Source organism: Gymnoscopelus microlampas (genome assembly GCF_963454915.1).
Source record: "Gymnoscopelus microlampas genome assembly, chromosome: 18".
Classification (NCBI taxonomy): Eukaryota; Metazoa; Chordata; class Actinopteri; order Myctophiformes; family Myctophidae; genus Gymnoscopelus; species Gymnoscopelus microlampas.
This window is the reverse complement of record NC_139955.1, coordinates 40,222,453-40,280,318: the sequence shown is the minus strand read 5'-3', so window position 1 is coordinate 40,280,318 and position 57,866 is coordinate 40,222,453. Positions and strand designations below refer to the sequence as shown.

The window sequence follows — 57,866 nt, the reverse complement described above, 5'->3', positions numbered from 1 at the left end:
CGCTTTATTGTCCTTTTGCAGGCAAACAACTATTGGATCTACACAGCCCAGGAATATTATGTTAAAGTGCGGTAAAATTGTGCTCGATGCTATAGAGACTACATGTCAGTGAATACAAGATGAGATTTGGGGTGCCACCCAATTCCATCTGTAATGTGCCATGTGAATCATATCGTCTCTGTCGGATGGAATCCTCATATGTCCAAAACGGCTGCTTTTCAGGTTTCAAATTCAAATATAGAAAAAGTAGCAGGTCTATACAAGCTCGAAACTTGTCTAGTTTCGAGCTGGTATATCTGCTACTTTTGATGCTTTTGTGTGACACTGTAGTATGATCAAGTAGATAATTAATTTCTGAAAAAACATAAAGTTAGAATATGGCGATGACTCCATAAAACTGCAACGATATAATGCACGTGTTTCCAAGAGGACCAACAGTTGTGCTCCCATTTCCCACCCATACATGGCTCTCTGACTCTCTGACACTGTCCTCTTGCACCTGCTACAGTATTCACTTGTTTCCTAGGCTGTGTGTTTTCCACTTCCTGTCGATTTCATTGGATATCATTTGTCATCTGACCAGTTTCATTGGATTTCATTGGATCAAATCGACAGGAAGTGGAAAACACACAGCCTAGGAAACAGGTGAATATGCTAAAGGAATAACACAATAAATCGCATTTAGCCTGCTTGTTTGTATAACATGTACAATTAGGGCATGGCCGATATTGCTTCAAATGGATATCACGATTATTGCAAGCTCTTGCCTCGTTTATGATTATTATTATTATGTGTATTGTGAAAATAGCAGATCTAGCATATCGGCTATTTTGCCTTTTCGCTATTTTTACATGGCAACATTTTACAACAAAGTATAATAGTGGCTAATCAGACAAATCGATTTAGATGATTATTAGTAAAAAATCTATTAGAATTTTGTCTATTCGATTTGCTTATATATATAAGAAATTAAATGAATATTGTGTATGAAGAAAAACACGTTCTTGATTATTCGATTAACCCACATGAGCAAGATTAAGTCGGTTATTGTTCCTAAATGTTTGTTTCAAAACAATTTCGGTTAATTTCTCAGCCCTGTGTAGTGTGTACTGTACAATCTTCTGTTACATACATATTGCTAAGAAAACAAGAAAAACCTGATCACAGCTCTCTCTCCTCCGCTCGTCTCAAACAATTTGACATCTTTTTCATTTTCTGGGGGGTGGGGGTGGGGGTGGTATTTGAAGATCCAAGGAGCCAGCCACGAGTTCAGCGTGCAATAATGCAAATTGCATTTAAAAGCCGTCCCAAAGAGTTGTGATTAAAATAAATGGGGCTCATAAATTTGCCTCCGCCGAGCATGTTGTTTTTAATGAAATTTTATGAGGCTCTCTGAGGCGTGCAGTGCCATGGAACCGGGGCAAGAGGAGGGGGGGGGGAGGGGCACGATGGCGAATGATATCAGATACATCTCGACGGGTAAACAGAGACAGCGCGCATATTAATAAATGCGACACACATCTGTGCCAGGCCGATAGACACGTCTCAGTGACTGGCAGAGCAGTGGGGGCTGCTCACAACCTTTTTTTGGTGTGTGTGTGTGTGTGTGTGTGCAGAGATGGGCAGTATTCAATACATGTATTTGAAATACGTATTTGAAATACTTTTTTGTATTTTGTAATTTGTATTTGGTTGGAACGGAAAAAATTAGATGTAATTTGTATCAAGATACTTTCAGATCTAGTATTTTCTGTATTTCAAATACATAAAATACATTTTGTTTTTTATGTAATTTTATTCTCAAATTGACACATTTTAAACATTTACACAGGTTTACGCTGTGGAATAAATAAATAGAAAAATAGAAAAGTTTGCTCTTCGGAGCACAGGTCTCTGCCAGGCCGGGTCGCCTACCCAGGGGAACACTGGACACTTTGGAACTTTGGTCATACCAACTTGGGATGGGAGCAGAAAAATCTAACTTAATACACCTCTTTCACATGACCCCAGAGATAATGTGTAGCGGTTTGTGAGAGTTTTAAACAAAATCTGTAGGAGTAGTAGCAAAAAGTGTATTTTAAAGAAAAGGCTAAATGGCAGAAAATGTAATCTGGCACAGGTGGCCGGAGCCTATATGGAGAATGAGAATTCAAGGAATCTACGGGAAAAGATTCTTATTGTACGAGCTACAGTTCAAGAGTTATTGGTCAAAACGTTAAGTGGCCTGTTGTAGCGCCACCATACCAATGTGAAAGATTTGGAGTGGAGGTCCTTCCTGGGCCTACTATGAGTGTGTCCAAATGTCGCAGCAATCAGACGCCGGAGGGCGGACCTCTAACGTCAATCTGACTCAGCCATAACCATATAAGGAGTTCCAAATGCAGCTACACCCAATTGCGGAGTGTGTTGTCTAACCTCAATGTGTCGTCATGGCATCAGCCGCAAAATCAGTCAGCCGCATGTATGGGCACAAAAGAGGGCATGCCCATATATGGGCATGTACTGATGACATCAGCGATGTAGCCATATATGGGTATAAAAGGGACAAGGACTGACATATACCGACATCCGATTGTCCAGAGCCACAGATCAATTGCCCATATTGTCAGGTGCATATATGGGACTGACCAAGGACTCGAAGGACTGCGGTGCCCGCCGCCAGATCTACAAGCTCATAGCGCGGCACCGAGTGCCGCACTATGAGCTTGTGCATCTGCTATTTTTTTAATAGCTAAAGTGTAAAATATGGTTAAAGTGGTTAAAATGAGTGTGACGCTATATTAACTAATTTAGCTGGGGACCCCCTGGTACCCCCCCCTGGTACAACCCCTGGACCTCACTTTGAGAACCAATGCTCAAGTAAGACTACTTAACCCCTAGCTGCTCCGCGCCCCATGTGGGCAGCGATTAGCTGGGTTGAGCTGAAACTGAATTTCCCCCACGAGAGCAATTACGTCAAAATTGGTGTCTTTTACTGTCCCACTGGTTGTTGATACTTTGGAGTTTGTCGACATCTGAAACACAAATTATTGTAAGGGCCGTCCACACCAAGAGCTATAACGATATATTGTTCACCACCACTAACTGTTTTCATGATAGTTGTTGTGTGGACTCTGCAATGTACTCGAGTTTGAAGAACGATTTTGTCGTCATGTAACTGTCTGACTGATTCCACTTTAGCCCGTAGCACTTGACCTAGCCTTGACGACCATGCAGTCTTATGCAAAGGTTAAAATGTAATTTAGATGGAGTGTTACAGTACTTAGACAGATGCCAGGTGCATGTGTTGACCTGGCATCCTATAGTTTGTATAGTTTCAACAGTACACATTATTTATTGATATATCATAATGTTTAGACAGATGATAGGTTCATGGTTTGCCTATGATCCTCCTAGATTACTGAGGCACTACACAGTCTCTATGCTTTTGATGTATTACCTTGTGTTTACCTTGCTTACTGTAAATCGCTCTGGATTAAGAGTGTCAGCTGAATGCCTAAATTGTAAATTGTAAAGTGTACGATTTACAATTTAGGCATTTATCAGACACTCTTAATCCAGAGCGAAACTAATGATCAGCATCAGAATCATATTTATTGTCACATCACAGGTTTAGAGGTGCAACAAAGTTGAAATTATAATTTTTCGAGTGCGCTCCATCATTTGTAGTGTTTTTGTGAGAGGAGAGAGGATATTAAAGGTAGTACAATACACTGGTCAATGATAAGATGCAGTGTCACCTGTATGTCAAGTAGAGCCAGAACCATCTCGTTGCTGTAAGGCGGCAGCAACCTCTTATCTCCATATAAATGTTTTGTGATTTTTTTCGTAAATTAACGCCCTACTTGATCAACCTACAGCTTAAGTGCTGAAAGTGCTTTTCGCCATTGAGCTAATAGAGCCGGCCTGCTTGCTCGGGGGATAAATTGAATCTTGACCATCGGGTCAAAATTTGTGTCAGATCCTGTGTCTAGGTGAGACATGACCTTTGACACGATCTAAATGTCTCAATAGAAGAACAGGTAGACAATATACAACCACCCCAATTGTATGTTATATTGTATTGACATACTCTACCACACAGATTAGGCAACATTACATTTTGTTCATTTAAAAAAAAAGTTACATAGTGAGGCTTTAAGCTTCCGTGTGTCAGAGCCTCAGACACATTGGGACTGATCAATTTAGTTTTTTTCACCCGTTTTGGTAAACAGCTGTGCCTCAACTTGCTCACTGAGCTTCTCACTTGCGGGTCGAGGTTGACACTACTTGTGGGGTGTTAGGCGTGTGATATCTTTTTATGGATCTTTGTATCTTACCAATAGCAAGATGCATCCACCACACCGTTCCATCCACCGTCCACAGGCTGTTTGTTGAGAGCCACCGTTTCATGTATTGTGACAGTTTCCTTACATAGATGAACTTTTTGCTGTTGTCATATGAAAGTTTCTTAAACTGTAAAAAAAAAAAAAAGGGATATTTCACTTTCAAACGTGTTTGGGGTCATTTTAAAGTAGACTCAGGCTTTCTGTGAGCACCCCAGACAGCTTTTAAGTTGCTTGATTCAGAAACCAAAAGAGCCAATCAGAGTCTGCGCTCAGGGCCCTGTGATTGACGGACACAGCTCTTCCACTTTTTGGTTTCTGCTAAACGCCCACCCAGCACCTGGGGCCAGACCGGTCTGCAGAAGACACATGGAAATGTCAATTCAAGTGACCAGGCTTACCAGGCTAGATTTACAGACTCTTTAAGTAAAAAAAAAAGTAAAAGAACACTTACAGTAACACCCAGTGGTGGAAAAAGTAGCTACTCAAATGTTTTACTTAAGTAAAAGTATCAACACTGCAATGTAGAAGTAGCTCTGTTACAAATAAAAGTCAGGAAATAAACATTTACTTGAGTAAAAGTACAAAAGTATTGGTATCCAAATGTACTTAAAGTACCAAAAGTAAAAGTACTGAAATGTTTGAAAATAGCAGATCTACAACCTCGCGACGCGTTGTGAGCTTGTAGATCGGCTATTTTCAAATAGCCTAGTTATAAAATAGGGCTAAAGTGGTTAATGGATGTTTTATAATATAATAATGTATATCTGCAAAGTAAGTTTTCAAATAATTGTAGTGGAGTAAAACTACAATATTTGCCTCTGAGATGTAGTGGAGTAGAAGTAGAAGTATAGACAATCGGAAATTACTCCAGTAAAGTACCTCAAAACCGTACTTAAGTACGGTACCCGAGTAAATGTACTTAGTCACATAATTACACCACTGCCTAACACCCCACATCTTCCACACATCCTTTCCGCAGAGAATCGTCTGATCTTGGACGCCTTTGCCCAGCAGTGCAGCCGAGTCCTCAGCCTCCTGAACAATGGCCGCCTCCTGGAGCCGCCCTCCTCCTCCACCTCCTCCTCGGTCACCTCCAACATCAAGCAGGAGGAGGACGGCATCCCGGAGGGGGGGGGGGAAGGAGGCCAGGCCCTGCTCCTCCAGGGCGGGGGGCACTGCTCCCTCCCCCTCCCCCCCGCCAGGGCAGAGGAAAGCACCTCCACCACCACCGGGCCGGACGAGGAGGAGGCGGCCCAGCGGAGCCAGTGGAACCAGCAGCAGACCTCGGCCTTCCTCCGCATCTTCACCGACTCCCTCCAGACCTACCTGCTGACGGGGCCTCAGCAGCAGCAGGTAGACTGTAGGGACGCACCGCATTGACATATGCTGTACTTAACACATTGATTGCCTAGATCGAGTTAATTCGTCTTTCAAATCCATCGCTTGCGTTCCGCAATTCTGAAGAACGAGTTAATTCGTTCTTTGGAATGTTCATTGTTTAATCTGTGATCGCGCTGTTCTGTTTATTTTTCATCATCAGTTTCGTTTTCCACTTACTTCACAGCCGGATTAATGACGCAGATTCCGTTTCCGGTTCTATTTTTTTCCCCGGTCATTTTTGGCCAGAATTTTTTTTTTTTTTTTTTTTTTTTTTCACACGGTATAAAAAACGAACGGAGAAGCTCCACTTCTATTTTCTTTGGTCTGGGTGACTAACAGTCATCGTCGTCGTGTATCACAACGGTCTGAAGTCCGATCGTATGGGCTGTTGGTCGATCTGTCGTATGTGTTTAAAAACGCAGCCAGATAAGCTATTTGAATGAAAAATTACAAAAAAAAAAACAAAAAAAAACACAAAGATCGCTGGCACAGGGGTGAGTACATTATGAATAAACTCTGGCAGTCAATGTGTTAACACAATTCCCGCCATGGACGCTTAAAGTCGTTCTATTAAATAGCGCACTTGCCTGCCAAGTTCTATTAAAAAAATTAGGCACGCTGTTTTAGGCACCCTAACACAGCTTTGTGATGATCCATCGTCACTCAGAGAAGAAGTATGTGGATGTGACATCATTCCAAAAAAAGGTCACATCCATCCGCCCTGACTATGGGATTTTCAGAAAAACTGCTGTAACTCAGTTGCTGTTTTTTGCATTGAGAACCACCGTTTTCAGCAGGCCAAAGCTCCAAAATGGCGGATCGCGGTTGGAATGTTGTGGTTCCTCTGAATACACGGATCCCTCCGCTTACCCACGGGGACTATTTTTAAAAAATGTTTTGGAACACAATGTCGCTTTCAAATATCATCGGATTAAGGTAATTACGCTGGCAAGGGGATAACAAATGATGTTTAATACCTTGGCGGGTGATGTGTTAAGTACTGTACTTATAAGTTCAATTTTGAGGTACTTTTACTTTACTGGAGTATTTCCAATTGTCCATGCTTTTACTTCTACTCCACTGCATCTCAGAGGCAAATGTTGTTACTCCACTACAATTATTTGAAAACGTTAGTGACTAGTTACTTTGCAGATATAAATGATTACATTATAAAACATACATTAACCACTTGAGCCCTATTTTATACCTGGGCTATTTTCAAACGTTTTAGTACATTTACTTTTGGTACTTTTAAGTACATTTTGATACCAATACGTTTGCACTTTCACTCAAGTACATTTTGAATTCCGGACCTTTACTCGTAACAGAGTACTTCTACATTGCAGTATTGATACTGTTACTTAAGTAAAACATCTGAGTACTTTTACCACCACTGCCGATATTGCTGATACAGTGACATATTAACCGTCCCTGTATAGCAGCAGCACGCGCACCTGGCCGCCGCAGGAGGCCTGGAGGACGAGCGGTGTCGGCCCTCGGCCGAGCCCGGCTCCGGGGTCTCCCCCGAGGGGGGCCCGAACCTCAGGCCGGCGGGAGGAGGAGGAGGAGGAGGAGGAGGCTGGAGCTCCCCGACTCCGTCGGAGTCCTACGGCCACCCGTCGTCCACGCTGCCCGAGGAGGACGAGGAGGAGGAGGAGGAGGAGGAGAGCTGCTGCCCGCGCTGCCTGGAGCTGGAGCAGGAGGTGCTGTCGCTGCAGCAGGAGAACGAGGAGCTACGCAACAAGCTGGACAATGTACCAGGTATGGCAGTGGTGGGAGAAGTAATGTGTTTACTTATAAGTAAAAAAGTATCGATACTGCGATGTAGAAATACTCTGTTACAAGTGAAAGTCCGGAATTCAAAATGTACTTGAGTGAAAGTACAAAAGTGTTGGCATCAAAATGTACTTAAAGTACCAAAAGTAAAAGTACTCATTATGCAGAATGTCCCATTTCAAGTTTTTAAATGTATAAACATCTTTTGAAAATAGCAGATCTACAAGCTCACAATGCGTCGCATCGTGAGCTTGTAGATCGGCTATTTTCAAATGGCCGAAATGTGTGAGTGGTTAATGTATGTTTTGTGATGATAATCAAAATCTACAAAGTAACTGGTAACTAAAGTTTTCAAATACATTTAGTGGAGTAAAAGTACAATATTTGGATGCGAAATGTAGTGGAGTAGAAGTAAAAGTATTGGAAATACTCCAAAAAAGGTGCAAATACCTCAAAATGTCACTTAAGTACTGGTACTTAAGTAAATGTACTTAGTTACTTTACACCACTGCCGTCTGGGTAGTAGACGCACACATTAGCTACTCCCACGTAAATATAACGGCCTGGGGAAGATGCCAGGATCAAATGCAATATTTTTCAGAGGACATTCTTTGAGCCACACATCCTGGTGTTTGACCCATAAGCACCTTTGTTTGACCCGGATTCAGGACAGTCATGATGCTCTTCCGGGCCAAACCAGTGTTGATTTTGACAGCAAATTTTCATTTAGTGTAGTCATCGTCTTTTGAATAAAATTCCATTTCGTTTTAGTCATATTTTAAGTCACCTGAAATGTTATAGTTTTTGTCTAGTTTTACTCGACTAAATATCATAAGATTATAGTCGACTAAAATGTATTTTGGTGGTGCCTTGATGGCGTCGTAATGGCTGATTTTACACTTGGTTGCCTGCTGAAAATAGACGATCTAGAAGCCTTCAACGTGTTGCAGTGCGACTCGTTGTGAGCTTGTCGATCTGCTATTTTCATTATGCAACACCCGAGCGCGATCAAACATAAAATGACTTGTCTTTTAGTTCTACTGGATCTCTTCTCAACTAGTCCCTCACTAACATTTTAGTCTAGTTTGTATTTGTTGACGAAATTGTCAATATATTTAGTCTTTGTTTTAGTCATCGTAGCTTAATTTTTATTTCGTTTTTATTTTGTTTTTGTCAGTGAAAAAAGGTAGTCGACAAACATTTTTCGTCATAGTTTTAGTCGACGAAATCAACACTGTGCCAAACAAAGGCATCATGTGACGTTGATCCGCTTCCCTTATACTTTTGATGCTTTTGTGTGAGCTACAGTAATTTATGAAAAAACACAAAAAGTTGAAATATTGGAAATAAGAGGGTTGAGCCCGACAGCAACGTTATATTAACCTCTCAGTGTTTTGTATTCTTGCAGTTCCCTGTCAGAATGTGCTGGACTACTTCAAGACAGTTCTTCAGTTCCATAACCAGCTGGTTCAGCCCATGCCAGAGGAGCAGCTTGTTGAAGTGAGGAAGCAGGTTTAAATCCATCAAGACCGGGAACGCATCTGTGCCCTTTTAAGATTTATTTGGCTATTCAAAAATTGCAGATATACAAGCTCATAGTGCGGCACCGAGTGCTGCGCTATGAGCTTGTAGATCTGCAATTAAAAAAAAAAAAATCATTGTGAAAATGTGTGCAAATCTTTGAATATATTGATGATGCAGGTAGATTTATCACACACAATTTATATCCGATCCCATAGATTAGTTGTATGCGTTTATTATTCACAATACAGTATCTACAACATTACAAATATTTTCTGTACAGTGTACAGTCCAACAGCACGAACATGTAGATCTAAAGAAACCGCTGTCTCTCTCTCTCTCTCTCTCTCTCTCTCTACAGGAAGAAGAACGACAAACAGTGTTTGAGGTCAGTGTTTTCACAATGTGTTTACATCAGGGGTGATGCAACCTTGATGATGGAGAGGGCCACTATATTTCCTCACTCACTCCAGAGGAACACATTGCATGTACTGTCTGTCGGGCAGACACCTCTTACCTCCGTATTTAAACTTTTTTCATAAATGAATGCCGTACTACACAAAAGTAGCAAAAGTAGCCGATCTGCGTCACTCCTTAGAGGCCAAGAAAAAACCTTTGCCCTGCATTCTTCACGTCTGCCTGTTATAGCGCCACCAGGAGGCCACAATAACCTACCTGACCTGGCGGAGACCTGTGCTCCGAGGAGCACTTTTTGTAGTTATTGATTTAGGGTATTACATTGATTAGTCCTGTGTGGTTTCCTCTTGCAGGGCAGTAAACAGCTCCTGGGGAACTATCCGCTCTTCATCTCCAACAAGCAGTGGGACGAGGCGGTGAACTCCTCGAAGAAGGACGGGCGGCGGCTGCTGCGCTACCTGATCCGCTTCGTGTTCACCACGGACGAGCTCAAGTACTCGTGCGGCCTGGGCAAGAGGAAGCGCTCCGTCCACTCCGGAGAGCCCGGCGTGGAGAGACGGCCGCTCAACCCCGTCAAAGTCAGCTGCCTCAGAGGTACAACAACACCAGCAACAACAACAAAAATGTCTGAAAGGGGTTGATGCTAAAAGAAGCTCAAATGTTATGGAAACGGGTATTAGAATTAGGGCTGCAAAAGTTAAATCGAACTAATCATTTAAATCGATTATATAAAAAAACGATAATTTGATTCTGATAAAAGAATAATCAACTGTGTGTGTGTGTGTGTGTGTGTGTGTGTGTGTGTGTGTGTGTGTGTGTGTGTGTGTGTGTGTGTGTGTGTGTGTGTATATATATATATATATATATATATATATATATATATATATATATATATATATATATACAGTATATATATATATATATATATATATATATATATATATATATATATATATATATATATATATATATATATATATATATATATATATATATATATTTTTTTTTTTTTTGTTCTCTTTGACATGCTTCTTTAATGTTAGTTTAGTCAGGAACACTCGCGTCATAAGTATATTTAACCATGTATTGCAACTCGGGTGACCACCTCCAAACAGGCCCATTGAGGGACAGGTGAACCTGTTTTGCGAGACATCGCGGGACACATGAAAAAAAAATATATATATATACATATTATTTTTTTTCAATTATCATCAACATTGGCCATTATCTACAATTTCGAAGTGCTTTATTTATAAAGCACATAAAAAAAGTGTTTTACACTCAAAGAAATACAATTATATAAGTAGATTCTCACTATAAATCCCTTTGTTTCTGAGGGCATTTATTATTTTCATCTGGACCAAGTGTAGCTTAGTTATTAATAACAACTTGAACAAAATATCTATAAGCCAGGGAGGATCGCTTGTAAAATATCCATGGCTTTGATGCTATAGATCTGTGGTTCTCAACCTTTTCAGGTCGTGACCCCCCAAAATAATCATATTTTAAACTGGGGACCCCCCAAAATAATCATATTTGAACTGGGGACCCCCAAAATAATCATATTTGAACTGGGGCATTGCATTTAGTTTGACTCAGTTCCACAGATACATATTGTGAAAATAGCTGATCTGCAAGCTCACACCGCCTCGCCTCTCAATGCGAGGCATTGTGAGCTTGTAGATCAGCTATTTTCACAATTTTTGCATCTTTCTTAGATTATTTGACAATTTGGCCAATGTTTGACCAGTTGTTATATTATAGGTTGTTGTTTACTTTTGATGCAGTAATGGTCTTATTCGTGGGCGTGGCATAGTAGCTGCAGCCATACTTGTTTCGGTCAATGTTAAGTCAACCTGTTGTATACCCCTCAAAGATGTCCGTCGCTACCAAATGACACTTGTTGATGCCCCCTTCAGTATTTTTGGCACACTCTATGGGTCTTTTCGGTTCCATTTGTACACTTTCAGAATTAAATAGTAAGGACTTTACTATGTAGATTGGGTTCCCAGAGGCACCTTTTTATCAAATGGGGGTCCATGGCCTTATAACATAACAAACTGGGGGTCCTTAAAATGAAAAAGGTTGTACGTGTACGCTATTGCATTGGTTCTCAAAGTGGGGTCCGGGGACCCCTAGGGGTCCTTGTGGGGGTTCCAGGGGGTCCCTAGCAAAATGTGTGAATATAGCATCACAATATTTTTAACCTTTTATACTTTGGCTATTCAAAAATAGCAGATATACAAGCTCATAGCGTGGCACTATGAGCTTGTAGATCTGCTATTTTTGAAAAATCTTGAAGATTCGTGCAAATCTTTGAATATATTTCTTTTAAAGCGAACATTTTAACACAAATCTTTGCTTCTGGGAGTCCCTGGCACAACATATTTTCAGATGGGGGTCCGTGGCCAAATATATATCAATTTGGGGGTCCCTGGCATGAAAACATTTGAGAACCACTGGGCTATTGCACTTATCAGTTCAATCAGTGATTTTTTTCCTCCTTCTTTACCTCCAAACTGATGTTTTTTTTAATTTATCAGAGTTCATCCGGATGCACTGTGCCTCCAACCCGGACTGGTGGATGCCGAGCGAGGAGCAGATCAACAAGGTGTTCAGCGACGCGGTGGGGCATGCGCGCCAGGGCCGCGCCGTGGGCACCTTCCTGGGCAGCAGTGGCAGCAGCACCAGCAGCCTCTACATGGAGGCCTTCGACGGGCACCTCTCCCAGGACGAACTGTATCTGAAAGGCTGCCAAAACGGCCAGGCGGACTGAAGGTGAATGTCACGTTAAGACGGTGGTCCTGAAAGTGGGGTCCCCCCCCCCGCCCCCCATCGTGGGTCCTTGAGGGGGTTCCAGGGGGTCCTCAGATTAAACGATTGATAGCAAGGCACCAAATGGACCCTTGCCGGTCTGTAAAGGGTCATTCACACCAAGCACGATAACTGTAACGATGATTATGTGAGCGTCCACACCGATGAACGAGAACGTTCTGTAAACAGTGGCACCAGACGCGCACTGCACAGTACAGCTGTGTCAGAGGCCACATGGAGGAGGAGAGAGAGGCCCCGGGTTCGAACCGGTTCCGTTCTTTTTTCCACAGTGTTACCACTGAAAATGAATTGGTTCAGAACCCTAAAAGTTCATCATTTAAAAAAATTAAATAAAAGGGACGTAACGACCGGTCATATTCGACACGTTTCTGGCCAGGCCTGGAACTGAACCTGGGGCAACTGGGCACTCCCGCCCCCCAAGCGGGCTCTCTAACCATTCAGCTATGCCACCCCCAATTACAATAGTTCTCCTTAAAACTGGTGGAAAGTTTGATGCCGGTTCCGTGAAAGCACCAAGGTTCCAAGAATCTATAAGGGAAACCAAAGTTCTGTTGGTGGAAAAGGAGCCTCTTATCTGTGGTTCTGAAAGACACATGCAATAGGATATATGGATCATCTGACTGATTATTAATCATATGTAGAGTGAGATAGTTGTACCTTGCCTACCTGAGAAAATGCAAGCCACACTGTAGTCCACCAGCTAGAGTTAGCTATTCTCGTTAGCTATATCTCGTTAATAACAAAACCTTCCGGGGGTGAGTGAGACCGATCGCATCCCAGATGTCCTTCTGGTGGATTTTTTATTGGCCGTCAAATGTTTCTATCATTCATAAAATCGCTCTGAAAGTGATCCAAACGATAAAGTCGACGACTATCGTCGTTATAGATGTGGTGTGGACCATTCACTTTTAACATAGTTATCGTTATAGTTATCGTGCTTGATGTGAACAGCTCTTAATTCTGTGAGTGTACGAATGGAACCAAACGGACCCGTAAGGGTCCGTTTGGTTCCATTCGTACACTCTCATAGTTATGGGGAGGGGGTCCATGGCCTAATGCAATAGCAAACTGGGGGTCCTTGAAATTAAAAATGTTTGGGAACCATTGACATACTAAGTACTAAGAAGCACCCCCACCCCAAAAAAAAACCTGACCGTATCCTGTCCCTGCACAGGCAAAGTAAAACATTCCATTGGAAGTAGACCATAGGGAACAGAGCTGTCGTAATCCCCTATGAAACAACCGGTTTCATGGCGTTTTTTTGTAGCATTTCTGCCATTTTTACCAGCATGGATTTGGTTGATCAAAATGAAGACACTATAAAGGCAGTGGCGTGTCCAGAATCTTTTAACTGGGGTGGCACGCACACGCACACACACACACACACAGGCACACATACAGTATGCACACGCGTGCTTGCACACACACGCGCGTCGGAATAGTATTTGTCTCCACTACTACGCATAATCGACTTTAATAACTAACATTACAGTGTCTCGCTGTGTTTATATATTTTTTATTACTTAGCCTAATTTCTCTATTTTCTAGATATGTATTTTCTATTTTACGAATCATTCCAAGGCGGCATGTTCATTCTTACAACAGAACAGATATTAAAGCTTAATTTAAAAGCCGGTGTTCATGGGTTCGATCCCGGGCACCGTCAAGTTGCGTCAACTCAGCGTATGAGTTGCACTGAATGCAGTGGTGGAAAAAGTACTTGAATTCTTTACTTAGTAAAAGTACCAATACTGCAATATAGAAATACTTTGTTACAAGTAAAAGTCCGTTGTACTATAGTAAAAGTGCAAAATTATTGGTATCAAAATTTACTTAAAGTATCAAAAGTAGAAGTACTAAAATGTTTGAAAATAGCAGATCTACAAGCTCACAATATTTACATCCGAGATGTAGTGGAGTAGAAGTAAAAGTATTGGAAATTGGAAATACTCAAGTAAAGTACAAAGACCTCAAAATTGTACTTAAGTACAGTACTTAAGTAAATGCACTTAGTTACTTTCCACCACTGAGTACTGGGAGCTGATAGTAGGTGTGGCGCTCCACCTCAGCAGTCCATCTCCCAGGGGTCTAGTGCAGGGGTCTTCAACAGGGGGGTCCGGGACCCCTAGGGGGTCCTCAGAGTCACTACAGGGGGCCCGACAAATCTTTGTGTGATATGATTATACATTTTTTACATTAACCACTTGAACCCTAGCATCCCTTTTCTGAAGAGAACTTTAGCCAAAAAATAGCCGCTCTACAAGCTCACAACGCCTCGCAATTGCGAGGCGTTGTGAGCTTGTAGAACGGCTATTTTTGGCAAGTTTGGTGTAGAGGGGAAAAAAGAGCAGACCAAGGGAAAAAAAAGGTTTAATATGAAACACAATTGTATACAATATAGAGGGGGTCCCTGCTTCATCTCTCTCTCAGCTAGGGGGTCCTTGGCCTGAAAACGTTGAAGACCCCTGGTCTAGCGCATTGTAACAGGGATAGAGTCCCGTGTTCTTGGCTGTTACCGACACGACAATAAGCCTAGAGCAGGAAAGGGCAACCCGCAGCCCGGGTGCATTCAGCTCCCGGAGCGTACAACAGTATATCCAAATGGACAAAGTGTGTAAAAGGGGTGGCACCTTGCCTGGCACCTCATTCCGGGGCATTTCATTCCAGGGGTGGCCTATAGTGCCACCCAAGGCCACCCCCTGGCACCGCCTCTGCCTAAAAGGGCGTCCACATCAAGTTCTGTCATTATAAGTGTATCGTTCACGACACTGTCGTTCTAGTTGGGGTGTGGACTCTGCCATCCACTTCAGTTAGAACATTTTTTTTAAAGTTACTACATTTATAGTTATGGTGCTTGGTGTGTGTACGGCCCTTAAGACTCTCCTAGGGTGTCCTTTTAACCACTTAAACCCCAGCATCCGTATTGTGGAAAATAGCTGATTAACAAGGTCACAACGCGTTGCACGCTTTCCCCACAATAACAGAAAACAGAGGGACTCCGGTCGACCATATAGGGTTTAAGTGGTTAAGACTCTCTTAGGGTGTTTTACATTTGAAATTGTAAAAATTAGTCTTCCATTTTTGCTACCTTTTTCAGTGGTTTGGTCTTTAGTATTAGGCATATCAGTGCCCATAGTAAGGAGGGGGGGGGGGAATTATGCAACCTAACCTCATTGAGACAAGACTGTTTTGTGTTCATTTCCACATTACATGTTCAGAATCTAAAAAGTAAATTAGAGGTAAACTAAATATTCAATCTATGAGCTATTCCTATTTGAATGTTGCCCAATTCAAAGTCAAGCTTCTGAGAAAACGTCCATGAAAGGTTTGGATAAGGCGTCCTGTGTTCAACCACTGCCATTATGGAAAGTGACTGTGTCCATACAATTACATATCGTTGGCTATAGCATCATTAACGAGTGCCTCAGAGAATGATTTTATAACGTGTTTCTTTTCAGTTGAAAATAAAAAGAACTATAAAACTAAACTAATTTCTGCAAAAGAAAAAAAAGATTTCCAACACATTAAAATCCTTTGTGTTAATTTAACTGAGAAATGTGTTAACTCCTCGGAGTTAACTTTTACTGTGTAGTTTGCTTTCTAGTGACGTTATTGAGGGTGCAAAGAAAGTTGGCATGTGACAGTCAGATACATATCTTTAGAAGCCTTGTTGCGCTTCGCATTTCTTTGAAATTCCCAAAGTAGGTTCAATGAAAGTGCATCTCTCAGTTTGCCAAATGTATACAAAATAGTTGACACTTGGAATGGATCTCGGTTTCTTTCAGAAATATAAAAAAAAAATGTTAGCTAGTTTTTAATTTACGTTCTCTGCTTATAACAAGCGGTCTCCACCGGTTATATCATACATATTCCGCTTGGTGTTATTGACAAAATACAACATCCAAATGGATGTTTATCATCCAACCACAGAGTTTGTGTTATGGAATCAATCCTACATGACTTCACTGTCGGGTAGAAACCTCAAATGTCCAAAACTGTGTAACTTTTTCGGGAAATGGAAGAAATAACCTGTGTTCCAGTGGATTCGATGTAGTTATTAGTCAAAGCTCTTAGTAGCTCTTAGTATCCATTAGTTCAATATTTATAAAGCAAACTCACACACACACACACACACACACACACACACACACACACACACACACACACACACACACACACACACACACGTAACCGCTTTCACTTTCCTTGCAGATCTACACGCTCACAACGCTGCACAATCCGACACCATGTGATCTTGTAGATCGGCTATTTTTGCCACTTTTGTGCGATGAACTAGGGCATTAATTCATGAAACAGCATAAAAAGTTGAAATATGGAGAACGGAGATGCAAGGTTTCTGCCCGACAGCGACGATGATTTATTTATTTAACCACATGAATCCTAGCGTGCCTATTCTGGGCATGTAGCAATAGGCAAATATTTGGCCATATACCTACTCGCTCACAATGTGGTTGCGTTGCCCTGCGTTGTGAGCTTGTAGAGCGGCGATTTTTGCTGTTTGATATCCAACGAAATATATCGTCTCTGTCGGGTGGAATCCTCATATGGCCAAAACTGTTACTTTTCAGGAGTCAAATTCAAACGTTTCAAAAGTGGCAAAAGTAGCAGATCCACAAGCTTTCGAGCTTGTGGATCTGCTACTTTTGATGCATTTGTAGGACGCTGCAGTATGATCAAGTAGGGCGTTAATTTACGAAAAAACACAACAAGTTCAAATATGGAAATAAGAGGTTTCTGCCCGACAGCAACAATATGAGGTTAAAGGATTGGGGTGGATGGTTAGAACATTGTTCTATGATGTTCTAGACTGCATTATCACCTTACGAGTGCAAGGTGATAATGTGATAATTAGAAGCTACTTTACCGAGCTGTATTATTCTTAAAGGGACACTATTACTGTATGTGGTTCATGCGCATTTCAATTAATTATCGATGGGTATCATAGTCCAGTGGTTCTCAAAGTGGCGTCCACGGACCCACAGGGGTCCTTGAGGGGTTTCCAGGGGGTCCCTAGCAAAAGTAGTTAATATAGCATCACAATCATTTTAACCACTTTATCCATTTATACGTTGGCTATTCACAAAATAGCAGATCTACAAGCTTGTACATCTGCTATTTTTATATCGAAAATATTTGGGATTTTTAAAAACTTTTTTTTTAGTATAAATCCTCTGGGGGTCCCTGGCACAAAACCTTTTCAGATGGGGGTCCGCGTCCAAATACACATCAATTTGGGGGTCCTTGACTTGAAAAAGTTGGAGAACCACTGGCATAGTCTATAGTAACGACGATATCTACGATACATTGACAGAGGGTGAGCATTTCTGTCTACGTTGGCAATTCTTTGAATTCCTAAGATTCCCATGATGTGTTTCGCGGACAAGTGTAACCTGGATAAACCCGGAACTCCTACGTGGGAACCCCAAACATCGACCGCTCAGCGGTGCGGGAACCAATCCTCCCTTGGCTAAGGGAGGCGTTATTATGGATCCCACGCCAGGTCTTGGCAAACCCGCTGTGATTGGTCAGTAGTCGCTGTGATTGACAGTTCTCGTTTTTGCAACTATGCCTATACCTAACCTTAACCCTAACCCTAACCTCAGTAAAACTATGCCTAAACCTAACCCTAACCCTGACCCTAACCTCAGTAAGACTATGCCTGAACCTAACCTTAACCCTAACCCTAACCTCAGTAAAACTATGCCTGCCAGGGAGCCAATCAGACAGATAAGGCGGGTCTAAATCCTGGAGCGTTGGTGGGATCCATAATCAGGCCCAAGGGAGATATCAGGGCTTCTGGGCTGCAGGCAGGGCTGCTCTTATCCACAATTTACAATTTAGACATTCAGCAGACCCTCTTAATCCAGAGCGATTTACAAAACACAAGGTAATATAGCAAAGAAATGCAAAGATCATACTGTAGGTAAACCAAGAACCTATCATCAGTCTAAGTATGATATCAATAAATTAATAATCTGTATTGAAACTATACAAACTATAGGATGCCAGGTCAACAAATGAACCTGGTACCTGTCTACATTCTTCTTCTTTTTGATCTAAATTACATTTTAACCTTTGCATAAGCCTGCAACGTCGTCAAGGCTAGGTTTAGCGAGTGCACAAGCCTGGCATGCCCATATGGTGTGTGGCCGTCGTTACATCAACCTGAATCAGGGTTGGGCGATACGACTTCAAATCAATATCGCGATTATTTCATTTGCCTTTATTACAATTGACGAACGATTCTAGAGAATACACATTTGTGAAAATAGCAGATCTACAAGCTCACACACAACGTGTGCTTAACCCGTTTAAAGCGGGAAAGCATCTGTGTCATCTTAGATTTTAGCGTTGGCTATTCAAAAATAGCTCATGGCTCATAGCTTGTAGATCTGCAAAAAAAAAGAAAAAACGTCAAAAGTTGTGCAATTTAAACTCAAATCTTAGCTTCTGGGGGTCCTTGGAATAAAATATTTTGAGAGAAACATACGTTTTTCAGAAAACTGTTAGAATCCGCCTCAGGTCTTCATGGGTTAAGGTTGTAGATCGGCTATGTTCGCTATTTTTGCACGCCACCGTTGTACAACAAAGTAAAGTACTAAGTGGTTAATCAGACTAATCGATTTAATAGATTTTTATAAATCTATTAGAATTGCTCATGTCGATTCGTTGATTTATAAGAAATAGAAAGAAAAAGAAACCTGCTTCTCGATTATTTCATCAACCTACATGAGCAAGGTTAATTGGTTATTGGTTCTAAAAATCGGTGTCCAAATATGTTCCGTTATTGCCCATGCCTAACCTGAAAAATAGTGTCCCTTTAAGTATGACTGAAACGCAAAATGAAAAGTAAAAAAATATCAACGCCAAAAAAAGAAAATCTATATTGACTGAAGCTTTGAGGTTGTATAGCCCTTCTGCGCACTTCTAAGTGTCTCATTTTGGCTTAAACCAAAACAAGAACTACAATATGAACTGAGACTTTTTTTTGGTGTAAAGTTTCATTACAGTATACGTTTTTTGTTTAATTAAGACTTGAGTTACTGTACCACAACTCTTTTTATTTCTTTTTTTCATATGTTTTAATGTAGATTTATTACATGACCGTGTTTACCAAGTCACAATGATACAATGACAAAACGAATAGGTGACTGTGCTGTGTAAATGTGTAATATAAAGTACAATATTGTGTGATGGTGTTGTTTAAATACCACTTTTCTCTTTAAGGCCAAGTAGGAAAAAAGTGCCACAGACAACCTTGTTGGTTATAGGTTCTGTTGTTCTTGTGCTGTCCTGGATATGAGCATTTATTTACCTGTGGTTACTCTGCATTTTGATGGCATATGCATATCATTTATGCTGACTGTGTTTAACACTGTGAAATGTCAAGATGATTTTTACAAAAAAAAAAAATTGAATAGTTTCCGTTGTTGGGTTTTTATTTATTATGAATAAAATAAGCCTTTGTGCTGAAAAAAAGAAAGACGAAAGGAGTGGTTCCTCGTGAAGGCGTTGGTCTTATCTTCTGTCCGTAAACAACAGAAAACGCATACCTGGGATTGGGGGATCTTCTCCCCACATTTTTTAACACAGTAGATGTCATTTCCTGTATTCTGCTGGATTTTAACAGGGTGTTTGATACTTTTATCAGGCTTTACTAGCATAGGAAAATGAAGGGAATATTTTGTAATTTCATCCATTTACAACCAAAAGTCTTGCACACTGACCAACGTTGAGGCTCTTTGGATGTACAAAGTACATTTACTTGAGTACTGTATTTTAGTACATTTTTTGAGTATCTTTACAGAAAATGTAGTTTGTGAATGTGTGAGCCCGACGGGGAGAAATTTAATTTTGACCAGAAACAGGATCGTGTCAAAGGTTGTGTCCAACCTAGACACAGGATCTAAATGTCTCAATAGAAGAGTGGGGAGGCCAAACGACTCCACTCCAAACCACTCCACTTGTATAAAAGTTATATTTTATTAACATGCTCTACCATACAGATTGGGCAACATAACATTGTATTCATAAACAAATTACATAATATAAAGCAACTCAAGTACAAATTTGACTGAGCAACGTTCACTTGTAGTTGGGCGATATTTGACCAGTACTTTGAAAAATAAAGAAGATCCGTTATCTCCGCTGATGCTTAGTAATGCTGCCATGTTCACCAAGCTCAACAATGTTTCAATAGGCTCTATGCACAGCAGCCATATTATCACTTCCTTCACAGGTGTTACCAGTGATACTAATGAAGGCTCTGTTCCATTTAGTGTAGCACTGTAGTTTTCAGAATTTTTTTATTTCAGATTTCTACGACCCCCATAACTCTTGAGAGTGTACAAATGGAACGGGTCCATTTGGTTCCATTTGTACACTCTCAGAGTTACACACCCGCAAAGGGCCATTTGGGAGTGTTTCCAGTGAGCCAACATGCACAATATCAGCACCCTGACTCCGTCTGACCAGAATGGAACAGAGCCTTCATTAGTATCATTGATAACACCTGTGAATGTCTTACAATATGGCTGCTGTGCATAGGGCCTATTCTTTCTTTTTTTCCCCCTTTTTCCCCAATTTAGTCTCGTTAGGCCAATTGATTCCTCCCCACACGTTTCTGTGTTGTCACTGCTGTAGTCTGGGAGGCATTGCCTCGGAGTTTGGACAGCGGGGGCGCGGCCACTGCGTTGTGATTCAAATCAACAGCCAATGAAGAAAAGGGGGCGGGATCCACATGCAGTGGGTGTTGCATCTAAATAGGATCGACGGGAAGCAATTTCCCCTTGAGAAATTTCGGCCGCCATTGTTGTGTACTGCTGTTTGCCTCTCGTCGGACTTTTTAGACGAGTTGCACAGCTCCAGACCGGTAAGAGGCGTGTCCGCTCAGATTCAGAGCGTAAATTACATCCCGCCCACAAATCCCAGGGCTCTGGCCCAGAAGTTCCTCGCCGAGCCGGCGAAAACTTCTGGGAACTCAGATTATCACTGCTGTTGTATCCTACCGACTCACCTGCCAGTGAGGAGCCCCCACCGGTAACCGGGTCGGTAGAGGTCTCGCCTTTTGGACCACAACGGTCATGGGTTCGATCCCGGGCAGCGCCACCGCCAACTCAGCATATGAGCAGCACGGCTTGGGTGAGGCAAGTTGTTCGGTTAAGCACCGGGAGCTGATGGTATAGGTGTGGCGCGCCACCTCAGCAGTCCATCTCCCAGGGGTTTAGTGCAGGGGTCTTCAACAGGTGGTCCGGGACCCCTAGGGGGTCCTCAGAGTTACTACAGGGTGTCCGCCAAATCTTTGTGTGATATGATTTCTTTTTTTTACCTTAACCACTTGAACACTATAGCATCCTCTTTTGTGAGGAGAACTTTAGCCAAAAATAGCAGATCTACAAGCTCACAACGCCTCGCAGCGCGAGGCGTTGTGAGCTTGTAGATCGGCTATTTTTGGCAAAGAGGCTATAGGGAGGTGTAGAGGGAAAAAAGAGCAGACTAAGTAAAAAAAAACTTTAATCTGAAACGCAATTTTGTACAATATGGAGTAGGGGGTCCCTGCTTCATCTCTCTCTCAGCTAGGGGGTCCTTGGCCTGAAAACGTTGAAGACCCCTGGTCTAGTGCATTGTAACAAGGACAGAACTCCCACATTCTGATACAGCTGATACAGACAATAAGCCTCTCCGACTTACAGTACTTACTTACCACCGGTAGGAAGTATAGCTTCTGTGCTACTCCCCCCCCAACACTCCCCACTGACAGGTGCCGCGCTCGTTGGAGTAACGTGCAGTGACAAATATCACCCCCCCTCCCCCCTAACAAAGGCAAATCGTGTTTGTATCCACCTGTTTCCTAGGCTTTTCACTGTGTTCCACTTCCTGTCTTTTGATCCAATGAAATCCAATGAAACCGGTCAGATGACTAATGATATCCAATGAAATCCGACAGGAAGTGGAAAACACACAGCCAAGAAACAGGTGAATAGAGATGCTCGACAAGGCCGGATGCGCCGAGGTGGATTCGAACTCCCTGACTCTGTGATGGTGGTAGCCTATACCTAATGATCATGTGAGTGGATTGGTAAGTATTGAAGTAATCTAATTCAGTGCTAGCTATAGCCCCGTGTACTCCATTGTCACAATATGGACATCATGTCAGTCTGACAGAATAATGTAAAACCACTGACTGAATAAATCTAGGTAGGTACTTTATTCAGCCCCGAGGGGAAATTGGCACCTCATCTAACACAACGGTTCTCAACGTGGGGACGGGGGACCCCCAAGTGATCCAAATGGACCCTCACAGGTCTGTAACTCTTCTCTGTGTTAATTTAACTCTGAGCGTGTACAAATGGAACCAAATGGACCCGTACAGGTCCATTTGGTTCCATTTGTACACTCTCAGAGTTAAATTAACACAGAGAATTTTACATTAAAAATATATATATTTGTACCCTCTCAGAGTTACAGACCCTTAAGGGTCCATTTGGGCCCCGGACCAGACATTGAGAAACATTGATACAACATACAATAGTAACATGGTACTATTCCCCTGACCTTCAATGGAGCTGTTCAGTACTACCACACTCCCACTAGATGTTGCTGTGATGCCAAGATACTGAATAAATACTGCCTTGTAGGTGGAGCTCAGCTCAATCATCTCCTAATTAAGTGTTGCTGCTTGTAATGAATGAAAGAACTATGTTTTTAAGCTTGGCATGCCTATTTGTTTCACGTGGATATCATTAGAATAAAGTAGAAGGCTACAATCCTCTAAAGAAAAAAAAAAAGAAAAAATTTGAATAGCTCTACCATAATTAGCTATCATATGCAAAGTAATCCATGGCTTCATTATCAATTAGCCTAATCATTAATAAATAATTAATTAGGCTAATTGACGTCCAAGTTAGCCTATACTTCATAATTTTCCTGAAGAATTAACGTGCGTATTGTGCAAGTCATTGTTGAAAAGGTTTATATAGCCCACGGCGGCCATAAATAGTGCAACAAGCACATATAATGATAAGGATGATGACTATGAAATATTATACAGAAAATACCGCCCAAACTTCGGTTATAGGCTCATCATGAGTGCATTTTATGTTGTTTTCAAATGAAATACGATGAAATGCATGTCTCCTATCATGATTCTCAAACATTTTCACATCAAGGACTCCCACATTGATATACACATGGCCACAGACCCCCATCTGAAAATGTGTTGTGCCAGGGACGCCCAGAATAAAAGATTTGTGTTAAAACAAAAACTGAATTATTCAAAATGTTCCAATACTTTCAAGAGTATTATTATTTTATTTTAAAATAGCAGATGTAGCCTACAAGCTCATAGATCTGCTTTTTTGAATAGCCAACATGGATAGTGGTTAAAATGCTGGGGACCCCCTGGCACAAAACCTTTTCAGATGGGGGGTCCGCGGCCACATATTTATCAATGTGGGGGTCCTTAAGTTGGACATGAAAACGTATGAGAACCAGCTGGTGTAGCAGTCTCGCCCCAAAACACAGTCACCCCGGGTCAAATCCGGTGACCTCGGAACGGTATTCCTAAACTTAACCTCAGTAAAACTATGCCTAAACCTAACCTTATTTATAACCTTAACCTCAGTAAAACTATACCTAAACCTAACCTTATTCCTAACCTTAACCTCAGTAAAACTATGCCTAAACCTAACCTTATTCCTAACCTTAACCTCAGTAAAACTATGCCTAAACCTAACCTTATTCCAGTAAAATATGCCTAACCTAACCTTATTCCTAAACTTAACCTCAGTAAAACTATGCCTAAACCTAACCTTATTCCTAAACATAACCTCAGTAAAATATGCCTAAACCTAGCCTTATTCCTAAACATAACCTCAGTAAAACTATGCCTAAACGGTAACCTAACCTTATTCCTAAACTTAACCTCAGTAAAACTATGCCTAGCCTAACCCTAGAACCTTATTCATAACCTCAGTAAACGGTGCCAAAACCTAATCTTATTCCTAGACTTAACCTGAGTAAAACTATGACTAAACCTAAACTTATTTCTAATCTTATTATATCTTCAGTAAAACACATACAAGAATAATGCACTACAATAACCATTGAAGGCGAACGGTCCGTGGAAGAAATGGGGGCGAGCGTGTTTTGGGGCGAGTCTTCCGGTTACCGTAGCAGTAGCCTAGTATAGCAGTGGTTCTCAACCAGTGGTCCGGGGACCGCCAGTGGTCCTTGAGGGGGTTCCAGGGGGTCCCCAGCCAAATGAATAGTTAGGAACCAAATTGACCCTTATGTGTCTGTAACTCTGACAGTGTACAAATGGAACCAAATGGACCCTAACGGGTCCATTTGGTTCCATTTGTACACACTCTGTTAAATGAACACTAATGATGATGATACAGTGCAGATTGGGTCTTTGGGACCCCCCCAATAAATCAAAATGGTTGAGTCCCTGGCATATCTTTTCAAATGGGGGTCCCTGGGCTAATATGTGTCAATTTGGGGGTCCTTGAGTCAAAAAAGGTTGAAAACCACTATAGTACAGGGGGGCCGGGACCCCTAGGGGGTCCTCAGAGTTACTACAGGGGGTCCGCCGAATCTTTGCGTGATAAGATTTTCTTTTTTACCTTAACCACTTGAACCCTAGCATCCCTATTCTGAGAAGAACTTCAGCCAAAAATAGCAGATCTACAAGCTCACACCTTCTCCCAGCGCGAGGCATTGTGAGCTTGTAGATCTGCTATTTTTTGGCAAAGAGGTATAGGTGTAGAGGGAAAAAAGAGCAGACCTAAAAAAAAGTTATATAGGCTAGAGGGGGTCCCTGGCTGCTTCATCTCTCTCTCAGCTAGGGGGTCCCTGGCCTGAAAACGTTGAAGACCCCTGGTATAGGATATACAGCGAGCAGGGTTCGGATGGGTGTTTTCTCCTTTAATTCCGCAGCATCTGTCAGTGTATGCGGGCCTCCGTTCCGTTCGTTCACTTTGGAGGGCGGGCCGTGCCGTGCACACTACACACACATTCACACACAGTGACTTCTGGACAGTAGGCTACAACTAGGCTGGTATTGATGCTACATCATGGACCGATCCGATAGATAGGACACCATGCACGGAAAGGCATCGCAGTGTGTAGCCGCCTACTACACCACGACCACCGGACCGATGGGATAACTGAGTTATGTATTGCCTTGGATTGCATCGGGGCATTCATTGGCACGGGATGGGTTTTAGGACGGACTGAGGAATGGCATGCAGCGATCTTACAACTGGCCTATAATAATAGTATAATAGATCTAGATCTCCTCTGATCTGCTGCTGCAAGAACTGACGTCGGGAGAGGAGATCCAGAGAGCCAGACAGTCTGTGTAGTGTGTGTGTGTGTGTGTGTGTGTGTGTGTGTGTGTGTGGGGTGGGAGGGGGGGGGGGCTTTGTTGATATTCTGCAGTCCTGCGTCTGTTACCAAATAAACGAAGGTAGGCTATAGGCTATAATATATATAGACCCCCCAGATTACCGGACCGAGACGCTGATCTCGTCTCTCAAAATACTACAAGAGAGAATTAAGGCAAAGCGTGACACACTTTCTGTTGTCGGTGGCTTTTTTTTGCTTTTCTTCTCAAGCGGGTGTCGCTCCTCCAAGATGATGTCGCTCATAGATCTGGATGATGACCAGCGGTGGGTCCCCACGCACGTCAATGTGACCGTGCTCCGCGCCAGGGAGCTGCGGACGAAGGGCAAACACGGGAGCCGTTATCTCTACACCATCATCCAGGTGGGCAGTGCAGTGTGGGCTAGGGCCGCCCCCCCCTGGAACCCCCTAATGACCCCCCTTACTGCATGGGGGAGTCATTAGGGGTTCCAGGGGGGGACGGCAGTTGCCACCCCTCACCATAGCTTTGGCATTTAACCTTATTTCTTCCACTTCTGAATGTAAATTTTCTTTTTTTTTTCTCCCAGCATTTTAATCTGATATTTTGGGCATGTTATTATTACAGGTGAATGTATTTATTATTATCATTATTATTATTGTTATTATTACTCTCCGCAGGAGAGTTTTGTTTTCACTTTCTAAATATGACACACCGATTGGTCAAGCCTCACGTGACACGTGACAATACGGTGAAATATTGTATAAATACATGGCGTCACTTTGGCGGTGTCTTTGCCACCGCCAAAGTGAGGTAAGACAGGAACCATCACGAAATGGCTGCATGGCTGATACATAATTGGCAAATAGGACAGATAGGACACTTATATAGACAGGAGGGATATGACACTTACACAGACGGATAGGACACTTATAGTACACAGACAGGACGGATAGGACACTTATACAGACAGGACAGATAGGACACTTATACAGACAGGACGGATAGGACACTTATACAGACAGGACGGATAGAACACTTACAGTATACAGACAGGACGGATAGGACACTTATACAGACAGGACGGATATGACACTTACACAGACAGGACGGATAGGACACTTACAGTATACAGACAGGACGGATAGGACACTTACAGTATACAGACAGGACGGGTGCTGATATATAAAACGCTATATATTTCACCGGATATCTTGAAAACATCAGTTAAGACAACTTAAGGAATAATCACAAAATGGCTGAGAAATGAAGGACACTGAAACAATTAGATAGGACACTTACACAGACAGGACGGATAAGACACCACTATCTGTCTATCTGTCCTGTTTATACTGTAAGAGTCCTATCTGTCCTATCTGTCCAATTATGTATCCCGTCCTACAGACAGGACAGACTTATACAGACAGGACGGATACAGGACGGCATAAGAAGTAGAATATTCCTAGAAGTAGAACACTCCCAACATTCCCAACACAAGTCTGCCGGCGGAGAGTTGTGCTCCGAGGAGCACTTTTTCTAGTTACTATTATTATTATTAATATTATTGTATTTCTTTCCTTCCAAAATAGCAGAACATAGCCGATCTACAAGCTCACAACGCATGGCATCGCGATGTAGTGAGCTTGTAGATGAGCTATTTCTTTATAATAATAATAAATTGTATTTGTAATGCACTTTATATTTGACACAAATCACAAAATACTACATGGCATAAAAAGTCAAGAAAAAAGATTAAAAAAAAAGAAAATAAAAATATCTGGGGAAAACAAATCATATCCATGGACCCCCTTAAATCAGTGGTCACTTTTTCCCCTCAAGTTTTTTTTTAAATCAAATCTAACTGTTGCCTCTTGCAGGTGGGGAAGGAGAAGTACACCACGGGCCTGGTGGAGAAGGCTGCGATGCCCGAGTGGAACGAGGAGTGCTGCTTCGAGCTGCTCCCGGGCATCCTGGAGGCGGGGGGCCGGGGGGACTACCCCCCTGGCAGCGGGGACCTGGTCCTCACTGTCATGCACCGGGTCCTCATCGGGCTGGACGTCTTCCTGGGCCAGGCCATCGTCCCCCTGGACAAGATCTTTGACGACGGCATGTGTCCCAGAGATGAGTAAGTAGGTTCTATTATTTAATTCATTCACATGGTGTCCGGGTAGCTCAGTCGGTAGAGTAGTGGTTCTCAAACTTTTTCATGTCAAGGACCCCCAAATTGACACTTATTAGCCCGCGGACCCCCATTTGAAAAGATATGCCAGGGACCCCCCATAAGAGACAATTTTTACGACTAGCAGTGATTCTCGACCATTTTAATTTCAAGGACACCCAGTTTGACATGCATTTAGGCTACAGACCCCCATTTAATGGCATTTATATCTCTGGGACCCCAATTCATATTGTAAAATCAATGTTAATTTAATGGACCCTAACGGGTCCATTTGGTTCCATTTGGACACTCTCAGAGTTACAGACCCATAAGGGTCCATTTGGTTCCTATCCATCATTTAGCTGGGGACCCCCTGGAACCCCCTCAAGTACCCCTGGGGGTCCCCGGACCCCACTTTGAGAACCAACGAGTCTCGCCTAAGTGACCACAAGGTCTTGGGTTCGATCTTGGGCACCGCCAACTCGGCGAAGGAGTTGCACGGCTTTGGTGTGGCGAGTCGTTAGCCTGGTTCCAGACAAATCTGCCAAAAAAATTGCCCGTGGCAGATTAGGTCTGGCCCCTCTCAATAGAGATTGGATTTATCTCCCTCCGAAGTTGTGAGGGACCAATCAGGGGTGAATCCTCCGTAGAGCTCCCTTGTTGGCTGTTTAGCTTGTTTGGTCAGAGCAATTCAGTTTGAGTTTTTTCCCTCTCGTCTGCTTCTGGTGCAGGAGCAAGCCTATAGGTAATTTAGACACCTTTCAACTAGATGCCATATTCTCAACTCTCAATTCCTATACAGATCAACTCCAAAGCGAAGCAGTGCTACGACTAGCGCAACAATGCTCTGTGTTTTTGTTTTGGTCCAAGCTGCCTCAGCTTTTCTGAGGACTGCAGACTACTGCCAACTCCTGGTAGGGAGAGTTATTTCATCTGATGTCCTCTAACGCATGCGCACAACAAAGTGCCGTCGGCCGACCGTTTGCAATAGTTTGTGCGGTGTGGCGACCAGAACTTTTGGACACCTGGAAATTCGACATCATCCGACTGCCAGTCCGTTGTAGTCTGAAGTAGCCTGTTTGGTGGAGAGCCACCTTTAGACTCTGACCAAACTCCAACCCTTATATACATCTGAAAACCCATGTGACGACACATTCTTTTCTCAGTATGGCTTCATTCTATTTGTGTACCTAAACTATCTGTTCCGACACCCATTTGTATTGACAAGCTTGGACACATGCATCTCAGCAGCCTAAGGCCATGTCACAGGTCACTAGACCCCGAGCTTACTCTTCACTGCAAACTGGTCACACTGATACAGAAGCACACATAAGAGTTCTAAATCAAGAACTCTTATCGTTTTCAGGCCAAGGACCCCCTAGCTGAGAGAGAGATGAAGCAGGACCCCCTCTATATTGTTTAAAATTGTGTTTCAGATGAAGTTTTTTTTACTTAGTCTGCTCTTTTTTCCCTCTACACCTATAGCCTCTTTGCCAAAAATAGCAGATCTACAAGCTCTCAACGCCTCGCAGCGCGAGGCGTTGAGAGCTTGTAGATCTGCTATTTTCGGCTAATGTTCCCCTCAGAAAAGGAATTCTAGGGTTCAAGTGGTTAATGTAAAAAAAAAACTAAATCCTATCACACAACGATTTGGCGGACGCCCTATAGTAGCTCTGAGGACCCCCTAGGGGTCCCGGACACCCTGTTGAAGACCCCTGTTCTAAATGATAACGTATTCAGATAGTCTTAACATTGTCACAACTCTGTCTGTCTGTCACCTTTATTGAGACTTAATTGTCTCTTCATGGACCTCACTTAGGCTGTTTTAATGTCTGCATATCGTCTCTGTCTGGTGGAAACCTCATACTGTACGTCCAAAACTGTTACTTTTCCAGGATTCAAATAAAACAATTAAAAAGATCTACAAGCTCCAAACGCGTCGCTTCGAGCCGTGTTTCGAGCTTGCGGATCTGCTCCTTTTGATGCTTTTGTGTGACGCTGTAGTATGATCAAGCAGGGCATTAACCCATTAAGACCTGAGGCAATTCTTAAAAATGTTTTCTAAATCCTAACAGTTTTTTGGAGATTTTTTTTTTTTTTTTAAATCACGATTTAAAAAAAATAGCAGATCTACATTTGGCTATTTTTCAATAGCCAAATAAATCTTAAAGTGACACAGATGCGTTCCAGGTCTTAATGGGTTAATTTACGAAAGAAAACACAACAAGTTCCAGTATGGAGATGAGAGGTTTCTGCCCGATAGTGACGATTATGTACACACAGTTGCATGTTGGTCCTCCCTAGCCCGTCCCACAATGCATTGAATGCAACGCATCACGATCTTGATCTGATCTGATCTGGTGAGATCAGGCGGTGGTGGTGATGTTTGGACAGTTTGTACTGTGGAGACAGTGAAGGCTGCTGTGGGAGCCATGTGTGGGACGTAAGCACTGGGACAGACAAATTATGTTGATTCAGGAGGCTGCTTGTTTGTATGTCGGGCAGAAACCTCGTATCTTCATATTCTTAACTTTTTGTGTTCTTTCGCAGACTGTCGCCCTACTTGATCACGGGTGCAGTACGTTAGTCCGACAGCGCATTCCTCCGACAGCGCAGTGCTCCGACATTAAACAGTAAACCCGAACCAAACCCGCACCCTAACCCTAACCGCACGCGGATGCCACATAGTCGGAGAAAAGGTCTGTCGGATTAACGCATGCCTCCCCTTGATCACACTACATCGTCACACAAAAGCATCCAAAATAGCAGATCTACAAGCTCGAAACGCGGCGCGAAGCGACGCGTTTCGAGCTTGTTGATCTGCTCCTTTTACTGTTTTTGAATTTGAATCCTGAAAAGTAACAGTTTTGGACGTATGAGGTTTCCACTCGACAGAGACGATAGACACAGTTAACCACTTTCAACATGGCCTCCATATTTTTGGGCCTGTCATTATAGACCAATTATTTGTTTACTAACATTGAGCCTGGACGCACAGGTGATTGTTTCACGCAATCAATTCCCAACCTGTTTCGGGGTGCACTGGTTTCAGCACACCCCAACCCCCTCTTGTGTGTGTGTTGGCTAGTGAGACGCGTCCTAACGAGACCTGATATAATGGGTTTCGTTGCGCGCATACTGGCTGCACGCAGCCAGTATGACGTCGTCTGTTAAGGGGTCTATAGGCATAAATAGTTTAAAATGTGGCTTATAAGTGCTTAATTTGACAGAAATGCACCTCAACAGGTAAAAACCCATGTCCCTTGAGAGTAGCTAATTCCTGCGACTATACATGGATTGACACAGTTACATTTTGTGGTGTGATGTGATTGATATTATCTATAAAAAATCTTAAGAAGACGTGTTAGCTCATAGTCAAGCTGCAGGGCAAGACCTGTCCTGGCCTGTTTGAGTGTCTGAACGGAAGTACTGGATTTCATTGCATTGGAACATTATGAACACAAATTACATTTATGTTTGGCTATTAGGCTTTGTAAACACAAGTTGGGGCATATATGACAAAATAATATACATATTTAATTACTTTATACTTAAAATAAAAAACGTAACAAATGTTAATTTAACTCTGAGAGTGTCCAAATGGAACCAAATGGACCCGTTAGGGTCCATTTGGTTCCATTTGGACACTCTCAGGGCCGTTTCAGACTATGGTTTCGGGTGCGCACCCTGGGCCACTTGGCTGATGTTGTGGTAGTGTGAACGTTGCGTATCGTTCCCCGAAACGGATCCCCGTTCCGTTCCCGAAACCACCTCCGGAGGCAGTCTCGGATCCGAATCATGCGTCCTCGGAGACGGTACGCTGCAGTGTGAAAGCAAGCGTACTGTTTGACGGAAGTGGCCCGCTATTTGGAATAGGTGACGGTATATAAACTCGCCAAAAACAGTCAACAAAAAGACGTCGCAGATCAATCCACAGGGGTTCAACCATGGCCGGATCCCGCAGTTTAATTTCATCATTAAATTATAAAATGAACCCGCGGGATGATGCGCTAAAACCCGCAATATTTATATATAAAACATTTTTATTTATTTATATAAAACATTACATACAGAAATAGAATGAGAGCGCGAGATAGAAAGAGAGGCCGTGTCATGGCCATATAATGACAGCAACAATATATATATATATATATATATATATATATATATATATATATATATATATATATATATATATTATATAGTATATCTTGTGGATATCTTGTGGAGTTTCAGCTACTATGCATCCCAGAAATATATAGCTTATAAGGCTTTGTAATTTGAAATTTGTAAGTAAATATGGTAACTCATTTAGATGTAGGCCTACGTAGGTTTATGGTTTCCCAAGGACATGATGCAATTTCTCTTTCATAACAGATACATACATGTGCCAGATAATCCCCGCACAAAGAGAGTAAAAAAAGAAAAGACGTTACTTTATTTAGTAAGACATGAGAAACAGTAGGCTACATGGAAGTACAATTCACAATACAAGGTTTCAGTCATTCAGTCCGACTTCACTTTATAGGGAACGGGCATAGGGAGGAGTCGAGGCGGAGCCTAGCTACCAGTGACGTATTTCGGCAGCCATCTTACTTAGCCTCGTATCAATAACAACATTGACAGTTACTCACAACGTGTCCTGAACGCACAGTCTGTGTAAAGTCTACAACACATTAAAGGACAGAAGATGGACCGGGCAATGTATGACATTACCATACAGAGAGAAGCTGAACGCGGACGCAAAGGCACGCTACCTGGGAAAAATGTCATTACATCTGTGCCCCTGTAATGACAGTGCCCAGTCAGAGTCACAATCATTCATTTCATATTGGTTCACCTGAACCGAAAATAAAATATAGTCATCTTGAGTACTGATTATCTATATATTATTATTATTATTAGCGAAGTATTATTATTATTATTATTATTATTATTATTATTATATTGTTCATTCATTAATCATTGAGCTAGTAAGTGAATGGAACGGGACCTGTGTTGCCAGATTTCGCGAGAGAAATAAGCAACCAGGTATATGAAAACAAGCCCAAAAGAAGTGGCTTTGTGACATTGGCTACTTGAAAAAAATAGCCGATCTACAAGCTCACGTGAGCTTGTACATAGGCTATTTAAAAAAAAACTCTTGCAATAAAATAAACAATATTTGGATTTTTTTTTAAACATTCTAACAACACAAATGCTCCCTGGCACAGACAATATTCATGACAATATTTGAGAACCACTGGTTTATTTTTATTTTTTTTGGAAACAAGCCTAAATAAGCAATAACACTTTATAAATAAGCCACACAAAAAACGCAACCCGTCGCAAATACCAATTTTACAAGCAACTTAACAGAAAAAGCCAGAAAAAGTTCTGCCCAAAGTCGCTTATAATAAGCCGACATGGCAACGCTGATTCTCTCCCAGAAACGGTCTTATCAACACAACATGTTTATATTTTTATTGTGTGCTGTCATGCTTGTTTGAACACGGGTAGAGAGCCTAAATGTGTTTGTTTCATTGTATTTAAGATATTCGATATAAATTCTTTTTTTTTAATGCCAGATTTAGCTAATACTGCCGTAAACGTCCCATTCAAACTGCTAGCCTAGCCACTTAGCCGATGCTCTGCTCTGAGACTCTGAGCACAACAGATGTTTATATTTTTATTGTGTGCTGTCATGCTTGTTTGAGCACAGAAGCATATGTGTTAGAGATTATACAAGTTAGATATAGATAGAAGAGAGGTGGAAGATAATGTACATCGTCTACACATTGCTGCTTGCTGAACGAGCAGGACTACAGAGTGTTGTACAAGGACGTACTAGCGTGACCAGATAGATAGTAGAGAGATGGAAGATCATGTACACAGTGTCTACACTTGCTGCTTGCTGAGAACAACGAGCACAGGACTACAGAGTGATGTACCAGGATGTACCAGCGCGACCACAAAGATAGTAGAGAGATGGAAGATCATGTACACCATCTACACTTGCTGCATGCTCACTACAGAGTGATGTACGGATGTACCAGCGCGACCAAACAAGCTAAGGCTTATGGCGGCCAAAGTGGGCGGAGTTAACGGCGTGACGAAACTGTGACATCGCTACGCCCTTTCCCTTATGGCTAGTTGCCTTTTCATAAATGATATATTTTTGTACTTAAGCTGTCGTGAAAGTTTATAATATTTAGAGAAATGTAAAGTTTCAAATACAAAAGTAGTAGTAGTTGTGAAGGTTAGCAAACTGGACATTTAGACTGAATGTTTCCTGTATCCTCATCTTGCGCTAATGCACACAAGTGTTTCACCAGGTTTTATTTGTGTTGTTCTCATAAGCGTGCATCCGTTGTCTGTCAACAACACAGCAGTCTGTGCCTTGACTTCTGTGCTCTCAGTGCGCTCCTGCGCTCCGGACTCTCTCCCCAGCGGCAACGGCAACCCTATATTTATGCGCGACCAGCACAAACATTGTCGCATAGTTGATGACGTCTGTGTCCACTGGCGAAGCACTATGTGCATGCCGCCACCTATAGGATCGGGGGTATATATGCAAGTGTATTCGAGCGCGTTAGAGACTTGGCCAGTGTGAATGCGGGCCAGCCAAGCGCACTCGGAAACGGAGCGGTCTGGAGTGCGCACCCGAAACCATAGTCTGAAACCGCTATCAGAGTTACAGACCCATAAGGGTCCATTTGGTTCCTATCCATCATTTAGCTGGGGACCCCCTGGAACCCCCTCAAGTACCCAGGTACATGTATTTATATAGCACCTTTCAAAACAAATGTTATAAGGTGCTGTACACTAAATAAACAAAAATAAAACAAGAACATCACGGTGGCAGTGGCTCAGGGGTAGAGTGGCCGGTTGAGCGGCCGGATGGCAACCGCAAGGTTCCCAGTTCGATCCTGGGTTGGTGTCGAAGTGTCCTTGAGCAAGGCGCTGAACCTCTAATTGCTCCCGAGGATTATGAATGGTCAATCACTGAATTCAGCGGTGTGTTATTATTGAATAATGACCGCTGAGCTCAATAACAGACCGCTCGCTGTCTAGTGTCTAATCAAAGACTCAGAGCACCTGGCCGCACTGCTTGATTTTTTGCCGTATCCAACATGGCATGTAAACAAACGCACAATGTCATTCATGCTAACCATTGCTCTCAAGAATGTTTTTGTAAACAAATGAAGCGAGAAATAGACAATGCAGTAACCAAAAATGTATTCCGTTTTATCAATACTTTAGATACCGTAAGGAATAAAAACCTTTGTTTTGTTGTTACTTTTGGTCAAAAAGTGCTAGGCGCCAGCCTAGCAATGCTGGATTTATTATAATCCAGCATTCAACCGAGCCGTGTAATAAATAGAAATAAACAACATTACAAACCAAAAATGTTTTTGCGAAACAAATGGGTTTTTAGCAGCTTTTTAAAGGCATCGACTGACTGCATTCTTTTAGCCTCGGCAACCCATGCCTTTTTTGTTTCTCACATTGACCTTGGGGTGCAGTGGTTAGGTTGAATAAGCCCGTGGAGAGCTTTATAGGTGATTAAAATTCAATTAAAATTCAATGTGTAGCCAATGTAATGAAGCAAGCTAGACAGCAGTGATGGAAGAAGTACTCAAATTCTTTACTCAAAGTATCAATACCACAATATGAAAATATTTTGAAAATAGCTGATCTACAAGATCACGTGTCGCGATGTGACACGTTGTGAGCTTGTAGATCAGCTATTTGTAGATCAGCCAAAGTTTGAATAGGGCTGAAGTGGTTAATGTATGTTTTTCAATAATACGTTTCCAAATTTCTCCAAAGTTGTAGTGGAGTAAAAAAGTGCAATATTTGCCTCTGGGATGTAGTGAAATTAGAAACACATTTACAGTAAATTAAAAAAATACCTCAAAATAGTACTTATACGTACAGTACTTGAGTACATGTACTTAATTACTTTCCACCACTGCTAGAGACGGCTTTATCGTTCCAAACACTAGCTTACTGTACACAAACAGACCTTTAAAGTATTTGCCCCTGGTAGCAGCATGCAGTCAGAACAGAAAGCCTACAAACATTTTTGTTCTGAAGAATGTAAAGCAGAGGTCATGTGTTCAGGAAGAACACTCTCCAGGCAATTTCTTTACAGCACACTGTTATGAAGCATGGTAGGCTAATGTATAGCATTAACATGTCCATGATAATTAAAGGGGCTACACCATGAATTTCATTTTTTTTTAGGTTTTTAGTATTTTTTGGGCTCCCCAGTGTCTCTTGTACCCAAACAAATATTTGTTTTTAACATTCAGTCATTCATGCTCACAGACAGTCAGATTGTGAGAAAAAATACCTGGATGTTTTTTAGGCTTACAACCTGTTTAAAACGTATTAGGGGGCAATATTTATATATAATATTTTTTTTTTAAATTCATGGTGTAGCCCCTTTAACTATGGCTGACAATGTGTAGTTTAGGCCCAACTGTTTGGTTTGGGTGGGAAATTCACGCAAGTATGAAAAGTATGTCGCACGCACGCACGCACGCACGCACGCACGCACGCACGCACGCACGCATAGAGAGAGTAATTCAAGCTGCAATTCAGGACCTCTTTTAGTGAATAAAACATGATTTTAACCAACGTGTATGGTTAAGTATGTTAATACAATGTAAAGTAGCAAATCTGCAGAGGTTGGAGGTGGTCTCCCTACTCTTCCACTGAGGAATTTACGCTCCATATTTTATGGGTTATATACGTAGGAACACTACTGGTTGACAAGAGGTATTACCTGAATCTCAAAGTGCAATATCTCCCCCCCCCTACCTGTATACAACTGAGCATTCCATCTTAGTTCACTGGTTGAACGTTTGCCTGTGGGTTCGAATCCAGAGAAGGACATTAATCTTATGGATTGCAGCTTTGTGCCACTTGTATTGAATCCCATTATCGCTATTCTGGGGGGGAACATTCGTCATAGAAATGGCAGATCTACAAGCTCACAATGGGTCACGTTGTGGTCCAAGCATAGCCTCGTGTAGCCAGACTATATCACTGCGTGGTAGTGATGCGCGGGTCGGGTTTTTTCATGACCCGCCCCGCGACGGAACCCAACCCGCCTCAACCCGCCCCGCGAACCCATATATAAATCTATGGCTCAACCCGCCCCGCGACCCGCGATTTTTTTTTTATTCTGTAAAATCATGGTTAGAAAATAATCCCCAAGTGTATTAAAACTGTTTTATTGTTATTTTTCTTATTCTTATTAGGAATAAAGACAAAACAAGAGCATGTGATTTTTTTATTTTTTTTTGCGTGTGAGAGCGGCTGACCCGCTCTCCAGCAGCCCGCATAATTGCCTCGAAATTCTGACTTGACCCACCCGCGCCGCGGGTTGACCCGCGGGTCAACCCGCGCCGCGGGTTGACCCGCGGGTCCCGCGGGTTACGGGTCAACCCGCGCATCACTACTGCGTGGATATGAGTCTGGTGCTTCCATGAGGACGTTTTTTTTCCCATGGGGCAGGATCAAAACAATGGCCCATGACGCAATTGGTTAGACCTACAACCAACTACCAATTACAGTCTCCCATATTCGAATACTGGGCCCTGATTGGTTACCCACGTCTTCTGGAGCAGGAAATGGATTCTCTATGGAGCGGTGCCAGACCCAAATCGCAGAGTGCAATTTCTTTTTGCACTCGCAGATTCGTCTGGTACCAGGCCAGTCCAAGCACAGTCAGTACAGTTGCAACTCAGGTCTGTTTTACCAATTATATTATTAGAGGGTTTAAGAACTAAAATCCCACTGTATATCGTTCTGTCGGGCAGAAACCTCTTATCTCCATATTTTAAATGTACTTGATCATACTACAGCGTCACACAAAAGCATCAAAAGTAGCAGATGCACAAGCTCAAAAAGCTGCACGAATTGACACGTTTTGACACGTGGACAGACGGACAGACAGACAACCGTGACAATGTTATGGATATCTGAATAAGTTACTCTTATGTGTGCTCCTGTACACCTTGTTTTGTAGTATTGATTGATTGAATACTTCATGTGTCAGAAATGTACCCAGCACTTGGGTACAGTGAGACATTAAGGCTAAAACGAGAACACAAACAAGTCCTGGGGGACCTTGTTTCCATTGTCGTCCTATATGTATTGTATTCAATTCATCAACTTAGCATACAAAATAATAATAATAATACATGTCATACAACAAATACAAACACTATACCGTATGTACAAAAGAGATGGGACATTTCTAAAGAAACCAGTGATTCACAACCTTTAGTTTAATGGATGGTGTCAGAGCGTTTTGGTGTCATAGTAGTAGAATGAGAACTTTCCCATGTTTGTTCTAAATTTGGGTGGTACCAGATCATGGTTACTCCCTCTAGTGTTGTGGCTATGGGTGTCACTCACTTTGGAGAAGTAGTCTGACAGGTATGAGGGTATTGAGAGAAGAGAGAGAGGATAGAGGATAGAGAGTGACACCAAATATCTTTGCTGAAAATAACCGATCCTACTGCTCAAAGATCTCGGCTGCTAGATCGGCTATTTTCGGCGAATGTTCCGCCCAGAATAGGGATGCTAGGGTTCATATGGTTTAGGTGTCTGGCACAAGTATATTTACTCTCAAGTACTGATACTGCTTGTACTGGAGACCAATTGTCAATACTTTTACTTCTACTCCACTGCATCTCAGAGGCAAGTCATTTCACTCAACTACTGTGGATTCAGAAATTCAGAAATTCTGCCCCAAATGTTTCACTTGGGCCCGTTATAGCGCCACCAGGAGGCCCCTTTTTGACAGTACTCCTACATATTTTATCCAAACGTCACTCAAATCGGTACACAGTATCTCTATAGTTATGCAACAAAACTTTTCTTTCAGATGTTTTATATTCCATCCTGATTGGCTAAGAATGGCTTCCAAAGTTTGCATGAGTGCTTTTTGGATATTATTCCTTCATATTTCATGCAAATCGGTACACATGATCTCTATAGTCATGTGATCAAGACGGATCTGTTTGATTTTTCATATTCCATCCTGATTGGCTAAGATTGACTAAAGTTTGCAGGAGTGGCTCGTTTGGAACAAAATGCTACAAATCATGAACGCAGCGTCCGATTGCGGTGAAACTTTACACGCAGATTCGCACTACGTTGAGGACAAATGCCACCCTTTCTACATTTCCCTATTATAGCGCCACCAACAGGCCGATTTAAAAAAAATATTAATAATAATAATATTACCCCTACAGATGTTGTCCAAACATCATGCAAATCGTTCCATATTATCTCTTTAGTCAAGTGATCAAGATGGATCCGTCCGATCCGTCTGTCCGAGGAGCACTTTTTCTAGTTAGCTTTGTATCTTTGTAGCTGAGGTTCAAACCAGCTCAATCTTTTTGTAGCTTTGTAGCTGTTGTAGCTTTTGTAGCAGCTAAGAACGGCGGATGTATCTTTGTATCTTCATGTTGATCCATTGGAAAACGATGGTAGCCTGTAGCTGAGTCACATTTTCTCCCTATCAGATTTCATAAACACTGCACCTCAGTTCTTCAAGGTGCTGGTGGATAAAGAGATGTGCAAGAATGGCTTCAGCACTTTATTTTAAGCACATGCATGAAAGGTTCAACAGAACATTATGTCATTTGTGCTGATGTGGTAAAAAAAAAGAGAAGGTTATTATGGTCTCTGTGCACTTCAAGATATAACCACAAAAAATACGAAAATTGTCGATATGTAAGCTCGCTACTTTTGATGCTTTTGTGTGACGCTGTAGTATGATCAAGTAGGGCATTCATTTACAAAAAAAACATCTGTCCAGGAAGACGAGACCCATTTTCACTCACTGAACATGATTGTATTTGTCTTTATCATGCCCATTGGCCACTGCTGAACCCTTTATGTAAACATACTCTTACTCGCTGTAGTACGCACTTGCAATTATTAGCAGCATAAGTGAGCTGGCAAGAAGAAAGCAATTGTGCGTTGCTACAGTATAAGCTGAGCCATTCTCCTTCAGTCAGCATAACAGTAGACCTTGCATTACACACTGCATCTGCCATTACAATCACTGGAACGGAACATGGAAGACAGGCCGAGCATAGCCATAACCTCTAAAGCAGTGGTTCTCAAACTTTTTCATGTCAAGGACCCCCACATTGACATGTATTTGGCCGCGGACCCCCCATCAGAAAAGGGTTTGTGCCAGGGACAAACATCAACATTTTATTTTAGTAAAAGTACAAAAAATAGTGGCATCAAAATATCCTCAATTTCTTTCAACATTTTGTCTTGTCTTGTGTTTATCTACAAGCTCACAATGTGTCGCAATGCGATGCGTTTTGAACTTGTAGATCGGCCAATTTCAAATAGACAAAACATAAAATAGGGCTTGATTGGTTAATGTATGTTTCATAATAACCAACTAAATCTACAAAGTAACTAGTAACTGACTTTTCAAATAATTGCAGTGGAGTAAAAAGTACATTTGCCTCTTAGATAGCATGGACTAGAAGTATACCACTGATTCTGTCTTGTCTCTGAAGTGAAACATGGGGCTGGTCTATAACCTTTTGTTTGATGTGTGTTTATCAATAGGCCCTTTCATTAGAGGCACTGGCTGTGTGACGCACTTAAAAAAAATGTAAATGTTTTAACTGTCCCGAAACGATCAAGACCCTTGCAGTCAGTTTTGATTTAGTCTCGCATAGCCAGACAACTTTTCCAGTTTGGAACTGCACATCCCGAAAATCCGAGACAGGAAGCTGTCACCTGTTCGTCATTTCCGTTAACGAAAATATATCTTTTTTTTATTTTTTTATTTCCATTTCTGCTAACCAGCAAGCTATATATGCTTAGATGATTTTTATTCATATTAGGATACATTTGCGTGACTGTACAGACGAAAACGGAAGCGGGGAGGAGGAGGAGGCGTCACATCCGCTTTATCGCTTGATCAACATTCAGAGCTTCCGTTGCTCCAGACTGTGTGATGGAAGCATTTGAAAGTTGTGGGAGGCGTACGGTCCGGCTTTCGAGACTAGTTTTGATTGCATGCCAGGCGACAATGGTGACAGGCAACAATCTGACTGCGATGCTTCCCCCCTTGCAGTGGTGTAAAGTAACTAAGTACATTTACTCAAGTACTGTACTTGAGTACAGTTTTGGTCCTTTTACTTTACTGGAGTATTTCCAATTTTCACAACTTTATACTTCTACTCCACTACATCTCAAAGGCAAATATTGTGCTTTTACTCCACTATAATTATTTGAAAAGTTTAGTTACTAGTTACTTTGCAGATTTAAATTATTATACTTTAAACCACTTCAGGCCTATTTTATACCTAGGCTATTTGAAAATAGCCGATCTACAAGCTCACAACGCGTCGCGTTTTCAAACATTTTAGTACTTTTACTTTTGGTACTTTACTGAAGTAAATTGTGAATTCCGGACTTTCACTTTTAACGGAGTATTTGTACAATGCACTATTGATACTTTTACTTAAGTAAGAAATGTGAGTACTTTTTCAGGCAACAATCTCACTGCGATGCCTTGCCACCCCCTTGCCTTGCATGATGAATAGAGTTAGTTATCTCATAAAAAAAAGTCACCCTGTGTAGTATCCATGCATAATGTCGCTGATCCACAGGCATCCACAGAAACTATAATTATACCCAAGATGGCGAGTGTAAGGCCTACTTTAAATGCCTAGCTTTGTATATCGTATGTCGGGTGTCCAAAACTGTTACTTTTCAGAATCCAATAGCAAAAGTAGCCGACCGACAAGCTCAAAACTTTTGTGTGACGCTGTAGTATGTATGATTAAGTACGGCGAAAAAAACACAAACAGTTAGAATGTGGAGATAAGTGGTTTCTGCCCGACAGCAACGATATTCTTCAGTAAGTATGTTCCTGCTCTTGCATTGAACATAATGAGTCATACCCGTCTAGAATTATGTTTGTAGTCTCAGGTTTCTGTATCATCCCAGAATGTCAGAGGTTTCAGGGGTAATATTGTAAATCAAATAGATTGCATCCTGTTGAGTTGCAACTAAAGCTGCAAGGTTCTTTATCATCAAAGATTATTATTTTATTTTTTTGCCATGTAGTATTTTAAAGAGCCCGTAAACAGGAAATGCTCTGTTTTGGGCGTTGTGCTTTAGTTTAAGTCTAGTATTAGTTGACAAAATGTACTGTTGATCTAAAATGCATTTTGTCGGGCCGCAATAGCATCGTATAATGCCTGATTTATACTTGCTGCAGGCCGAAAATAGCTGATCTAATTTACAAGCTCACAAAGAGATACAGAGAGAGACAGAGATACAGAGAGCTTGTAGATTGGCTATTTTCGGAACGCGACACCCACACGCAGCGAAGCATAAAATGACTTAGTTCTACTGGATCTCTTCACTAGTAGTTTGTGAACTTGTAGAACGACATTTTCAATTTATTTCCCTATTTTTTAGGCCATATTTGACAATTCGGCCAATGTTTGACTTATTTATTTTTTTTAAAAATGTTTGTCTTAAAAGTCAACACATTGTCACTTGAGAAATGTGCAGATAGTGTGTTGGTTTGTTTACTGTTGAGTGAGAAAACAATGTTGCACATTAAGCAAATCATATGGGGACCCCCAAACATCATTCGGGTACCCCCCCCCCCCCAACCACTGTTGTAGTTGTCTAGTGCTATTTTCACTTTTTGTTTTTATCGTTCATTGAGCGTAAACGAGGCAAAAGTTTGAAACAAACGTGATATATTGATTTGACCGTCAAATCGCTCCCCCACCATGCAGCCCTTCAGTGTGGAACATTATCCCACCGTCCGACATTTGAATGGAGCAAAAAGCAACAACGGCGCGGCAACATCTGGCTTTAATTGCAGGCCCTCCTCGGTTCCCCTCGCCGCTTCACTGTGCTCTCTGAAAGTCACATTGAATTCCAAAAGCGTTTATTTTGGCTCCGGAGCATGTTTCTGGTCGAGAGAGGGGGAGAGAGAGAGAGAGAGAGAGAGGGGGAGAGAGAGAGAGGGACTGGGAAGAGTTCCACCACAGTCAGCTGTTTGGAACAGGCTTGTCACACACACAGTACCGTACAAACATAAGCAACGGGTGGCAGGTGGCTGGTGGGAGGAGGAGGAGGAGGGGGGGGGGCTGGGAACTTGGATTACAATATGCCCTGCTTGGAGAGGGTCCATTAAATCAGTAGTTCTCAAACCTTGATGTTATTGTTTGGCCGCGGATCCCCGTCTGAAAATGTTTCTGTGCCAGGGACCCCCAGAGGAGAAGATTTATGTTAAACAAAAAATGCAAAATCATTCACGATTTTTCAAACACTTTCAAGATTTTTCAACACATGTTCAAAAAATAGCATACAGTATGTACAAGCTCGCGGCACGGCACGAAGTGACGCGTTGTGAGCTTGTTCATGTGCTATTTTTGAGAACCACTGTTCTAAACCACTGTTCTAAACCACTGTTCTAAATCCTAAGAGTTTTTCTGAGAAACATAATTATGTTTCTCGGAAAACTCTTGTGTAGCTATAGCAACATATTATGTTGCTATAGCTATCTATAAATAACTCAGATCTAACATGACACAGACGCTGTCCCGGTTTTAATGGGTTAACATAGCATAACGATTTCAACCACTTGAACCTTATACCGACTTGAAAATAGCCGATCTACAAGCTCACAAACCGTTGCATTGTGCCTTGCTGTTGACCTGAAAAGGTTTGAGCACCACTGATATAGAAACATACGTTTTTCCAGAAAACTGTTTAGGATTTAGAAGACATTTGTAGAATCGGCCTCAGGTCTTAACGGGTTAAATGGCATTGTTGTCAAACGCAGTGGTCATGAAAACAGGACATCGTTTGAGAACCCCTGGCCTAAGCTGACTGCCCCCTCTCTCTGTCTCTCTCTCTCTGTCTCTCTCTCTCTCGTGTGTGTGTGTCTTTGCAGGTGGCTCAAGCTCCACTCCAGGGTGGGCCGCAAGGAGAAGGAGCGCGGCGAGCTGCAGACGACCGTCCAGTTCACGCGCAACAACATGACGGCCAGCATGTTCGACCTCACGCTGAAGGACAAGCCGCGCTCGGCCTTCGGCAAGCTCAAGGACCGCGTGACGGGCCGCAAGAGGGGGGACGTGGAGTCCTCCTCGGCCATCGTCCCGGGCCGCTTCGCCGCCCTGTCGGGGTCCCTGGGCCAGCCGTTTGGGGAGGGGGGAGGAGGACGAGGAGGAGGAGGGGAGGAGATCACCAGAGACGTACAACAAGCACCAGAGGAGAAGAGGAGCAAGATGAAGGACTTCTTCAAGGGGAAGCTGCGCAGGTCCGATTTAGGCCTAATCGCCCTGATGGCAACTATTGATAATTGCAATTATTTGAGATAATCGTAATTGTTTGACGTAATAGCAATTCATTTTGCATAATCGTCAGAATCGTTTCCATTCATTCGTGTAAATGAATAGTTGATTAATAGTGCAAAATAGCTGATCTACTATCTACGCGTTTTGTCTCGATGCGTTGTGAGCTATTTTAGAGCAATCCAGAAACTTTCCATGACGTGCTATGGCCATGTTTTGTACATAATATATCGTCTCTGTTGGGTGGAAACCTCATGTCCAAAACTATTACTTTTAAGGACTCAAATTCAAAAAGTAGACAAAGTAGCTGATCCACAAGTTTCGAGCTTGCAGATCTGCTACTTTTGATGCTTTTATTTGACGCTGTTGTATGATCAAGTAGGGCATTCATTTATGAAAATAAAATAAAAGTTATGTTACTATGGAGATAAGAGGATTCTGCCCGACAACAACGATACTGTGATAATTGGTACCGGTCACTGTTCGTATCATTTCTGTGTATATTTAAGTTATTTTTCATATCTGCCCTGTGCCTTTTTTTTTTATTTACAAAGCGTAGAAGGCAAACAGAAATGGAATTTTCATTTACAGTATATGTTCAATGCAACAAAAGAAAAAAACTTCACAATTAAACGGTTATAATCGCAATTAACCGTCAACTAAATAAGTCGCAATTAACCATCATCCGTATAGATCCGATGACACCCGGTCCTGCTCGTCGCTGGCTTCAGAGAGCAGCATGTCATCTGTGGCCAGTGAGAACCCCCCGCCCAGTCTGGACCTCCTGGCGGACCCCCCCAGCTCTCCCATCTACAGTCCCAAGGTCAAAGTGGACTCCCACTATGGAGAGACAGACCTAGCTAAGAAAGGTAAGGTTTTTAATGCTAATTGTTCGGGCACAGGAAGGAATATAGTAAATAAGATAAAATATATTTATTTGTGATAACTTAAGCCGTATATACTTGGGTCGTATGACGAATGGTGAAAATAGCCGATCTTAAAGCTCACGCGCTTGTAGATCGGCTATTTTCACTTTCTGTCAATTTTCTTTTTAAATGTCTGCCTATAGTGACATATACATAACCTAACCCATACATGGGGCAACTGCCGGCCCAGGGGCCACATGCGGCACCCACCTTCACTTAATGCGGCCCGCAGGTTAATATCGGCATACTGATATATTATTGATGTCAGCTGTTACAATTCCAAACATGCAAACATGACCCGCTTCAATTACTTCAGTCTATATTAGTAGCTTAATGACTAGTATTAAAATTCTGCTATCTTTTTTGTATGTATTTGTATTTAAGTTCATAAAGTTAACAAAAGTATAACTAAATGCATTTGAAATTAAATGAAAATGTAACTTTCCAATTGAAAAATAGCAAAAAAATAATCTGGATTCCAATCAAAAAATAGCAGATCTACAAGCTCAAAACGCGTCGCACTGCAACGCGTTTTGAGCTTGTAGAACTGCTATTTTTGCTACTATTGTGTGACATGGAATGGAGGTACGGCATTCATTTACGAAAAAAAGATAAAACACGGAGATAAGAGGTGTCCGCTCGACAGTATGTGCCATGTGGCCCTCTGGTGTGAGTGTGGAAATATAGTGGCCCCTCTCCATCATCAAAGTTGCATCACCCCTGACCTAACCCTAACCCGACCCGTGTCGTTCCAACAGTGCTCACCACCCAGCACACGACCAAGGTGCTGACCCACAAGCGTGCCTTCAGCGACGAGGCCAGCAGGATCACGACGGCGGCTGGCATACCCCGGCCGCATCCCGCCATGGAGTCCATCATGGGCCTGACCCAGTCCAAATCGTCCCTGTGCATCAACGGGAGCCACATCTACGACTCGGAGCCCTCCACCCCCTTCAAGAGCGGCGGGGGTGGGGCCTCCAAGCTGGTCCTGCTGGAGAAATGCTCGCCGCTCTCCCGGTCCCTGCAGAACCTCACCAAGCGCGGCGGGGGAGGAGGAGGAGGAGGGGAGGACAAAGGCTCCTCCCCCGGCGGCGGCGAGGGCCGACGCTGGTCCTTCGACAAGGGGAAGAAAGAGGACAAGGAGGACGGGACGACGTCGTCGTCGTTGTCGGCGGCGGCCTCCCAGGTGCAAAGCGCCCGCATCGGGGCCTGTCCCGCTCAGCCGGGACAGGCGGTCCCCTCCTCGGCCGTCGCGGTCTCCCCCCCCGACAAAGGGAAGAAGATGAGAAAGACGTTGTTCTCGACGGGCGGAGGCAGGAGCGACTCTCTCCCGGCCAAGTCGGAACACGGCCAGGCCGGTTCGTGGGCTCCTGAGGGGGGCAGGCTCAGGGGCTGGTTCGGCTCCGGTGACTCCCAGAACAAGCCAAGGTGAGTGACGGTCATTGCGGCGCCTCGACTCTGGTTCTCGAGAGGTTTGAAATAGTGTCTTCTTCTGACATTTGAGGCACCACTCCCCCCCCCCCCCCCCGAACCTGTCCTGTACTAAGAGCAGTGGTTCTCAATTTTTTTCGTTTCAAGGACCCTAGCCGTGGTTGATATGAATTAGGCCACAGACCCCAATTTGATATGTTTTTTTTGTTATATCTGGGACCCCAATCTACACTGTAAGAGTGTTAATTTGACTCTGACAGTGTATATACATGGAACCAAATGGACCCGTACTGGTCCATTTGGTTCCATGTAAACACTGTCTGTGTTACAGACCCGTAACGGTCCATTTGGTTCCTAACTACAGTATCAATCATTTAGCTGGGGCGAACCCCCTGGAACGACCCATCCCACCCACCCCCACTGCCCACTTTGAGAACCAGTGGTCTAGAGTTGTCTCTGCTGACCCCCCCCCCCCCAGCTCATTTGAAATGCAAAATGTCATAATGTTCCTCCATTTTAATGGCATGTTGCCCCATACATAAACACATCTCATACAGTATTTCCCACACCATACGATTTTAAATATCAGGTCTTGAACAAAATTTCATCTCCATTTTCATCTCTTGAAAAAACACTTTTCAACCTGGCATCACGATTTTGGCCATATCCTTTTATGGGAAAGATTTTGAACTTTCAAAATTTTCAAAAAATAGTGAAAAAGCTAAATCCGTCTTTTTTTTATCACAGTTGCAATATCCTTGTGGCGTAGGAACAAAGTACAATATATGATGTGGGAAAATCATTTTCATGTTGCACTGTGCTCACCCAAACAGATAACTGCCAATGCTGATGGCTCAATCCCGAATGGCTAAAAAGCACTCTTCTTTTTCGTTAAGACATTTGCAATTGCGCTTTGCTTTAAAAAAAGAATGAAAAAAAAAAAGAATTTATGTTGCCGTTTCCATGATAATATAATTTTAAGATTTTTTTTTTTTATTTTAACGTCCATTGACCTTAGATAGCTCGAGGTTAGTCAAGCATTTCAATAGTGCAGCAGAAAGAATAAATCACACCCTTTGATCTGGAGAGTACCTCGAAAACGTTTTGGGTTGGTCATTCTCTTTTCCTTCTTGTTTGTGTAAAAAGAAAGATGATCCTCCGTTGACTGGCTGGCACAGTATTAACTAAGAGGACTATACTTGTACCCTATTTCCTCCACAGGCTGGAAGGTTCTCCTAAGGTAGAAAGCAGCTCAGATGCACTCCCCCCTCCCCTCCCTCCCCGGTCACCCATTCACCACCCCGAGCCCTCCTCTCCCCCCGTCTCGCCCACCCATATCCCGCCCGAGAGTCACGGGAGTCATCGCGCCAACAACAACCCCTTCACCCCTTCTCCCTCCCCCTCCCCGACCCCACCCATCTCCCCCTCCAACCCCTTCCTCCCTCGAATGCAGCGTAACCCCTTTTTTGTGGAGCTCATAGCCGAAGAGTCGCGCCGGTCCCCTCCCCTCGTGTCCTCCGGCTCGCCCCTCCCTCATTGCACGGCTCTGCCCTCCTCCTCCTCCGCCTCCGGGCCATGCATCCCCATGCCCGCCCCCCCCTCCTCAGGCCCCGCCCCCCGCGTCGACGCCGCCACCCCCCCAAAGAGGGTGCCCTCTATACGGCGGGAGCGCCCCAGGGCGGTAGCTAGGCAGGTGTCGCTTCCCGCCATGCTCCCGAGGCCGGTCACACCCGGCTCCCTCGGTCATTTCACCCCTCGCTCCATGTCAGACAGTGGGGGAGAACAGTGGGATGACTCCTTTGATGCGTTTGCCTCCAGCAGGCTCAACGCGCCAACGGGAGCGCTTCATCATCAGATGCCTTTGAGGGCTCAGAGACGGGGCAAACCGCCCGACGACGGTGGTGACGTCGAGGGCCTGGATCCACCGCCGCCGCCGCTGCCTCCGCGGAGGCCGCTGAGAAGCGCGTCGAGCGAGCTGTACTCCAACAGCTGGCTGCACAGAGGTCAGGAGCTCGCCGTCCAGAAGGAGGCCTGTCTTTTGTCACAAACGGGCGCGGCGTCCCGCCAACGCGCCCGGGAGGAAGAACAACAACGCAGAAGAAACAACCCGAGTAGCACGTCTCCGTCTCCGGACCCTCCGACGGCCAGCGAGACGTCGGAGTCCCTCGGCGGTCGCTCGCAGCCCAGCGAGGCAGGTTTGAACTCTTCGTCCGGGCTCCCGTCCGATTCAGACAAGCTGAAGAAGTTCAAGTACGAGCCGTTGGAGGACGACGTGCACTGCTGGAAGGGGATGCTGTTTGAGCAGGACCTGTACGGTCGCATTGGCAGCACAGGAAGCTATGGTGAGCCCAGAGTAAACGATGCACTTTTATCAGCGGCCCCAGAGGAGCCTGCCGGAAACCAGATTGCATCAAAGAGCACGGCTCCCTCTCAAAAAGCTGACATCACCGGGCCTAAAATGCTTCTTAACAGTGAGCTGACTGTTGCCGACCTTCTCAGCATGTCCGCTGATGCGACGGCTCCTAAATCAAACTCGAAGGCATTAAGTGTTGCTCCCGTTACATTAGAGCCTGTGGTATATTCTCCCCCCCAGCAGCCCACGAGTGCAAACAATAACATATCTTACTCTCTGACTTTGGAAGATCTGAATATGAATGTGAGTAACTCTTTAGACTTTAGTTTTATTGACTCCGAAGGCTCCTCTCCGTCAGAAACAACGGCAGACACTCTCAGAGGTCTCAAAGACTTAGGCGAGAGTTTCCCGCAACCGCCGGAAGATTTGCATGTTGCTGTTTACCACGAGGGGACAGTGGTCACACCGGAGGACATGTTCGCTTTAAAAAACGCCACATCAGAGATGAACTCGTCCCTGGTGGACATGAGCGTATCGCCTGACAAAATGTGGCCAGTCTCCCCGGTTAGCGAAGAAGACACAAGCGAGAACCTCTTTTCTTCGTCCGATCTCGAAACGGAGCCCAGGCCGGTTCGTTTGAAAGGAGAAGAGGAATTTAGACAAACAGACGCCACATTCGACGGTAACGGTAACGCCGAAGTCAAACTGCAGACCGCCTCTCACCAGATTGGGTCGTCGTCGTCGTCGTTTTCCGGGGTGCTCAGTGCACGTTTGAGACCAAAAGGAGCGACCCAGGAAGTACACGATGGAGTCGATGGAAGTCCATGCAGTCGGAGCAAAAAGGAAAACGATAAATGCAACGGTCTGTCGCATCCTGTACGCAGGATTTCAGAGACCGGCGAAGGACCATTCTCATATCAACCTGCCAACTCATCTCACTCTTCCTCACTGACATTAGATAAAGAGTCGAGCTGCCTGGCAGATAATAATACATCAGTCATTTCTTCATTAGAAACCCATAGTATGCAGTCAATTCCTAACAAAACCGGCAAGACGGAAAACTCCTTGTCAGGACAAACGGCAGCCGGCGCTTTCGAAGACCTCCACGCGAGGGTAGCGCCAAACGTCTCCCCTTCAAAGTCAAAGATTGGTCAATCTTTGCAAGACCCCGCGCCACCACCACCACCACCACCACCACCCTCCTCTGTCTCCATCCCCTCTGCTGCCGCTGCCCTCCTCTCCCTGTCAAGTGACAGTATTAACGCACCGCCGCCACCGGCTAACCGCCACCCGCACCCTGCTGTCCCCCCCGGCCTGCACCCCTTAACCACGAGGCCTAGCGCTGACACCAGTACCACCACCACTACCACTACTACTACTACTACTCTGGCGTTGGCACTGGTCAGGGCCGCTCTCCTCTCCTCCTCCTCTTCTTCCTCCTACTCCTCCTCCACTGCCCAGTCCCTGGTCGATGCACGGCACACACTTTTGCCTGAGGAGACACAGCCAGCTATCAGCTGCTACCTGCCCCTTCAGGAGAGCAGGTGAGAAAACCCTCACGATGAGAGAGAGAGAGAGAGAGAGAGAGAAAAAGAAAAAAAGCTCTAATGAACTCCTCTTTAGGAATTTATCTATTAACCACTTTAGACAGGGACGTGCACAGATAGACTCTAGGTGGTGCTAGAGCACCTGCCCTTTGCCCTCTTGACCAGAAGTGCCCTTGTTTTTCCAGTTTACAGCAGGTGTCTTCAACAGGGGGTCCGGGACCCCTAGGGGGTCCTCAGAGTTACTACAGGGGGTCCGCCAAATCTTTATGTGATATGATTTTTCTTTTTACCATAACCACTCGAAACCTAGCATCCCTTTTCTGAGGAGAACTTTAGCTGCGAGGCGTTGTGGGCTTGTAGATCGGCTATTTTTGGCAAAGAGGTATAGGTGTAGAGGGAAAAAAAGAGCAGACCAAGTAAACAAAAAAAAGTATAATTTACTTGAGCACCTGCCCCTCAAAATGTCTGTGCACGCCACTGACTTTAGACCAGTGGTTCTCAAACTTTTTCATGTCATGGACCCCCAAATTGACACATATTAGCCTGCGGACCCACATTTGAAAAGATATGCCATGCAGGGACCCCCCATATAAGAGAAAATGATTTTTTTTTACAGCCATAGCAGTGATTCTCAACCTTTTTTTTGTTTCAAGGAGTTTGATATGCATATATCCATTTTGGGACCCTCTCTGGGATCCCAATCTACAGTACACTGTAGTATCATCAGTGTTAACTTAACTCTGAGAGTGTACAAATGGAACCAAATTAGCCCGTTAGGGGCCATTTGGTTCCATTCGTACACTCTTGGAGTTACAGACACATAAGGGTCCATTTGGTTCCTAACAATCAATTATTTGGCTTGAGGGAACCCCTCAAGGACCCCCTGGGGGTCCCCGGACCCCACTTTGAGAACCACTGACTTAGACCCTCTGTACTACGTAGTAAAAAAACGGACCTGAGTTGGCACTGTACTTGGTGCGTTCTTTTTTCCCCTCCCCCTACTTACACCGAATCTCTTTCGCCGAAAATAGTCGATCTACAAGCTCACAACGTGCTGTGTTGTTGTGACGTGTTGTGAGCTTGTAGATCGGCTATTTTCGGCGAATATTGCTCCCCCCCCAGAATAGGGATGCTAGGGCTCAAGTGGTTAACACTATAAAAGAGAGGATGTAGCCGATAGTTTACTACCAACTATACAAATTGGGAATTAATTCTTATACTACGTTTGTGTTTTTATTTTTTGTGTGGTGTTGTGTTTGTTTTTTTCATTGTGCTGCTCTGATTCTTTATTTACAGTGGCGTGTAGATCGATTAAATGATTTGTATGCCACTGAAACCAGCCAGTTCATCCAAAGCCTGTTTGGATGAAGCCTGCATTGTTCTTTGCTTTGCTTCATTTTTTTGTTTTTTGTATAATATTCCACATCACGTGTTTCAGTTTGATGTTGTTACATTCTTTTGCTATATGTGTTCTTACGCTGAGTTCTGCCTGAACTTAAGTCACCTGTGCTGCTACTTTGGCTACCTGCTAATGACAGCTGAAGTCTCCCGTGCCATATTGGGTACTGTATATGTATGGGTATTTTTCTATATAAAGATGATTGTGTTATAATAAATTCTGATGACAGAGTCCATGTACTTTTTCATCGTTTCTTTTCTGGATTGAATCCAAAGAGGCAGCGAGAAACACGAAAACAACTTGCATAAGGGCAATACCCAAACGACAAAACAAATTTGCGTTACGCGAGTTGTTTCCTTGTTTTTGCCTCTTTTTGGATTCAATGCAAAAACAAACAATGAAAAGGTACACAGACCTATTTACGCAGCCATCTTGTTCTGGAGTCAGTTTTAAACCCATTGAGACCTGAAGCCGATTCTACATGTCTCCTAAATCTCAACAGTTTTCTGAAAAACCTATGTTTCTATATCAGTGGTGCTCAATCTTTTTCATGTCAAGGACCCCCAAAATGATATGTATTTGGCCGCGGACCCCCATCAAAATATTTTGTTCCAGGGACCCCCCAGAAGCAAAGATTTGAGTTACAAATATTCGCTTTACAAATATATATATATATTCAAAGGTTTGCACACATTTTCACGATTTTTCAAAAATAGCAGATCTACAAGCTCGTAGCGCGACACTCGGTGCCTCGCTATGAGCTTTATTTTAGTTTTTGTGGCATTCCTAAGCCAATAATTTGATGACCGGGTGTTTATCCGGTAGACACAAATAATCTACTTTGTGTCTCCGGATACATTCGCCGGTAGGAAAGAAATTATTGGCTTAGGAATGCCACAAAAACAAAAATAAATCCATGGATTCAAGGTTTCATGGGGTGTGCAATTGATAGAAAATAAGTCATTTTTTGGATGAACTACTCATTTAATGGGTCAAACCAGTGTAATGACTGCAATTGAAACGATACAAATCAAAACCAAATTGGAATCGTTATAAAAGAGAAAGTAAAAAGAGAACATTTTTAAACATGAACTAAAATAGAATTGTGGGATAAGGATGGCTGATTTCAGCAGTCACACCTGGCCCGAGTAAATTTAGGAGTTAGAGCTAGGTGTGACTACCACTTGTGTAAAGTAACTAAGTACATTTACTCAAGTCCTGTACTTAAGTACAATTTTTTAGGTACCTTTACTTTACTGGAGTATTTCCAATTGTCTGTACTTTTACTTCTACTCCACTACATCTCAGAGCCAAATATTGTACTTTTACTCCACTACAATTATTTGAAAGCTTTAGTTACAGTACGTACTTTGCAGATATAATGTATTACATTATAAAACCATACATTAAGCACTTTAGCCCTATTTTATACCTGGGCTATTTGAAAATAGCAGATCTACAAGCTCACAACGCGTCGCATCGCGGAGTAGAGGTAACAGCATTGCAAATTGGAAATAAACAAATAAAGTAACTTAAGTACATGTACTTACTTTACACCACTGTTACTGTTATACAGTAGCGATCACATTGATCATTTAGCTCTAATTCTATTCTAATCCATCACTGATTTTGCCGCTGATCATATGGGGTGGTGTCAAGTTAAACGTTAAAGGACAGAAATCTAGCCCACGGAAATGCATTCCACTCCTACTATTTATTAAGCAGGGACAACATGGCTGCCATCTTCCTCAAGTCCAGGGGTCTTCAACGTTTTCAGGCCAAGGACCCCCTAGCTGAGAGAGAGATGAAGCAGAGACCCCCCTCTATATTGTATACAATTGAGTTTCAGATTAAACTTTTATTTAAAACCTTTTTTTACTTTTTTACTCTTTCTTCCCTCTACACCAAACCTCTTTGCCAAAAATAGACGATCTACAAGCTCTGCGAGGCGTTGTGAGCTTGTAGATCGGCTATTTTTGTCTAAAATTCTCTTCAGAAAAGGGATGCTAGGGTTCAAGTGGTTTTTTTTTTTTTAAAGATTTGTTTTTGGTAGTTTTTTATTATTTTTCATTGAAGAGGGACAGGGAAAGTAGTCTGACAGGAAGAATGGGGAGAGAGATGGGGGGAAGACATGCAGGAAAGGCCGACGGGAACGGGACGCGAACCCGCGGCACACTGCTATTAAGGATTTTCAACCAGGGTGCCTAGACCGCGACGCCACGGTCTAGGCCAGGGTTCAAGTGGTTAATGTAAAAAAAAGAAGAAAAAAAAATCATATCACACAAAGATTTAGCGGCCCCACTGTAGTGACTCTTAGGACCCCCTAGGGGTCCCGGACCCCCTGTTGAAGACCCCTGCTCTAGTCTAAATGACTTGATCCTTCTTCGCTGAGCAAGGTTGATAGGCCTGTCTGCCCTGCTTGGATCTGTTCAGTAATCTTATACGAAATCTCACAGTGTGACTTTTAGAGCCCAGTTTATACTTAGTTGCGCACAGGTTCCACGCACCGAAAATAGCCGATCGTTGTGACTCAGGTGCGACTAAGTATAACTCTAAGTATATCCCAAACTCAAGTATAGTTATACTGTAACTCAAACACACTACTGCAGTGGTTCTCAAAGTGGGGTCCAGGGACCCTCAGGGTTCCTTCAGGGGGTTCCAAATGGACCGTTACGTGTCTGTAACTCTTGAGAGTGTACAAATGGAACCAAACTGACCCATAAAAGTTTTTGGGGGTCCTTAAAATGTCAACGTTTGAGAACCACTGCACTATTGTATATCGCTGTGTCGTCTAATTGCTGTCAAAATATTCAGCCAATGGAGGTATTTATTTAACATGGTCACATCGATACTGAGGTGTTTGTACTTGCATCATCAATGCAGCCCACATCCAGTGAAGCCACTAACCAGTACAACCACTCAGCCTGAGAAGAAAGAGGGGCGTTCGGTCCTGGAGAAGCTCAAGTCCACCATCCACCCGGGCCGTGCTGCTCAGCAGAGTGCTGCTACTGAGGCTGACAAGGCCCAGGTACTGACCACCCTTACCACACGAGCACACACACACACACACACACACACACACACACACAGACACACAGACACACAGACACACACACACACACACACACTCACACACACAGACAGACAGACAGACAGACAGACAGACAGACAGACAGACAGACAGACAGACAGACAGACAGACAGACAGACAGACAGACAGACAGACAGACAGACAGACAGACAGACAGACAGACAGACAGACAGACAGACAGACACATTACTATTGTCATATACCGTATTAATAATATTGCACATTTATATAGCCGCTTTTCTAAGTACCCAAAGACGCTTTACATGGTGGGAGGAGAAAACAAGAAACTTTATAGAGCACCGAAGTCTGACGTAATTTACTCATCCTACCTGGGTTGCGTTTTTTACCCCCATTCTGAATTCCCATAGACGTGTTTAATATCGCGTCAAATAAGAACTGTGTTCCAAAAACAAATGATCCCAGCCGTTTGACTCTTATGGATATGAAGCATCAACTGACGGTGAGAAAACGTTTATGTTACTGCCTCCGAATTAGTTCAATTTTCGCCAGAAACGGCCTGTATCAAATATGAGTGACTGACTATTAGAAACGATACAGAGTCACCTCCCTGACAATATCGCCGAGACAGTTTGTTTATTTTTGGACCACAATTCTTATGAGACTATTCTAAGATTCTCCATAGAGAAATTACTTTACGACCCAGGGGATGAACGAGTGCCGTCAGGACGTCTGTACTCTATTAGGAAAAACCCTACGAAAAGGCTAAGACTAATGAATATAAAATCAATTAGAAACCAGTGTTCATCCTTTAATCCTTTAATGGATGGTGTCAGGGTATTCCACATTTTGGTGGCAGAGCAGTAGCATGAGCATTTCCCCATGTTTGTTCTAAATGGTCTCTGGTGGTGTGGCTGTGGGTGTCACTTACTTTGGAGATGTAGTTTGATGGTACGGTATGAGGGTATTGAGGGCACTGTCTCTTTGACTATATATCTATATCATGCATGGGCAACTGGCGGCCCGGGGGCCACATGCAGCCCCCACCTTCACTTAATGCGGCCCGCAGGTTAATATCGAAATACTGATATATTATTGATTTCAGCTGTTACAATTCCAAACATGCAAACATGACCTTTAATTCCTTCAGTCTATATTAGTAGCTTAATGACTAGTATTAAAATTCTATTGTCTTTTTTTATGTCCAATGTATTTGTATTTAAGTTCATAAAGTTAACATAAGTAACTAAATGCATTTGAAATTAAATGAAAAAATGTTACTTTTCAGGATTACAATTCAAAAATAGGAAAAAAAATCAGGATTCCAATTAAAAAATAGCAAATCTACAAGCTCAAAACGCGTCGCACTGTGAGGCGTTTTGGACTTGTAGATCGGCTATTTTTGCTACTTTTGTGTGACATAGAATGGCGAAGTATGGCATTAATTAATTTACGAAAAATGTTAAAATACGTAGATAAGAGGTGTGAGCCCGACAGTATATGCAATGTGGCCATCTGGAGTCAGTGTGGAAATATAGTGGCCCCTCTGATTGATTGATTGATTGATTGATTGATTGATTGATTGATGTACTTTATTTAGTAAGACATGAGAACAACAGTACATGGAAGTACAAATTCACAATACAAGGTCTACTAAACTGGAAGACTCATTAAGCACTAAGCTTGTTTAAGATGAGATCCCCATGCACACAAATCATGATGACATATAAGAGACAGACAGATATACACGCTACTATACAGAATGTCATACAATCAGCTTACAGGTTACTGGTATGAAGAGTGAAAAATATGTACAAGAGAAGAAAAAAGAAAAAAAAATGGGGGTGGGGGGTAGGTTAAGACTTAGGGGAGGGGCGGGGGCGGTCTCCATCCTCAAAGTTGCATCACCCCTGATCTATATCATCTCATCCCTCAGGAGGCCGCCGCCACCGCCGCAGTGGACCATTCGGCCCAGTACCAGAGCCTGACCAACATGGAGCTGATCTCGCTGCTGCTGCAGCAGGAGATGGACATGCAGAAGCAGCAGGCGTCCTCCGAGGAGCAGGCGGCGCTGCTGAGCAAGCGCGACGCCGAGCTGCGGAAGGTGAAGACGCAGGTGCGCGACCTGGAGGACTACATCGACAACCTCCTGCTGCGCATCATGGAGCAGACGCCCACGCTGCTCCAGGTGCGCGGCATCGCCAGGCACAAGTGACGCAACAAACACAGTGCCGGCGCCGGGGCGTGTGTTGTCCCCACCCCCCCCCCCCCCCCCCCCCCCCAGCTTTGCGGGCATGAAACCTTAGGCTGATTTTGTTGTTTGTTTTCCACTTCATGGTGAAAAACTACAGCAGGGTAAAAACATGGCAGGCTAGCCTGATACACTGACCTTAACACTGACCTTACAAGTACACGGTGATGTAAGCAACACAGCTGCAGCTAATCAAATCAGTGGTGGGAAAAGTACCCACATTTTTTACTTACTGTAAGTAAAAGTATCAATACTGCAATGTAGAAATACTCTGTTACAAGTCCGGAATTCAACATTTACTTGAGTAAAAGTACAAAAGTATTGGTGTCAAAATGTACTTAAAGTACCAAAAGTAAAAGTACTAAAATGTTGGGGAAATAGTAGATCTACAAGCTCACAACGCGTCGCGATGCGACGCGTTGTGAGCTTGTAGATCTGCTATTTTCAAATAGCCGAGGTTTAAAATAGGGATAAAGTGGTTAATGTATGTTTTATAATGTAATAGTTGATATCTGCAAAGTAACTAGTAACTATAGTTTTCAAATAATTGTAGTGGAGTAAAAGTAATAATATATTTGCCTCTAATATGTAGTAGAAGTAAAAGTATAGACAATTGGAAATACTCCAGTAAAGTAAAAGTACCTCAAAATTGTACATTACTTGAGTAAATATACTTGGTGTAAAGTGACTTTACACCACTGCAAATTAATAATGGGTGTGTCAGATTTTAGGTGAATAAGAATA

At 43.0% G+C, this 57,866-nt stretch overlaps 2 protein-coding genes across 2 annotated transcripts in view; both read left to right on the top strand.

Moving 5' to 3' along the window:
- The window catches only part of bend4 (BEN domain containing 4), a gene marked incomplete at both ends in the record, with an annotated part of 14,538 nt that extends 2,340 nt beyond the window's left edge, over positions 1-12,198 (top strand). The window contains 6 exons of the mRNA XM_084041799.1: positions 5,308-5,681; positions 7,151-7,469; positions 8,893-8,984; positions 9,367-9,393; positions 9,776-10,016; positions 11,966-12,198. Of these exons, the coding sequence (XP_083897925.1) occupies positions 5,308-5,681; positions 7,151-7,469; positions 8,893-8,984; positions 9,367-9,393; positions 9,776-10,016; positions 11,966-12,198 (1,286 nt within the window). The remainder of the gene's footprint in view (positions 1-5,307; positions 5,682-7,150; positions 7,470-8,892; positions 8,985-9,366; positions 9,394-9,775; positions 10,017-11,965) is intronic.
- Positions 12,199-25,916: 13,718 nt separating this feature from the next.
- LOC311065453 (uncharacterized protein) lies at positions 25,917-57,348 on the top strand (the record flags this gene model as incomplete). The annotated part of the gene is made up of 8 exons (XM_084085808.1): positions 25,917-26,048; positions 27,522-27,769; positions 43,767-44,132; positions 44,860-45,035; positions 45,851-46,520; positions 47,745-50,420; positions 54,706-54,850; positions 56,811-57,348. The coding sequence occupies 8 exons, from the start codon at positions 25,917-25,919 to the stop codon at positions 57,084-57,086; spliced, it is 4,689 nt and encodes a 1,562-aa protein (XP_083941934.1). The 3' UTR covers positions 57,087-57,348.
- Between the last annotated feature and the right edge of the window lie 518 nt (positions 57,349-57,866).